The sequence below is a fragment of the Pezoporus wallicus genome, unplaced genomic scaffold (genome assembly GCF_028554395.1).
Source record: "Pezoporus wallicus isolate ANWC-B61680 ecotype Strahan unplaced genomic scaffold, APGP_CSIRO_Pwel_v1 contig_818, whole genome shotgun sequence".
Lineage (NCBI taxonomy): Eukaryota > Metazoa > Chordata > Aves > Psittaciformes > Psittacidae > Pezoporus > Pezoporus wallicus.
Window position 1 is genome coordinate 136286 of NW_026636248.1, and position 53350 is coordinate 189635.

The 53350-nt window shown below is 40.0% G+C and overlaps 1 protein-coding gene across 5 annotated transcripts; it reads right to left on the bottom strand.

Moving 5' to 3' along the window:
- Nucleotides 1-9340: 9340 nt before the first annotated feature.
- On the bottom strand, nucleotides 9341-29205 carry TMEM170B (transmembrane protein 170B). 5 transcript variants are annotated; one of them, XM_057399249.1, is made up of 4 exons: nucleotides 28947-29205; nucleotides 18053-18223; nucleotides 14159-14230; nucleotides 12245-12381 (listed from the first exon to the last, which is right to left on the bottom strand). In XM_057399249.1, exons 1-3 carry the CDS (start codon nucleotides 29041-29043, stop codon nucleotides 14172-14174), a joined length of 327 nt encoding a protein of 108 aa, XP_057255232.1. In that variant the 5' UTR covers nucleotides 29044-29205; the 3' UTR covers nucleotides 12245-12381; nucleotides 14159-14171. The 5 variants fall into 5 exon arrangements, with proteins under 5 accessions (XP_057255234.1, XP_057255231.1, XP_057255232.1 ...); XM_057399251.1 differs by lacking the exons at nucleotides 12245-12381; nucleotides 14159-14230 and adding an exon at nucleotides 9341-9930; XM_057399248.1 differs by lacking the exon at nucleotides 14159-14230 and having other exon boundaries at nucleotides 11893-12381.
- Nucleotides 29206-53350: the final 24145 nt, after the last annotated feature.

Sequence of the window (53350 nt, forward strand, 5' to 3'; positions counted from 1 at the left end):
GAAAGCCAATGGGGACTTCACTTTCCAGAATATACACTGGAAAAGAGGTGCGCCTAAATTTACCCTATGGGAGTCTGAGTCCCAACTTGCACTAGCAAATATAGTAGACAAAACCACAGTGTTCAATTCCTGAAAGATTCCCAGTTCTACAGGCCCACTCTGTCAGGCTGTAAAAGGTGCTGAGTTACAGCTGCTCCGCATGGAAAAAAAAGGACTTGCTGCAGCAACTCAAATAATAGTAAAGTCTCAGAGATTCCCTTCCATCTCAGTCTGTTGCCCATTCCCAAACTGTACCCTTGCTACCTGCCATCAGGCAAAAGTTTTTACCTTTGTAGATACAATATTCAAACCCAGCATTGAAACAGGATTGTTGCTTTGGCCATTATCTGGGAGGGCAGTGTGGGAGGAGACAAAAGGTGGGAGAAAGCATGCACAGGCCAAGATCTCCACCTAGTGACAGAACTTTCACTTTGCAAAATATTAGATAAACTACTGTGCCAGAGAAAGAAAAAAAATCCACTCCTTTACAATAATAAACTTCTATTGTAGAAATTCTGTATTACTTCAGGATTAGGAAAAAAATCAGAGTATATGATCTGGTGCAGTAATTTACTTTAAACTTGGTTTAGGGTTTTTTTGTTTGCTCATTTTAAAAACCATCAAGTAAAATCTTTTCTTAAATTTGTGGAAAATTTATTTGGCAAAGCACCTGTTCTAATATTCCCTAAACTAACAAATTAGATAATAAGTTAAATATTATTTGAACCTTAATAGTTTTAAAATTAATTATTTTGGCATTATTCAACAGATGCAGAACCATGAAAAACACAGAACATGAATTCTGTGAGAAAGGAAGCATTCCTCCTACCTGAGAACAGCCCTGGATGTGTGCCTTTGTGCAGCATCTGACTGAAGGAGTGCTGGGTGAAGTAAAAATTTAGATTCCCTAAAACATGTCTTTAATTCTTCCAAAATTATTCTTTCATATCTCACTACTTTTCTTTCATTCCCTATAGAGCACTGCCATCATTCAAAATAGTAAACTTGAGGCAGGATCTTTGATGTGGATATCTACAGATTTGTTCTGAATAATAAATCTCTCCTACAGGTAGGAGGAAGAGCATTTCAAGTGAAGCTCACACCATCTACCTTCTCATTATTGTAGTATCTTTTCCCCCTAGTCCTGAGAAATACACCTTTCCTTGATGTCTTTCTTTCATACACTACAGAGATCTTTCCCCAGTGCATCGTAGTCTTGGCCATCTGATCCCTTGCTCTGCTTCTCCACCACAGCTAAATTCCATGCTTTTGTTTCAAGGTATTCCATACCTTGTGCCACTCAAGCCATCTTACACACTATATTTTCACCTACATCCAATGGACCTGTCATGTCATGTCACTCTCCAGCAGCCATTAACTTCTCAAACACTGTTATGCTTTATCCCTAATCACTCAAATTACTTAGTTTTGTGACGACAGTATTAACTTTGTGACAACTATTAACTATTAAAAAATAATTATTCAAACCTTTTCATTTTAGCATGCCAAATAATGCTGCCTGTTGCCTTGTATTTCCCATTCTGCCTTTAGATGACTCTTTCCTACTGTCTTACACTTAGTTATAACCTACCTGGGGTAGGTCCTGGTTGTGCATCCTAACACACAGAAGAACAGTCAGAGGCTAAAGCTCTAGGATACCCAGTCCCAGGAATGCTGCACACCTTTCCCAGATGATGGATGAAGCAATGCAAAAAATGAAGCAATGCCTCATGCTGAATAGTAGTGGACAACAAATAATATCTAATCCTACAATGAGAGTGCTCTAGAACTGCACTAAAAGCAGTTAAGGCATGCATTGGCTGCAACTGCTACAGCACTGAAGAAAGAACAAGTAGTGCAGGCATTATTCTTTTTTAAGGCAACACTTTTTTTAATAGCATTGCAGACTGTTTACACAGCTTTAAAGTAAAACGCAGTCACTGTATGAAGGTACTGCTTGATAGGTGCTGTGCAAAAGGATAGCTATGTCTGCTTTCAGAAAAGTTGAGTTGAAATACACTGCATGTAAATAGGAAGCTATATGCTCAGACAGCTGATTACTCTGGCTCCCTTTCTACTGATAAATTTTTAAGCTGCTATTCTACAACAGTATTTTCATTCAGCTTTTAACAGTTCAGAAACCCCTGCTGCTGCCAATATCTATCACGCCTGGAATGTCAGTAATCAGTGTTGTTCTACAATCCATCAACACAGTTGGGCTGATACGTGCCATAATTATTTGGACAAAAAGAATATATTTGGAAAAAAAATGTATTTATGCTGTCTGAATAATTTAAAAATGTATCCTATTTTACAGTTGAATAAGCTCCACCTACACCATACTTATGTGCCCAAGCTTACAGAAAATACTTAAAAAGAGAAATAACAGGTATTATTTTTAAAAGAAAGGGTAAAAAACCCAATTATTTACACAACTACCCAGTATGAGCAGTTTAAACACAGACATACAAACAAAATTCTGTATTATACATCTACATTTATATCTACATACATGTATGTAGACATGTCATATATTTTATAACATATAAAACATATTAATGTGGAGTTTTATTCTGTTAATATTCACCTCACCAGGCAAATTCGTTTTGGTATTTTAAAGATGAAACTATTTCTCTTGTGTGCCAGAATGATTGAAACTGATTTTAATACCTTTCTCTGAGGCAATGTAAGATGCAGTGCCTTAGCATTATTCCCTGAAAATGAACTGATCAGAAAGCGAGGAAGTCTATTCTTCAGGAGAAAATATGCTTTTAAAATAAACACATCTTATTTTTCAAGAAGGAATTTTTTCAAGAAGCGCCCAAACTAGTTCTGAATGAGCAGCTGTGGCATAGTAGAAATGGCACTTAGACATCATTCTTCCTAGAGAGACGGCTCCAGTCTGGGAGTGGAGATGACTTACCTTGGAGCACTTTCAGACCCTCCTGTCCCCCTGGTTCCCGATGTGGACACAACTCTGTTATTCATTCACAAGCATTCCTGCAGTGGTCCAAGGCAGGCAATCAGGAAGCACTGTGGTGGTGAGGCATCCCTGCTGTGGTCAAAGGCAGATCCCAAAAGTACCCAGGTGTTCTGCAGAGGCAGTTAGCCCACTCAGGGTACAAAATTAAGGCAGCTGCTTGCTTCTGGCAGTTACTGTGAAAGCTTATACTTGTGCATAATATTGCATTGTAGCGTGCACAAGTTCCTCCAGAGTTTACAATCAGAAGAATTAGATAATTTGGATCTTTTCCTCTACATCCGTTTCCCTTCTTGTGCCTCCACCTCTTGCAGGAAAAGTTCATCTTGAGAACAGCTTTAACTTAGAAGTCAAAAAAAAACCACCAACCAACCAACCAACCAAAAAAATCCTCAAAACACTGAAACAAAACAAATGCATCCAACAAAAAAAAAAACCAAACAAACAAGCAAAACAAACCCTCCACCACTATTTCAAGACATAGCAACCTGGTTTTATACTCTCAAATGTCCATTAAGCTCTTCATGAGAGATTAGCTATCGTGATGCCATCTCTAAAAGCAGTACTTTCAGTCTGCATGGAAGAGATAAAGATTTACTGGTGAATGTTCTCAGACTCACTTAATAAAATATAAAGCAAATAAAACTGTATTTTTATTTAAAAATAAGTAATACAAAGCTTACATGCTACTTTGTCGAAAATGGCATCTCCAAGAGGTAATGACTAAAACCCTCATGGTGAGTTAAACTTCCTTAAAAATAAAGCCAGACTAAATAGTATCTAGAAACCTCAGCAGGTCAACAACAACAAACACCACCTAGGTAAAAACATTTACATTGTGTTGACTAAGCATCTTTTTCCCCAAACAGCATTCTATTATGAGCGAGATTAACCTGATGAACTAAATCAATCTGGCTTCCATTTCTACAACCAATTTGTTTTCTAAACTATGCATATACAGTTACATAAACAAATCCTTATTATAACCACAAAAGCAGCCGCCTCAGTTTCTGTTGTAACTAGCCAGTTGCATATGTTTCACCTGCTCAGGCATTTCTTTTCCACATGCTAGAATTTAGAGGTATGGCAGAGGCCATAGGTATTTAAACAACGTAAGAAAAAAAGGAGAAATTAAAATTTCATCCACAGCACACTTCTGTCTTGTGCCAACACAGGTTCCACTGAGGGTTATTTCCCTATCTATAAAGCAGAAATAAGACGCTTGCAGAAGAAAGTGCATCACTTAATTACTAATTTTAGCTTTATTTTATGTGTACATTTGTACATTTCAATCAGGTTCACAAAATGTAAAACTTGTTATCAAGAGTATTTCACACAGAAGTCGACACACAGTTTTATGGTTACTTATAAGGACATGCAGTAAGCTACAGAAAGTTCATGAAAATATTTTAACAGCAATTTTTAATCAAAAAAAAGATCACAAGGAATTGTGTTTGATTTGTAAATTCTGTATACAAGCTACTATGAAACATTTTCTATCACAAAAAGTAAGAGACATAAAAACTACTTAAAGTCTCTGGAAATCTTACAATTGGACAAATGTTCCATTGTGCCTCCATTCAAAAGCATGGAAGTGGAAACTGCACAGAAGAAAGTTTTACTTTAAATAAATGTCCAACTGTTATTGCTGCTTTTCAGAGAACCTGAACACATACAGGGAAAACTTAGAACTAAACAAACAGCTCAATGGACATGTTTAGATCTTTACTGCAATTAAAATGCAAAAGTTAACTATGAAAGTGTCTCAAAATGTTGCAGTTTGCTTTTTTTGTTTGTTTCTATATATACATAAAGAACTGTACACAAACAGGGAAATAAAAAAGTTGCTAAAAAAGAATACTATACAGTATTTACAGTTTAGATGTCAACCTTTTTGTTTTGTTAATTGGAGCTAAACTGTTACATGAACATGCAATACATCCACAACTCAAAATTAATACCTTTGAGTGTAATATAATCCTGTAACAACATAAATCAACTTACATGTTAAATCATTCTTCTCTGTCACAGTTCTTGCTATCTTTGAGTTTCAGAATAACCCCTAGGTCATGACCTTTTAATTTAGGTAACTTCAAGTGAAAATATGAACATTTATTTCTAATACAAATTTGCATAATGCATTCTATTCACAAGACATTTTATAGAGAGATATTATCCTGCATTGTGTATGACCTACTGCGTATGATGAAAGCCAGTACTGGAGGGTCCCAATTTTGTCAGTGGACTAAGAGAACCTTTTTACCTTTATCATTTTTAAAGATTTTCAAATTTCCTTTTTCCTCTCCTCCTTATTTGCTCAGCCAAATCCAAATGGTTATAATGCTGACTGTATTTGTAAAGCTTATGGTACAACTATTATAGGTATCAATACAGATGTAAAATACTGTAGCCTTTTTCTAACTGTAAATTCAGCTATCTGTCTACAGTGGTTTCTGTAAGCATTTCTGAAGAATTATGTTCTATTCTGTATATTGCCACAGTCAAAATTTGAGTTGTATAAATATCTGATTATCCTCTAAACCCACAGAATATTTAGTCTTCAAAACTTCTTTGTCTGTATAAAAGCTTAGCACTTTTCAAACTATTAAAATCTCCAGCCACCTGATTTTAAGAGGTTTTAGACTTTTAGCTCCAAAGGCCTCATATATATACCTTATATTGATGAATAATCCAGAAATATATTATATAATGGTAATGATAAATACCTGAATTAAACTGAGAAAGTTAGATCTCAAATCAAAATGCTATTTACAGCAATCAAATATTATGTATTTTATTGAAAATATTTCTTGAGTATTTACGTTCCCTTAGAATTGTTTCGTGGTTTGGGTTTTTTTTCCAATTCACAGAAGCAGCACAAAAGGATGTGCAATCCATTCCCTTTAACAACTGACAAATCTTACTGGTATTCACACAGTACCTTCCTAAAACATACAGCACCTTCCTAAAACATTCAGTAACTACAAGATAAACAACTAGAAGTGAAAAAAATGTGTTCCTGAAAGAAAATACTTCTTTAGAACATTACTCCAGAGTCTAATAGCTTTTATACCTGCTATACTGGGAGAACACCCTGAGCAGTAGCATACCTTTGCAGATTTAGAGACATTTCTGTGATCACATTTAAACCTGATGCCCAAACTGATTTCAAGTATAAGTCTAGGAACAAATGTGGGGAACAGCATGCTGGTAGGACACTGTCTTTTTCACCTACAAGGTACCCAATGATATGTACTCATGTTAAAGTCTACCTTCTACAACAACTTCATTTTCACCAAGAAATGTGCAGTTAAAGTGAGCATGTCCTATGAGTAGGACACAAACTAACGCAGCCCAGCTGAAGATTTCACTGCTGTAACAGAGCACAGAATAGTTTTCCTGCTCACCTTAAAGATTGTGGTGGTGGCAACCAAGGCATGACCAAATATCTGACTTTAAATGCAATAAAAAATTTCAGCTGCATTGAATTCACCAGTACACAAAGAACACTTATTCCTTCTGAAGCAACAGTTGAGGATTTAAAGTCTTTTCACCATGGGCTGATCCCAGTCCAGAAGTTAAAAAAAATAATTCAAAAGGTATTCTGTCAGTGGGCTCATGCAGTTTTATGGTAAATTCTGGTTAACTAAATAAAATTATGTTACAGAATTTATATGTGTAACATTCCATTATAATTTATGAACAACATTGAGAATCTCATTTCATCTTAAATTGTCGGAATTAGATTAGGCTGCGGTTGTCATCCTAACAACTAATCTTCATATTTTTCTCCTTAACTGAAATACACATATGATAAAAAAAAGCTTATTTCTAGAAACAGAAGAGTGGCTGAAAAAAAAATTTTCATGTTTACAATTGTTTTTCTAAGCCTTATTAGAGTCACATACTGGGTCTTTTTTGGCCCTGATTCATCCACACTTCATTACACCCAGGAATACTATTGTGTCTGCTTATGTGGAATTACACAAATGTGATGTTGAATGGCTGAGTATGAAACCATGCAGCTTAATACGCTTATAATATTCAAATTTAATGAAGAGAAGGCATTATTAGAGTATGCTTAGTGCATGAAATACATAAATTAAAACAGGAAATAACAATTAAATCACTTCTTACACTTATTAGAGCTCCATTAGAGCTTCCACTCAAATGGCACCATATACGCCTCTCCCCCCAACAGAATTCAAATACAGCTTGTAAGCAAAATAAATCTCTATGTGCAATATGTTGAAGAGGGAACATTATTGCCATTAGAGCAATGAAACAGTATACTTCAAAAGCAGAAAGCTACTTTACACAAAATCAGGACTGCTCTCTTTGGTCCACGTTGAACGTTCAAAACTGGTTAAATGATTGGTTCCTTTAAAAAACTGTCAAAAGTAAACTCAGAATTATATCACTAGGTACACAGATTAATTTCATAAACTCTAAGTTAGCTACAAAATTAAAGACAGTAATTATTTAGAAGACTTTTTTCCTGCAATATAGGTTGGGATTTTTTGGTCTGGGGAGTAAGTCAGGCCAACTGGAGCAGTGACAAATGTTCCTTAGCTGCTCCAAAGGTAAGAACCAGAAGACCAGCCACCTCAAGTGTATGTATACCAACGCACACAGCCTGGGGGAAAAACAGGAGGAACTGGAACTCTGCATCTGGACAGGAATTTATGATATCATAGGAATAACTAAAACATGAATGATCACACGATCTGAGGATTGTGATGGATGGCTATAGGCTGCTTTACAAAGACAGGCAGAGAAGAAGAGAAGGAAGAATTATACTCTGCTTTGAGGAAAACCTTGAATGTATAGAAGTCAACTCAGCAATTGTAGAAATCCTATCAAATGCCTCCAGTTCAAGATTAGAGCTGTCATCTCTAAAGCGATCTTACCATAGGCATCTGCTACTGATCTCCAAGCCAAGACAAGGGAGCCAATGGAGCAATATTTGCATCACTTCAGCAAGCTTTGGGTCAACAGAAGCTGGTTCTTATGGGTGACTTCAACTACCCAGATATATGTCGGAAAAACAATACAGCAGCTCACATGTCATCTGTCAAGTTCCTGGAATGCATAGATGACTGCTCCTCATACAGGTGCCAACCAGGAATGAGGCACTTCTGGACTTCTTGCTACTCGCACACCAAGAAAAACTGCTTTGTAATAACAGTTAGTGATAGCCTTAGCTGTAACAATCACAATATTGTGGAGCTTGGTATCCATTATTGCTTGTCAAGCACACCTGGAATACTGTGCTCAGTTTTGGTCCCCACTATGCAAAAAAGATGTGGACAGGCTGGAGAGGGTCTAGAGAAGGGCCACAAAGGCGTTCAGAGGACTGGGAAGCCTGCTGTGTGAGGAGAGGCTAGGAGAGCTGGGTTAGCGCAGCCTTAAGAAAAGAAGGCTCAAGGAGAGACCTTTATCTACAAAGAAGATGAAGACTCCCTTTTTACAAGGTGTCACATGGAAAAGATGAGGGGTAAGGGGTACAAGATACTCTTGAAAAGACTGAAGTTGGACATAAGAGGAAAATTTTTCACAATGAGAACAATCAGACAGAGGAATAATGTACCCAGGGAAGTGGTGCATTCCCCAGTGTTAGACACTTTTAAGATTCATCTGGAGAGGGTGCTGGGAAATCTTGTCTAGACTGTGCTTTTACCAAGAAAGGTTGGACCAGGTGATCCTTGAAGTACCTTTCAACCTCCAATTCTCTGGTTCTATGATCACATTAAAAATCGGAAGTGTGTAGAATGTGTAAATCCTTAACAATAACAGCTTCTAACAAAGCAGTAGAAGCTTCTTCACTTTGAATATTATATTCAGTATTCCCTCTCCTCCAAAGATTAAATTGTGTTGATGCATTATTTGTTCCTCACTAGAAATTAATCATTCACAATGCAGAATGTGCCTACTGATACAATGCAGAGACAGGCAGAGCTACTTGAAGATAGTGCTAAAAGATCTGGTGTGGACATCTGCACAACACTGTATTGTCCAAAGGGAATCAGAGTACCATTGGTGCCATTCACACACAAGATATCTTTGTAGCCTAATAACAAGAGGAAAACAAAACAAAAAACAACCAAAAAACAAAAAAAACACCAAACCACAAAAAAAAAAACACAAATCCCCACAAAAACAAAACAAAATGAAACCAAAAATAAAATCAATAAAGCCAAAACCAGTTACCTGAAATAATTTTTTCTTTCTTGGAAAAGTTATTTCGATTTCTAGCATCCATAAGGTATCAAACACACCGCAAAAACATTATTCATATTTAAACAATACATATATGCATACATTGCACTCACTGGAGCACCTTATGTTAAACAATACTGTTTCTAAGGACGTGGAATGAAACTTCAAACTATCATAGACATAAGGCCACTTACACTTCCTTCTACTACTGGAGTTATCACACAGTTAAGTTCATAGTATGATCAAATACTACTTCATTGACAACCTATCTGTCCTCATATATTCCTCACAAGAAATAGTTAAAAACAATTTTCTATCAAATACTTCTCTTTTAAGCCACTTAGGCATTACATTATCTGCCTATTCACTGTGCAAGGCAATACAGCCATATAAAGCAGAGACAACTAAGCACCTAACAGTGTTGTAGAAGTTATTACAATGATAAAAATTATTTGGCAGAAGGCATAACTTGATATTTGCAAAGATCTCTCCTTTTCAAAGGGGAAAGGTTATAATGGCAACAATTTCACTGGCACGGCAATTAAAATGATGAAGTTCATCAAGAAAAGCTTTGTGTATGCATTTCATTAATAGCAGTGTTATAGTTTAACTTGGTGAAAGACAGCAAGCCATTGATCAGTGGTAGCACAACAGCCTCTTGCAATGAAGAAGAGTCAAGATGCTCCAGGAAACTGGAAAGTACGAAGAAGTTGCAGTGTGAGTTAAAGTCAGGAGGCAATCTAAATTACTGAATACAGTGCTTCATGAAACACCTGGGTTTGATCCAGACAAACACTTTCTAGGTTGTCAGACAAACGTTTTAATGTCTATTGAGTAAGACATATCAAATAACCAAATTAACCAGAAATAACAAAAATAGAACAAAAATGAAGATATAATTTGGTGGTGTTTTAAATCCTCTCCCCTAAAAATATATGTAACAAGGCACATTAGGAGAAATACGTTCAATTATTTTATTATTCAATTTGACTTAAACACCTGAAACCAGTTTTCTCATAATTTAAGACAATGGGGAGAAGTTTAAATTGCCTTTTACAGAAGTAATAATTTCATTGTCTGCTAAAGTGCAATGATTGTTATATGCCAAAAAGTATCAGCACAAAACAAAAGCCACAGACCAAAAAAAACCCAAAACCATGAAAAATACACTTTTTGAAGACATTAAAAAGGTATATATTCAGCCATTTTTTAAAGCAATTCAAAGACAAAAATAATACTGAAAAGATTTACAAACCCGTATGTCACCTTGTTCCCTGCAAAGACATAACTCTCTACATTTTCCAAAGATGACATATACTTTAAAAGAAAACAAATAATATTAACATCCTTAATACTTAAAAAACAACCAACCAAAAACAGTTCATGTGAAATGAAAAAAAAGGCAGACAGGCTAATTAATTATTAACATTTTGAAGCACTAGGCAATATGACTGGATTGCAAGTTATATTTTAACCATATTCTTTCAGTTTTGCAGTTGGTCCCAGTGGCTTCAACAGCCCTGAAAGTCTTTTTGACATCTTAACAACATCACTTTTCAGCAATTTACTCTTCCTGCCAGCATTAAAAAGTAACTGCTGAAAAGCATTCAGTTGAGGAAAGGTCTAAAAGACGCTTTATTCCTCACACAGAACTTTGTGTCCTTTAAATTTTGTGTTTCATAAATAATTAGTAATTAGACTTAAAATTTCTATTCACTCCAAAACATTCACATTTAAGACATTTCACATGCACAACACTACTGTCCCTTTTAGACTAGAAAAGCACAAACTCTACTGAAAACTAAGTATTTGAATGTTCCAGGTACCTTAATCTTTCCAAAGATACAAAGTGTTCAGAAACAAGGTAGTAAATACATTAGTGCTGCCCCACTTTAAAAAATTTTGGTGTATAGTAACTATTTTAAACTTAATACTTTTGTTCGGTAGAAAACCAGTAGGTCATATTTTTATCCCTTTCCATTTTCCTCATAGGTGTATTCTCTTAAAGTCTGTTATATTTGTGTGTTCTTTAAAGAATACATGTAGGGTTAAGAGTCCTACCAGTGCTTAAATAAATACAGGGAGCTTATTACTAGTAAGTAACCTTTCTCAAGCTTTCAGAAGGGCTGGTAACTATCTGTATGTTTAAGACAAAATAATTTCAAGGAAAGCATCAACTTAAAATTCGTTTGTGAATACACAACAGATTGTACTTAGTAACCCGCATACAGTCTCCTAAAACTACTGATTTCTAACAAGCTAAACCCATGAAGAAATTATGTGCTGAGCTTCAGAAAACTGCCATGAGCCCTTCTACACATAGTGCTAATTACATTGGTGCTAAAAGGGTTGCTAAAGCTGTCATTCTTAAGCCCCAAAAATTCATCTTTGAAACAGACCTAACAGTTGTTCAGTTGTTATGAATGCTGAAGAAGTTCGTTTTAAGAAAACTGAATCTTGCTGTTTCTCTGCACATTGCTTCAATTTTACTTTTTTTTTACCTTTTTGCCAAAGAGATTCTGCTTAATACAAAAGTCAGTTGCTATTTTACCTGAATTCAAGTGTATGCTCACAGCATCCTTCTACAACTACAACTTCAAAGCTTACGCAGCCAACAGTTAAGAATTAAACTCCAAATTTGGCATGTACAGAAATTTTCAGGAGCATCCCTTTATTTTATTACAACACTGTTAAGAACAATGATCCCATCACTCAGCATTAACCTGACTGGCAGCTATTCAAGGTGCTTTATGTCAACTTCGCACACAAGGATTGCACCTTGCCTATGACTGAGGCACGTTAAGGCGCAGTGCAGAAGTACAACAGTTCAGACACTAGAGGACAGTCTGCTCATTTGACTGAACCTCCAGCTTTGTAGTGCATGTTCCACATAGCTTCCTTTCTCTCGCACTAGATTCAAGTTCGCAAGCTGGTGAATCCATTTTCAGGAAGCTTCTCCTCAGATTAAGAATTTCTTTAAACTAGTTGATTTTTTCCCCTTCTACGTAAGTCTCAAAGCGTTGCAAGAATTCTTGAAAATGATATAATTAACGTCAGTACTGTCTGTCCAACACCAAAGACAAGAGCTTCTAAGGGAGCCATATTCTTTCCTGCTACTCTGTAAATTCCAGCCACTGCAGCACCTAAGAATCACAAGAAAAACAATGATCAAAACACAGTAAAATCCAAATATAACAAATTATTTACTATGTCTATGCATCAGCTAATTCTGGAACATTCGCAAGCTCTGTATTACTTCATTGCATTATAGAATTATTAGCCTTGCTCGTATTTTTCTAGCTATACAAGTCCATCAGGAATGATTTTCCCAACTGAACCAGATTAACTTTTACAATATCAGTTTGATTTAAAAATTAAATCTTGTCATTTCCCTGTAGACATCTTCAAAAGTTTGCCTGGGTTTGTTTTTGGCTTTTTGTTGGCTTTGTTTTTTGGTTGGCTTTGTTTTGAGGGTGGTTTTTGTTGTTTTGGGGAGGTTTTTTTTTTGTATGTGTTTTTTTGTCTGGGGTTTGGGTTTTTGGTTTTGTTTTTTTTTTTTTTTACATTTTTGCCTTCTGCTAATTTGAAATGTAAAAAATCCCCTAAAAACTGACTGAGTTTAAAGTGTAGTTTAATTGTGCTTGCATAGGCAGACAGGGAGAAGACAACAGTCAAACTGCTAGAGTCTACAAAATAACTGCAAACAATTACAAATTTCTTAGCGTCATTTAACATTTCAGTTGTATAACCTGGTCATAGTGTGCCAGTTTAGACTTAAAGTACCAAATTGTTAACAAGTATTTAGCAAATCATGCAAAATATGAAAAGTATCAAAGTATTGCATTGTTATCCATGAAAGTGTATGAGAGGATCTATGTGTATGTATCCATGAATATGATTGGTGAGCTTTCTCACCAATATGAAATGGCCAGGATAAACCAGAAACAAAATACTGTACTGTAAACAAATTCAGGTGCTACTAACTCCCCTCTACTTTTGCATACTGAATGTATCACATGTATTTGAAGAACGGAAGTCACAGGTACAGCTGTGATATCTTGGAACAAATGCAATCTTTGTATCAATCAGTCAAAACAATAACATGCTAATAACAAATAATATTTCCTGCTCAAACAACTTCTGACACTTAAGGATACTAAAATGTTCACTCAGAAAAGAAATACAGGCTTGTATACAGCTGTGTCCACAGGTAAAAATGCTACTGAATCTAAACCTCAAAAGTTCATGTAAAATGAAGCTTTTATTTAATAGTTTCTGAACTAGTGTTTTCTATACAGTGTTTGCTTTTCTTGCCTACAGAACAAACATTAAGTTTATCAATTTTTTCAGAATGATTTTTTTTTTTTTTGAAGACCAAACCCAAAATTTAATTATAGACTTTCAGTATATCTGGTCTCGGATGCTATCTAATCATAATTAAATGCTTCCAAAGATCACAGAGGCTTTTTCAGCCTCAAGCTGAAAAGCCACCACCATTCCTTTTAAATTATAGGCAAGAGTTAAAAAAAAGTTGGAATTTCCTTGTTTTTGCAAAGTCACTAACAGAAATAGTCAGCTGAAGTGATCAAAAACCCATTAGTGACATGGAAATACATGAAGTCTCAACAGATTTTCTGAAAGTACAATTTGTATCTGAGTCATCTGTTACTTAGAAAAAGTAACAACTCATATTTACAAATGTTTTAAGAAGAGTAGAATTCACTAGTTATTGTGGCTGTAACAGCATTAACAAACACTATCAGACAATTAAGTGAGCTTTGGATTTCATTTATTGATTTATGGTTGTGGATGGGTTGTGTGTTTTGTCGTGTGGTGTTGTGGTTTTTGTTTTGGGTTTGGTCTTGTTTTTAAAAACCCAAACCATATCCTATAAAGTCTATTTCGCCAGAAATATCTCACCAAAAGGGCAGCCTTATGGTATTTCACTCAGTTGCCTTGGATAAACCTTTCCATTTGTTCTGTGACTATCTGCTGTCAAAAATTGAAAGAGATCCTTCAGATTGAGCCTAGTACTGATATTAAAATTACTTGGGTGATTGAATTCTGAAAGTGAATTGAAATTGGCTAATTTGGGATACCAGAATTTGATGCTATAAGTTAATCAACAATGGAAATTTTTGGCTTCTTGAGAAAATATTGAGATATTCTGGAAAATAACAATAATAAAAACATTAAGAAGCGGTAGCTTAATAATTATGTATTTATACTCCTCAATTAACTGTGTGCAATACAGCCTGTAATGCATAACCCAGCACAATTGGTATAAAGCCAAAGTACAGTACAATAGGCCAATGAGGGAAATGAGAATTTGTCACAAAAAAGGAGTGTGCTTGCAGAAAGGACGAAGGACAGACCATTCTGGATAAAATAAAGATAAAATACCTGCCTCAAACTGCCTGACATTTATCTGATCTTGGTTGGGTTTGGGGGGTTTGGGGTTCTGTTATGTTTTGGGGTTTTTTTGGTTGGCTTTTTTTTGTTTTGTTTTGGGGAGGGGAGGGAAGGTCGGCAGTACCCCCTACTATTCAGTAAATTCTTTATAACTTTTTTGATAACATTAAGTTACATAATTTTTCAAAGCCTATGTCCTGGGCTCAGCAGTAGCAGTCATTTTTCTCCTTTTCTTAGTAGCTGGTGCAGTGCTGTGTTTCTGACTTTCCACCTGGGAACAACACTGGCAACACCGATGTTTTTAGTTTTTGCCAAGTAATGTTTACTCTGACCAAGGACTTTCTGAGCCTCATGCTCTGCCAGGGGGGAGGGGAAGCTGGGATGAAGCAGAGCCAGGACACCTGACCCAAGCTAGCCAAAGAGGTATTCCATACCACAGCACATCATGTCCAGTATATAAACTGGGGGCAGTTACCCCAAAGGGCTAGATCATTGCTCAGGTTGGGCTGGGTATTGGTCGGCGGGTGGTGAGCGGTTGTATTCTCTTCCCTTGTTATTTCCTTTATCATTATTATTATTGGTGGCAGCAGTAGCGGTTTGTGTTATACCTTAGTTACTGGACTGCTCTTATCTCAATCCATGGGAGTTACATTCTTTCGATTCCCCCCCCCATCCCTCCAGCAGCAGGGGGATGAAGTGGAGGGGGAGAGTGAGCGAGCGGCTGCGTGGTTCTGGGTTGCTCCCTGGGCTTAAACCACGACAGCCTAGAAAGCGAGGAGTTTGCTGCTCTGCTATATGCTCGTGAGAAGATCCCAAAAGGCCAGACAGTTTGAAAGCTCTACCTGAGCAACATTAAACTTGCACTACTTAATCATCTACACACTACATTCATTCACATACACAAATGATGCAGATGACTGGAAATACAAAATGCAAATTGAAGCCAGCTTGCTATTTTAGTTTCTTAAACACTGGTTCAGGCATAACTAAACAACTAGATATTTCAACCTGCATCCCAGTTTGCAACACAACATCTATTAAAAATCCTCTCTTTAATATTTTATCACCATAATTTGTCTCCAGAAGCTCCCCACAGAATTTCTTTCAGTATGAAGTAATTCGGTGCTGTCTAGAAATAAAAATACCTGAAAGTAAAAGTATTTGGCTCACCACGTTGCAAATGCTCTATACAAAATCTTTGGGAATATAATGAGTCTATAGTCTAAGCTAAGAAATTCAGGTGAATTTACACGTAAACAGTACTACTTATTTAATGTTTTGACCTTCAAAACAAGACACTAAACATACAACTGTGTTGCTCCTCTTTTTATGCATAGATAAAAGACATAAAGTACTTTAATTTTAATAACAGTGAACATAGACCTTTCCCACCACAGGCTTTCTTGGTCTTCCAGAAATCTTTGTTTGGATGTCCCAGCATCACATTTCCTGTTTTCAGTTCTTAAGAAATGCCCATGTATGACAGACCTTGTAACTGGGCCACTGCCATTTTAATCATAGCACAAAAATTGACATAACATGTAATGTAAGGCACTGAACTGGTTCCACCTCACCTTAGGGGAAAAAAAAAAAAGTAGAGTTGTACTGAACCATACTATGTTATGATGGACATTCTTCTAGGCTGACAAATATACAGCAATTAAAACAGCCTTTTGAGGAAAGTCTTAATGAAACTTTCAATGAAATTTGCATTTTTATTTAATCTTGAAAACCAACAGGCAAGAAGAAGGACTTTCAGTAGCAATAAGAAATAATCTGTCACAAATCACTTGTGTATATGAGTAAACTGAATTAATACCACTGCTCTGGTCACCTGGGCAGTACACAAAAATGGGAATGAAAGGCAGAACTATACAGACTATATGAGGATTCCTAGATTTACAGCTCCTTACTCTCAGAAGTCTTTCATCTTGTCAACCACACTGAAGATATTTGGGCTGAAACTACTTCTCAGATTACCACAGGCCCTGTTCAACCCATTTATTTTAATGTTGAGAACTCCTTATCAGCCTTCTTTCAGACAATAACTACTTATTTTCTTCCCCACAAACAGAAAACTCGCCATGCTCCTATTTGCTTGGGAAAGCTACTGTAGTCTGTAAGTTAGATAAGCTGGATATGATAAAGCCAAACTGTCCTACTGATCCTATGGCATTTATTTCAGTATTGATATGGATAATGAGTTTTCTTATGAAAGATGGGGAAAACAGTATCTGATATCAATAACCCTAGATGAAAACAGCTAAGCAGCATTTCCTCAAAACAATATCACTTGTGGTCCACATTTGATCAGGTGTAACATTTCTGCCTTTCACTATATAAAACACTTATACCAGTTATTAAACATTGCAGAAAGCACAAGTTTTAACTGCAGCTCTGTGAACTTTACTGTAGGCTGCTTTAACAGAAAAATGGTTAGCAGCTTATCTATGGATACAATAGCAAGAAATTAAAAAAAAATATTTAAAATGTATCTTAAGTGGTAGGCATTTGCCTAACACCATAAGAAATTCTGCAACAGATGGCCCTTGTTAAAGAACATTTTACCTTGAACACAGCACAGCTGGGGGGTATGAGTTGGAGGGGTCTAATGGCCTTCCTCTCTCTTTCCTCCCTACCCCAAATAAAGTAGAAAGTAACATTACGTCTAACCCAAGCCTGGAAAGTCCTTTCAAATTCATGAGCCAAGTGTAACTTCCCCAAGCAAATGGATTTTCTTAGCTGTAAATCACTACCTACATTGCACCTTTATTTCTTTTAAAACAGCTACATCCTATCCAGGTGCAATTTAAAAATCTCCAGCAGGCCCAATGAAACAAGCAGGAATTCAGCCTGGCAACCAATGGAATCAGGACCTCATTTTCTAAAGAAACTCTTAGCTTTAAGGGTACTAAGAGATGATCTTGATCAGAAATCTCTGACAAAAAAAAATAAAAATAAGTAAATAAATCTGCAACAGGTATAGTAGGACACGACCATTCTTCCTGGTCTCAAACAGATATTACATGCTGAGCATACACCTTCTGAATAGCTTGGTACCAAATGTGCAAAATCAAAGAGTAGGATGATTTCTGCACTCCCCTGACAATTTACAGTAATTACCTTTACACAACAGAAGAGCAATTCAGCTGTCATTATCATTAGGATAGCTATATACCTAAGGAAAAATCCTTAATAAACAATTAAATTACTAAAAATAAAATAAATAAAAAGTGGATTTGGGGTTTGGGGGGGGTTGTTTTTTGGTTTTTGGGGTTTTTTTTTGGAAGGGAGGTTGGGTTTTGTTGGGTTTTTTTGTTTGTTTTTTTTTAGGGCTTCCCCCCACCATTTAGAAATTGGATATAAAACAAGAAAGAAACACAAAACAAGAGGCAGACTTACTGGTTATCATTGCTCCTGTTACAGAGCCCAGAAATCCAATGCTGACCACAATGACAGAGATCAGTCTCCCCTGCCTATGCCTCTGCAGCATCACAAACATTAATACTCCCACAGCACCATGGACAAAGAGAGAGGAGAAGAGAGCCCAGAGGAAGACCCAGTACCACATCTCTGAAAGAAAGCAGTCAAATAAAGGGTTAATAGTTCATAGACAAGAAGTTTACAAGTAAGAAACTTTTAAACATTGTATACATCAACAACAAGAGAAAAGCAATACTATTTCCATCTTAAAAGGAATCAATGGGATAATATCAGCATATGCTCAAGACACCTTCCCCTTTTAGCAGTCTATCATAAAGCAGTAACTATTATGACCAAAAAATTATAAAAAAGGATTCTGGCACCATTTTAATCCAAATAATTAAAAGAAGTCCATCATTCTTTTAATTGTTAATTGCAATTTCTCACTAGGTATTGTAAGTACACCTGCAGAATGAAATATTCTCTAGAACAAAGACTGAATGAGGAAGAAAGGGAAGAATTATTTGGGTTGGTTGGTTTGTTTTTGTGGGCACTGTTTGTTTTAACAAGAGGCAACGTCAGGTAAAATGACATGAGAAAACCGAGATTAAAGACTTTGGTTTATCCACCCAGGAACCATAATAAGAGTGTTCCATCAAATTAGCTTCAAAGGCACAAATAAAAACACTACAATTTTAACAAGAAATTTTAACACATCTAACTCCTTGCTTCTAATTGCTTACCAGAGAACTTCATAGGGACAAGTAGTGACTACTATTTAAATTACTAAGCAAGGACAAGAGATCATGAGAATGTGTGGAGTACAAACATTTCTCTGAAGACTGTCAGACATGAACATTACCTTCAAAGAAAAGAGCGGGAACCATCAATGAAGCTACGTAAGAACTAAAGAATCATTCTCACTTGGTGGCAATTTTCTAAGACGCATTATAACTCAGAAGGGTGGGGAAATGCAACAAAAGAAGGGTTTGGGTTTTGCCAACTTAGCTACAGTAGGTATAGATCACCACAAAATTCACAAACTGGGGTACATTTTCCTGACTGACATAAGCCCAGAAAACTGTCATCAATTCAGATTTTTTTTTTCTGCAGTTCCCCCTTAAATATATATATACACACACATACACACAGCTTCCTTATAACAGCAGGATAGTTATAGATTATGCCTGATAATTATTGCAGCTTGATTTACATCAGTCATTTGACTGTCATATGACTCAACTGGATAATTTAAAAAATACTTAGCAGCTCAAAGAAAACGTACCATGAAAGGATACTGAGAAAGAATGGTTGCTACACAGTAACTGAAGTCCTTTTAGTCCAGTATCAATATTGTATGTATATACATAGTAGAGAGTTTTAAGATTTTTCATTTAGCAGTAGCTAACCCTTCCCCTTTCACACAGGCACAAAAGGCAGAACTATGTCATAGGACTTAAAAGTCCTCTAAATTATGGTAATCAAAAGGCTCTCTCAAGAGAGCAGCAAGAAGTATGGTAAAACTACATTCAATTAATACTTCAGCTGTATGATTATCGCAGCCTACATTCAGTAGCCAGTTATTCCGAAGCAAACGGCCAATACATAGACATGCTATGGGAAGGAGAAGCAATGCTGTTGATATTGTCTCTCGGCAAAAATGTCTGAGGGACAGTCCCAGGACACTGCACTTTTAGTCAGTTTCTCCTAAAAAGCCATTGCAGCTTTAAAGTTTCTAACAGAGCCAAGAAAGTCTGTTGGAATCTGATTCTGTCAGACACCATCATTCCCTGTAATTTCCACAGGCTTTACTAGGCACTGCATCAGCTTTTAGGAAATCATCCTTTGTGTTCACTGTCAATCCTCATCAGGTGGAAAAGACAACTGATTTCCAGTCTTAGGAAGACTGTAATTTTAGAAGAAGAGGAAAGATTATGGGAAGGCTAATTATTCCTGAGTAACTAAGAAACCAAAAATACTTACAAACCCTTGCACAACAAAATAGCTTCATTGAGAGTAACTATCTTTTGTCTTATTTACATTCCAAATAAAGCTCAAGAAACATTATCATCACCTCTCACTTTATATTTAGGGCAGGAGACATGGGAATGAAACAGCCCCAAATGTCCTGTTGGATAAAGAAATAAAAACATGAGGGTTTTGGTATGCGCTTTCTTCTCCTACTTCTTAAAAGGAACACAGACTGAATGCATTGAAAAGGAAATTAGGGAACATCCAGAAATATTCCTTGCTCCACACAAACGCAGCTGTAGCATTTAAATAAATCAGCGATAAACCACCACTTCAGAGAGGCTTAAATTTCCAAGTCAACAGCATTGTAACATCAGTGATGCAAGAAATACAGGTAGTGTTACACATACCTGCAATAACCCAGTACGTTCTTATTACAAATAGCCTACAGTTTTGCCAAACTGACTGTAGATGCTAAAAATTGTAGGTGTTCACTTCAGAAGAGTTGGAGTTAAATAGGGTGGATGGAGGAAACACCATGTCCAGGGATATAAGAGGGAGGAAGAGAAGAAACTTTGCTTATTTGGGAAAGAGACAGAAGAGTTAGGGATACAAGCCTATGACACACCTATCTGCAGAAGGCAGCCAGCGGGGTGGGAGACACAGCAAGCAGTGGAGTTAGCTGTCTTTATCCTGTAAAAGAGCAAATTAGAATCACTTCCAATTTGGGTTGGAAGAGACCTGAAAGACTGTCACCCCTACCATGGGCAGGGACACCTTCCACTAGACTAGGTTGCTCAAAGCCCCATGTTTCATTTGGAGGTGCTTTTTATTTGACAACTTCATCAAGACCATATGCTTTAGATTATCTATTCTCTACCAATTTACATACCTAAATTTGTTAAAAGAATGTGGCTGAAAAGCTTTCCTTTACAAAGTTACTAGACAAGGTATGAGCAGAGAGACTAGAAGGGGTTTTTCTGTCCTTCCCCTCCCCTCACACACATTCTTGCTAAAGAATCTATTCATCTACTGCAATAATAACTGGATTTTTTTTTTAAAGGAAAGGAAAAGTCTTCCTGGAAACAAAGCACAAATCTGCCACTCGATCTCATTATGGGAATTATTTTAGCATCTCCCCTTAGTACCAAGATACCTCTAATTTCCTAGAGATTCATTCCTGGTTTTTTAATTTTGAATGGTTATTAGCAATGAATAGACAACTTATACTGTTGCATCCTGATACAAAAAAAGAAAAAGCAATAATTACGCTACTCAAATATTCTGGGATGATAGCTTACCCAATCATCATGAGAGTAGCATTTCAAGATCTGGTATTACAGAAATTGAGAACTTGATCACACAAAGCTTCTTAACCCTTGATTTAGATCATATCTTTCTCTTACAACACTGGTTTTTCTAGTGAAAGACTCAATGGAACACAGCAACAAATCTTCCACAAACATACACAACATACAAGATCAGAGCCGTTTATAATCATAATTTATCAACCTTTCATCAGTCATCTTTTAATGTTAAAGTAGTGTTAAAAACCTGAAGGATCTGTAATTCAAAGACTCCTATCAATTGACTATTTCACATAAATGTTTCATGTTCTTCAGCTGCACACTACACATTTAGAAAGAGACTATATTCGCAATTCTTCTGAACCCAAGAATTTTCTTTATTTTCCTCAGTAGGTATCATACAATCACAGAATGGTTTGGGTTGGAAGTTACCTGAAAAAGCATCTAGTTCCAATCTCCCTGCCATGGCAGGGACACCTTCCACTAGACAGGATTACTCAAAACCCTACCCAACCTGGCCTCGAACACTGCCAGGGATGGGGCAGGCACAGCTTCTCTGGGAAACCTATTCCAGTGTTTCATCACCCTCACAGGGAAGAGCTTCCTAATAACTAATCTGTATCTCCCCTGTTTCAACCTAAAGCCATTCCCCCTTGTCCTATTGTAACATGCCCTTGTAAAAAGTCCCTCTCCACATTTCTTGTAGGCCCCCTTTAAGTACTGGAAGGCTAAGGTTTCTCCAGAGCTTTCTCTTCTCCGGGCTGAGCCACCCCAGTTATCTCAGTCTGTGTTCGTAGGAGATATGCTCCAGCCCTCTGTCCACCCTGGTGATCCTCCTCTCAACTCCACCAGGTCCATGTCCTTCTTACGCTGGGGACCCTATCGCTGGACACAGTACTTCAGGTAGGGTCTCACCAGAGCAGAGGGAGAATTGCCTCCCATGACCTGTTGGCCACTTTGTTAGGCCACACCACCTCGTGTCATCAAAGCATGATTAGTCCTAGAAGCTGAAATATGACAAATTGCTTTTGAGCACCTTCCCTAGGATGACTTTTCCTTCCTTTACTTTCTTATCCTCCTTTGTTTATTTTTTTTTTTTATGCCTAGTAGTTCAACACACTTGTTTATTTACTTCTGCTCATTAATTGGGCCAGTGATGAAGACAACCGAATAAGCTGTTTAACACGGATAAACAAGGTAGGGAGGACAGCCAATCTTTTAAGCGATCTAGATGCGGCCTCAAGCTCTGTAAACCTAGAGGACAACATAGTCATTCTTACCCTGACAGGTTGAGTGCAAAGAACTTTATGCAGAGGTATTTGAGTGGAAGAGTTTGAGAACCTGCGAAGTTCGGTACTGTCGAACCCCAGAACCATGATGAGAATGACTTTCAGAAAAGTGTGCTAGAGTCAGACTGAAAGAAGCAAAGAATGGGTTGGGAATAACACTGACAGATGCCACTGAGAAAAACAGAGAAAGAGAATGTAGATGCCTGAACACAAATGGTCAAGACTTCTGTTGCTGAAAAATAACCAAGTAGTTGAAAGATTCACAATAGCTGTAAGGAGGAGGAAGTGAGACTGAAGTGTCTTAAGAACATGCTGGTGCAACTATTTATGTTCTATATACTGATTGATACTTTCAGAGATATAAACTTATTTATATGATCACTGCTACCTTGATTAAAAAAACACACTATCAAATTTCAGTCCTTGTGTAACTATACTCATTAGCTGGCTCACATATGGAGTATTTTGCTAGTACGGTAATAATGATTTAGCTTCACCTGGTAGAAAGCTCCAAATACCAACCTAGCCTCAGTTTATTTAGTCATGCCCTCATATAGCTACCTTAAAGACACATGAAAAGAATAACATTTTTCAAAACCCTCCCAACTTTCTTTGCTTGATCCCAAAAGTCTCAGAGCTTACTGTCAGTGTAAACAAATTACTTTAAATAGCTAAACCACAACTTATTTTTATTAAACCCCACAGCTCTCCAAGAAATACAGAGAACTAGGAAACTGAGTATTTACTAGCTTACAAGCACAGTGACATCCAATCTATCACACAGATGCCATAGCTTCTCTAAGCAGGACAACAGAGATCCATTTTTCAGGTTTCCTTAAAATTCTTAGCACTTAATCACTAAACCTTAAATCTTTTCAGTTTATGTTCCTTGCCATTGGCTTGACTTGGGTGAGGACTTTTTTCTATGAGAAAAGCTGCACAGCTCAAATAACTTGTAATTCATGCCCTATTACTCCAGTTTTAGAGTACTTCTTTGTTAATTTCAGTATTTACACCTATAAAACACATCATACATACATACATTATGCTTATGTACTATAGTGTACTGGGCTTGCACAGCAAGGCTTGGGGGTGGGGGAGTGGGTGTGGTGTGTGCAGAGCTCTGAGACCCTTCCCCTGTGTCCAGCAGAGTCAATGCCAGAGTCAAGGCCAGACCTGCCCCTGACCAAAGCCAAACCCAGTGGTAGTACCTCTGGGATAACATACTTAAGAGGGAGAAAAGTTTTTGCACATGCGCAATTGCAGCCAGAGAAGGGAGTAAGAATACATGAGAGAAATGGCTTTGCAGACACCAGGGTAAGCGAAGGAGGACAGGAGGAAGTACTCCAGCTGCCAGAGCAGATTCCCCTGTAATGCATGGTAGACCGTGGTAAGGCAAGCTGTGCCCCTGCAGCCCATGGAGGTCCATGGTGGAACAGATCCACCTGCAGCCCATGGAGGACCTCACACTGGAGCAGGGGGATGGCTGAAGGTGGCTGTTACCCTGTGGGAAGCCTGCACTGAAGCAGGCTCTTCGCAGGACCTGTGGCCCCATGGAGAGAAGAGCCCATGCTGGAACAGGTTTACTGGCAGGATGTGTGATCCCACAGGGGACCCACACTGGAGCAGCTTGTTCTTGAAGGACTGCACCTCATAAAAGGGACCCAGATTGGAGCAGTTCACAAAGACCTGCAGCCACTGGGATAGATTCACATTGGAGAAATCTGTGAAGAACTATCTCCTGTAGTAGGGACCCCATGCTGGAGCAGAAGAGTGTGAGGAGTTCTCCCACTGAGGAGAAAGCAGCAGCAAAGACAACATGCGATGAAATGACCACAATCCCCATTCCCTATCCCCCTGCACTGCTGCAGGGGGTGGAGAAGGAAGTGAAGAAATCAGGAGTAAAGTTAAGCCTGGGAAGAAGGGATGGCTGTGTGTTGCAACATTTGCATTTATTTTCTCATTATCCTACTCTGATTTGATTGGCAACAAATTACACTAATTTTTTCCAAGTGGAGTCTGGTTTGCCCATGATGGTAATTGGTGAGCAATCTCTCCCTGTCTTTATCTCAACCCATGGGCCTCTTGTTATATTTTCTCTCCTGTCCTGCTGAGGAGGGAGAGTGATGGCAGCTTTGGTGGGCACCTGTTGTCCAGCCAGCATCAACTACATATGTATACACACATTATGTATATATTAATGTAGGCACACACAACCTTAAAGACCAGAAAAAAAATCTTTAAAACATGCTACAGTTTAGAATAGCATTCTTATCACATCCATCTTATCAACACTTTAAGTTGCACTCTATCAACACTTTCACTTTGGGCAAATAAAAATGCAAAGTCAACACACAAAGTATATAAATGCTAATATTTTTAAACATTATCTATATAAATGGATGCACTGTCCTATTGCCACTCAGCTTCAGTAAACATGGAGTATATCCTTAGTACTTAAACTTCAGCACCTTTCTTTTCCTTTAGCTTGTTTTGCCAAATGAATAATGATTGCCTTTCACAAATCAAGACTGATTACTCCAGAAGACAGTATCTCTCTTGAGATTCTAATCTACGTGGCTAACAGTGGTAGGCTGGGTATAGTTAAGTGGAGCAATAAATATCTATGCTGGGAATACAGAGATATAAATTTAAGTCAGTAAGGCAACACATTGAAATTTGAACTAAGAATCTGTACAATGTTGTATTCCTGTAGCCTTAGAAACTCAAAGCACTCAGATGGAAGTGACAGTATATTACACCTGCAGATGTAACTCGGCTTTTTACATACTACAGTATTTTCTTCATCACTGGGACCTTTCCTTAATTATTGTGCTAACTGGTATTTTCCAAGTTAACAGGCCTACACAGTCAAGTTGTTGTTCAGAGATACTAACATGCTTGCTGCACTTGAATGGAAGAGAAGCATTTGCTAAAGAGCCATGAAATTATAAGTTACAGACTAATCCTCTCAAGTTACAGGACAGGGGACCAAGACATAATCTGGACAACTGGTGACGAATACAGGATGGAGTTTTAAAAAAAAAAATCCAAACAAAAACCACAACAGGTAAGGAGCATCTTCTGTGCAAAACCCATAATCTCTTATAAATGTACTTCCAACAAATTCAAGACTAATTACTGTCCAGCACTTGAAAACTATAGACCTTTTTATTTTGAAGTATATAAAAACAGTTTGTGGTCTTGAGCTCGTCACCTTAGGACTCTGGGGTGGAGGTAGGAGGAGAAAGATGTCTCTGCCTTTAGAAGTTATACACTACAACACAAGGTTGTTGGTTTTATTTTGTTGTTCCTGGAGGTTTTATTTGTTTGGGTTTTGATGATGGTGGTGTTGGTTTATTTTTTCTCCATGAACTCCTTTGCACAGTAGTGGCACAGAGTAAACAACATTGTCTTCCCACCCCCTCAGTGGCTAATATAAAACTTGCTCAGACCAGAAGCTTACAGCTTTGGAACATACAATTGCTAGACATAAACAAAATATCTACATCATTTATAAGAAGAGTAGAAATATTACCAAGCTCTTTATTAAATAATATATATTTATATATATTAAGGCTACTTCCTTAAATAATATCTATTTATATAATGGGCACTCAAATTAGGATTATTTTTATTTGTTTCAGAGTCAGTGATTATCTGACTTGCTCTAGTAAACCCTAATCTACTTCCAGCTCTAAAGCACAACCAACTCATGTGAAAGGGCCGTTCCTGGGATTTGCTGGAAAAGGTAAAATAGGACAAGGTAAAAGCCACCTCACACAGTTACTAGAGCCTTACCTGCACCTCTCAAGTGAGGGCAGGAAGATATGAGCAAAGTACCTCATGCTAGTGGCCTAGGTTCAGCTACAAAAAAAACAGTGCTTGCAGCTTTAACTGTCACAGGGTGTGATGTGTATGAGGGAGGAATTAAACTGCTTGTGGATATTTTGTGCTCTGAGAGACTGGATTTCTTTTCTATGTTGAACCTGAATCAGCTACTTGGTATGAAAATAATGGTCAACATCCCCTTGAAAAACACCACCAAAATTAAACTATTAATGTTTGAAGCAATTCCTGGTTTAGGTTGGAGTTCCTATTGGGTTCCCATTGAAAGTCTTGGGAAATAAGCATTTTTTAATGCTTCTGCATATTTGTAAAATTTTATCAGGAACATAATCAACATTAGTTACCTAAATTTTCACTTGTGTAGCTTAAAAGCTATATCCAGACCACAACTTGAAGTCCAAAACCAAAGACAAAGCATTCTTAAATATTCATGGAACACTATACATTTATGAATGCCTTTTCCCAGTACTGAGATGCAAAAGGGAATGAATCGAGTAGTCAAACAAGTCAAACTCATTCACACAACTATTTTCTTAGCATGGAAAACCAGAATTTCAGTTTCTGAACTGTTTACTTTGGTAAGTATTTTAGAAAGAGTTTCTATAAGTTTAACAGCCATTTGTTAATATAAATTATTATATTAAAAATCTCATAAGACAGAATCAGTAACAGCTATTAACTGTCAACAGTCCATAAGAACATTCAGCAGAACAGTTTATGGCTGTAAGGATAGCCTGCATTTAAGCACCAATTCAGAAACTGTAGTATAACTACAACTGACACTCTCCAGAAATACTGCAATGTGTAATTATTTTTCATGTTCGTTAAACAAGAAAAATATATTCTACATCAAAAATACCTTGTGCAACCCCTTATTATATTGCAAAAGCACCGAGAAAAAACTGCCTTGCTTGCTTAACAGCACTGAATTTCATAAATGCCTACATTGCATAATGCTCTAATAAAAGAATTTTTATAGAGGATGTCTGGCACAAAGAAAAGTTAAATCCATTGTGAACTTTTTCCTTTAAGAGTACAAGATGTATTTTTATGAAAATTATGCAAAAATAACTACCCAGAAAATGAGTTGCATCAGTGTGCCACCACTCCAAAACCTGGAGGCAGACATCTTAAAAAGTTCATAGATTAGATAAAGAATAAATCTGTGTAACGTCTTTATTAAATTAAAAAGTATCCTGAAATTTAAAAGAACAAGAAAGATAAAGCCTAAGATGGTCGCTTTACTACAGCTTGAACTTCAGCTCCACCTCTATTTTCATCATACTTCTTCCACCTTTAATAGATTGAAAGAATAATCAATCATTGCTATAGAGGGAGAAAAAAAGATGGCATGATACTCTTTCGTAAATATTAGAATAGGTTCACAAATATTTCAATCATATCCCCTTACTCAACATTTTCCACTAATCTGTCACCATCTAATATACTCCTATACCAGATAGAAGGAATACACTCAGTAACATCTCTGCTATTGACACCAAATCCCTGCTTATTCAGGGCTGGAAGCTTATGCTTTTCTTCACCTCTAGACAGAAGAGTGAAGATACACCTCTCCACTTTATGCCCTGGGTCTCACAGTGGTCCACACCCATTTTTAAGCAGGAGGTTGAACAGGGAAAGTTCTTGCTAAAGCTCTCCTTTTCCTAACGGAGGATGAAGATCTGACCCTTTTGGTGGGTAGAATTTCTTCAGAACAGCTCAGTCTTTCAGAATCTCTGTTGTTTAAGATTGTCCCCATTTGTCAGGGGACATCTGCCACCTCATTAACTCTCACAGGTCCCATTGTATAGGGCTATACTCGGGGTGGGAGGCGGAAGTCCCCAATTCTCACATTCATTTCTCTGTGGGTGGGGGCTCTTTTTATCGCTTTCTGTCAAACGCCAATAAGCATAAATCCACCAAAAAAACCCAAACAGCCAGACAAGCAAAACCACTCCCCCAGATATACTCCAGCTTTCCATACACATTTATACATTCACACGTGCTTTCTACAACTCTTTACTCACACAGAGGTACCCACCAACTCACTCATATGCACATACCCTATGCCATTAGCTTTTTGATATATACACACACACAAAAGTGTGTGAGCACACTGACATCCTTAACCCTTTACTCCAGCAGGCAGACCAGGCACCGGGCACACACACCATCCTCCCACACATTAACACACAGCTCTCTCTCGTCTCCCTGGACATACCAGCGCCAAACCCATCCCGTCCAAGAAAACACACACCATGTACATGCTCACAAATAGGCATGTATGCACACACACGTATCCACGCACACAACCACCGCCCAACCCTTCTCCTAACACACGGAGACCACCGCCAACCCCACACACTGGTCCCACGCCCTCCATTGTATGCCACGGGGCTCGCCCTCCCCTCCGCTCCCCAACCCCTCGCCCCACCCTGCACCCCCGCACCCCGTTACCGGTGAGGTGGCGGAGGACGGTGCCATGAGCCCATAGACTCAGCACTTGCTGCACAGACAGATTGATCATGGAGTTGTCCCCCGCTTCCACCTTCATCGTGGCGGGTGGTCCAGCGGCCTCTCCTCCGCCGCTCCTCAGCCCGGGGAGACGGGTGGCCTGACGACACGGATGCCGGACACCTCTCGCCACCGGACCGCGGGGCGGGAGAGCTGCGGCGGCGAGCAAGAGAGCAGGGAGGCGGCGAAGAAGACTCCGTACAGCGGGGGAGACATCGAGGACGTAGAGGGGAGATGGCGGCTTGTGGGGGAAGCCGAGAGATCGGTCCGGCCGCCAGGGCTTCCACAGTGTTCAGGGTCCGGGCAGGGCGGCCCCGAGGTGCGAGCCGATAGCGGGGACGTGCGACGAGGCCCGAGCGGACCCCATCGCCGCTTCCTCCTCCATCAGTAGCGGCCGCCTCCCTAGCGGCATCGCCCCAGACACCGGCATCACCTGCGGAGGGGAGGGGCAGGACGGCCGCGGCTCCCAGCACCAGACGCCAGCTGCGGCCGTAGAGGAGGCAGTGGGAGGGGAGACGCGGGCGGCCCCGCGCAGGCGCAGCGAGAGGACCCGGCGGCGGGCGTGGGCGCCGCGGCTCCCGGGAGTGCGTATAAGGGGCAGGGTCCCGGTGACCGTTAAGTAGCGCACGAGCTGCGCGCTTCACCCTGATTGGCTCTCGACATAGGGACGGGCTCGAGCCGGCCTCGCCATTGGCTGGTGGTGGGACACGCTCACCTGCCGGTAGGGCCCGCCCCGCACCAGGGTGCCGGGATCGGCTTCGGGTTTTCCACGCAACGTTAAGAAGCGGTGCTCCGCGGAGCGCGGACGTTAGTATCTCCGGGACGGCGGGGCCCGAGGCTCCGCGGCTCAGGAGGCGACGAGCTGAGGGAAACGAAACAGGACGGGACGGGGAAGTTAAGCACGCTTAGGTGTATTTTTATGCCCTGGGAAAGCCGGAGCTGCCTGAGCTCGGACGGCAGCCGGTGTGCAGCAGAGGGGCTGTCATCGTGAGGGAGCGGCCCGGCAACACCGCGCAGCGTTCCTGTCCGTTACTTTGAACCCGAGAGCTCTGCAGGCAGCGCAGCCCTAGAGTGAAGCCCTCAAAAGCTAGAAAACATGAGAAATCCCATCGAGTCTTAATTCTGTAACCGTGCTTTAGGTAGTTGCTTTGCTATGTATAGTAATAATAATTAAAAAAAAAAAAACAGTCTTCAAGCTGGACGCTGCCTCTTTTAAAGCACATGGTGCACAGTGCTCACTGATTTAAAAGCCAGCAGTCTCCCCCTCCTATTCTTAAATATGTATCCCTAGGCCATATTTAGTGCATGCATTTCCTCACTGTCCTGTCTTCAGCAGTGCTTGCTATAGTACTTCACAAGCATCATTTTATGTCAACATTCTTTGATGTAAGGAGTTAGAAAGGTAAAGTAATTCACATGGTAATTTGTATTTTACAGATGAAGAGCCAATGACAGATAAATCAGCTAGTTTTCTGCTTGATGCCAATGACCTGATTTTTTCCACAGGCTGTAGCGGAATGTTTGGCTCAGAGGACCACTCCCAAGGCCTTTCGTTTGCAGCTGAAAACACTTGGCATTTCTGCAAACAGGTATTGAGCCAGGCAATGAGAAACTCAGAGTGAATTATTCCCCAGAGGGCTCTGGGTTGGACTAATTAAGCACCGGATCACTGTGATGGAGAAAGAATGCAGTTGCCAGGCCAGGCCCTTGTTCTGTGATCAAGGAAAGGTTTTCCCCTTCTTTCCCTATACCCCCACTCTCACCACCTCACAGTTGCGTAATTCAGGCCTCAGAGAAAACGGTCCCCTTCGTTACACAGTAGCAATTCATTTTTAGGGCAGAACTATCCCATACTTTGAGCAGGGCTCAGTGACAAAATAGCATATATTTATGTTTGAACGTGAAACATACAATTAAGTATTTAGAAACAGTTAATCTGGTTTATTCTTTTTAACTTCTGCCTGTTGAACTCTGAGAAAGCAGTTTTCAACATGCTTAAAAAAATAAATCCTCAACCCTAAATCCATTTGTATTGTACACCAATACCCCAAGAGCAAGTATACTCCATAGGACACTGTGGTGTAATTTGAGACACTCCCCCCAAAAAAGGAAAACTATAATTTTGTGAACATTTTTGCTTATAAACCCTATTGCAACCTACTGACAGATGTCAGGAAGGCCCTTTGGTAGGCCAGAGGCACATACAGAAACTGGGATATATCTGCATGTAACACTGCACTGGTGCCCTGTGACTCTTCAACTTGCACAATGACGATTTTTTGTATTCCATACAAGGAAGGAAGGATGCACTGGGAATTCTGGTTCTGAATTGCTGGTGTTCAGAGCTTGCTAAAACACCTTCCACAAAGCTTTTGTTTTACAACAGGAATACAGAGAACTCATTCATGTAGAGGCTCAGTGAGTATTGCCCTGAGGAGTATTGTTGCAGCCTGCAGACTGTTTCAATAGTTGCTGGAGAGCATTCTTTGAGCTTGCGCAGATGCTCTCTCCACAGAGACTTTGGAAACCTGTTGGGCCACCCCCCAGGGAGGGCTGACCATTCTGCAGTCACCACAGAGGCCACCTCTGTAGATTCTGTGAGAACAATCTGGCTTCCTTCCCAAGACAGATTCACCAGAAACACAGACCAGCTTCCACTGAAACACCACCTCATACCCTAAAAACGGTTGTCAAACCTCAGGAGTGCAACATCTGAATTAACTGAGCGTGCTCTGATCAAACACCATTGACATACTTGGAGAGGCTCTGTAGACAGTGCAGAAGTGAGAAAGGGGCAGAGACTTATTTTACAAGGTGCCGTAACTTGTCTCATTTATTCAACTTAGTCCATCATCCAGTGGGTAGGCTGGATACAAATGTGAAATGCACTTTATGTCATGTGAAACAAGACTGGATCATTAAGATAAATATTGTTTAAGTATTGACTTCAAGGCAAAAAATAGGTAGTACACGGCAATGATATTTCCCAGCAGCTCAATACTGGGAGGGCCATGCTGGCGAAAGAGTGCTTTGAATGAAGCAGCAGAAAGAAGCAAAATTCACTCTTGGGAACTGTAAGTTCATACGAGCAGGGACATGTTGTCCTCAGCAAAACCTCTCACACAGGAGGTGTTGCCACAGAAGTCCTGAGAGCATTAGCTCCCTGTGGGGATTATTATGAGCTCTGTAGGCAGCAACAAACAGAGCAACGGTGATGACGTCAAGGGGTTCCCAGCAGGGCTGATGCAGCTTGGCTTCGGTTGCTGCTGAAGCTGTGACCCTTGGCAAGAATAATCTAGAACACCTGGGCAAAGCAAAGCAATGGTGGTGACTGCTGGGAAGATCTTGAGGAGGAGAAATCACAAGGGGCAGCACTGTCCTGGTAGGTAAAGCAGAAAAGAAAAAAAAAAACAACAAAGAACATGATCTTAGTATTTCATGAGATAAGGTAGCTCCTTAAAGTATTAAAGGTTAAAAAAAGAGAAGTAGCCCTTTAGAAGGGTCTGATGAGACCATTTCATACCCCTGTGGTATCCTGTGATGGGTGGAGGATGAGCACAAAAGAGGATGTGGGGACCCAGAAGGGAAGGTGGCTGCAAGCAACAGCACTCAGAAGGTTTGCTGGCAGCATGGCGGAATGAGGGTTGCCATGCTGTGGGGCATGACTAGCACCCATCAACACTCTGCAGAAGTAGGAATTTGTAGGAGTAGGATCATAGAATTAAAGAATGGTTTGGGTTGGAAGGGACCTTAAAAGGTGATCTAGTCCAATCCCTCTGCAATGATCAGGGACATCTTCAGCCAGACCAGGTTGCCCAGAATCACATCCAGCCTGGACTTGAACATCTCCAGGGATGGTGCATCAATCAGCTCTCTGGGCAACTTGTGCCAGTATTTTACCACCATCACTGTAAAATTTTTTCTTCACATTCAGCCTGAATCTCTCCTTCTTCAGTTTAAAACCATCACCCCTTATCCTATTGCAACAGGCCCTGCTAAAATGTCCCTCCTCATCTTTCTTATAGGCCCCTTTTAAGAACTGAAAGTTAAGGTCTCCCTGGAGCTTTCTCTTCTCCAGGCTGAACAACCCCAACTCTCCCAGCCTTTCCTCATAGGAGAGGTGCTTCAGCCCTTTGATAATTTTTGTGGCCCTTCTCTGGACCCTCCCCAACAAGTCTGTCTTTCCTTTACTGAGGACTCCAGAACTGGATGCAATACTCAGTTCAGTTCTCACCAGAGCAGAGTAGAGGAGCAGAATCACCTCCCATGACCTGCTGGCTATGCTCCTTTGGATACAGCCCAAGATACCATTGGCTTTCTGGGCTGCAAGTGCACACTGAGCCGGCTCATGTCCACTCTTTCATTCACCAGTAGTTCCAAGTCCTTCTCCTCAGGGGTACTCTCAATCCCTGCATCTCCCAGCCTGTATTGATACTGGGGGTTACCCTATCCCAGGTGCAGGACCTTGAACTTGGCCTTGTTGAATCTCATGAGGTTCACATGGGCCCACTTCTTGAGCTTGCCCAGGTCCCTCTGGACAGTGAATTAAGACAAGGCCTGTAACTGCCGGAAAAATGTGAGGGGAGTAGGGTGGAACAAGCCCATAACTAAACCTCTGCCACTTCTTCTATAAAGATAGACCTGATGTTTCCAGCCATCACTGCTCCACAGCTGCCTCCGCTCACTGTTGGAGGCACAGGGGCCAAGGCAAACACCGACTGTCTGACAGCCAGCCCCTAACACTCAGTGATCATTAAAGCCTTAAAGACTCCAGACCTCCTCCACAAGTACAAACACACCAATGAAAAACTCCATGGGGAAGGCCTTAATACTTACACAAGAACTAATCTTTATTCCAGACAATCTTAGTTTCCTTCCAGCATAACTCCCGTTCCCCCTTCCCCTTGCAGTAGCTGGGAGATTTGGAAGCTTTCCCAAGCTGCATGAATGCAAAGCACTGCAAGGAGCTAGCTGTAAACCCTGACTTCAGGTGAAGGAAATTAGTTTTACAGGTGGAAAAGCAGGGTCAGCTTAGTTTCCCTGCCCTGTGAAAGACTAGAATATGTCTACATAAGCCGCTATTAACTTCTGGTATTGCTTTCAGAAGCTGAAGAAATAATGATAAATTTGATTGGAGAGCCCTTGACTAAATCATTTTTCCACTAGGAAAGGTAATACCGTTCAAAATGAGCCAATTTCTGAAGTCATGCCTTCTTAGGGAAACAAACAACACTGAGAATCCTGTATTGTCATGTTTTGAAACAAATAGTAGATATTTGCATATGAAATCAGCTTTTTATCATAGTAAAAAGTCAAAATCTAAACACCATGTTTTGGTCCCCTTGAACAAACATTTCCATTTGAATTTTTCTAACCAGTGCTGCAGCTAAAGATCTATTAGACGTCTGGTTTTACTGATTGGATAACTCCAGCACTGTTCAGATATCCAGACATTTCCCCCACACACACTTCAAATGTTTGGTTTTTTTTTTTTTTTGCCTAAGATTCGAATCACTGACAAGACATTACCAAGTGTAGATAGTCAATGAATACTTCAGATGTTAGCAGAAACAGATTTCTGCCCACTTGCCTCCCTTCTGGACCACCATTTTACGCACAGCAGTTACTACTCAATCAGAAATGCTGGCAGCCACAGCCAGCTGTGGTTTGGGAACTGGGTCAATCTGAGATCCTTGGCCTTGTAATTTCAGCTCTTAAAAAGCTGAAATGTGATCTCAGCCTCTAGCCTTGATGATGGATGAAGACGCCTGAACAGCGATGTCCGAAAGGAAGGAAGTAAGGTGATATCACAGGCTAAACATCGCAACTCTGCTCAGCTTGAAAGCAGCCTCACAGGCTGATCTAAGCCAGGAAAAAACATTTCGAGCCGGCTTCCAGGGCTGCAAAGAGAAGTAGAGATGCACAAGAGACCTCTCCCTTGCACCAGCAGATGGAGCGCTGTGGTACCGAACGTGTCGCACAGACGTCTGGGCCCTGCGAACTGCGCTTCTGCAGCGACGGGCAGCATCTCCCACATACTGCCATGGCTTTATTTGCAGTGTTGTTGCAACATAGTACCTGTGGACACTTAGAATCTGCAGTTGGAATCTCGGATTTTTTTTTAATTAAAGTTTTTAAAGAAAAAGTCTGCTTAGTTGTACCGGAATATCCCTCTCTTTCTCTCTATATATATTTTGGGTATAGATATCCCAAAATATTCCCAGTGAAAGACACTGACTTTTAGCCAGTCACTTACATGTATTAAGGGGTCTTAAAGATTGTACCCATCACCAAATACAGTTAAAAGTCCCCCTGACTACTCTAAAGGGACTTGAAGTGCTGCTGTAAATAAACTCGTCTAAATTGGGATCTAAGTTTGGGGGGTTTTGGCATTTAAGACTGCACTGCTTAAAAGACAAAGCCACATACTTGTTTTAAACAATACTGCTACTCAAAAATAAGGCCTTCTCTCACCCTCTTCACACACGCACGAGTGTGCACTCATACACATGTAGAAGTTTTAAGTCAGGACTACTGTTAATATCAACTATGCTACTACTTAAGGATGTTATCACTCTAAACACATCTGAAGGATTATCTTAAGAACATTATCAGGGTTCACATGATGTCTAAATTATCATTTGTGTTTTCCCTTTTGAGCTGGTTGAAAGCAGGCAATTACCTTTGGGAAACTGTCATTAGAAAACATCTGGAATAGGCTGGCAGAAACAACCATCTTTCAAATGTTTGAAATGAATGAAACTAGTTTCAGTGTTCCCTCAGGAGTTAAGAATAAAGTAAAAATGAAGGAAAACCCTTGCTCCTTTGTGAGCTTTGGAAGCCAAAAATGAGAGTTGGGACTCAAAAAAGAGCCTTTAGATCCTGTAAATAATGCTTAGGCTTCTACCACTCAGGAGTTGGACTTTCACAGAGAGTGCAAGTCTTAAAAATGACACTCTGGGCCCTTAACATGAGTCTTTAAACCTTAAAAGCAGGGCTTGGAACTCCTAAATGAGGGTTTAAATCCTAGAAAGGATGTCTTGACCATAAAAATGAGGCTTTCAACCTTAGAATCAAACCTCTGGACTCTAAAAATGAGTCTTTGGGCCCCTTAAAGAGGAGTCTGAATCATGGTCAGAATTGGAACAGGAAACATGTCGGAAGTGCCATGTTCAGAAAGGTTGTTTGCCTAAAATGCAAAAAGCTTACTTTCTGTAAGATGTAGTTCTTTCAAAATAGTCCTCCCCCCAGTTATAAATAACCAGTTATAAATAACCAGTACCAGACTCTCCAGATGCATGTCAACAACCTGATGCACAATAGCCACATCAAGTTTCTCATAGGCTTAGGTCATTAGCTAGCAAAGACGTTGTTATCAGTTTCAAAATATCCTGGTTTTAAGTTCTTTGTTTTGAAGTTTCTGGAAGTTTGGCAGAGAAATCTGTTACTTCATTGAACTAATTTTCATTTACCCTTCACATACGTACGTTACTGTCTGGGAACTATATAGGCATTTATGCATAGCTTCTATATACGGTCCTAAGCACTGGGGTATCTCATTTGCCATACATGTTTGCATTTCTTCTCTGATTCAGAGTTCAAGAAAACTCAGGTTCAAAATATATATTTTTTGTTGAAATATCTGTAACTTCAACCTGCACCCTTATAGCAATACCCGCATGTATGTATTTATGACCTGTATACCCTTACACAGAGCTCCTTCTGTCCTCTCGTTCGTGCTCTGTCGATGCACTCTTGAGCAGACAGGAGGCGACACATCGGCATCACAAAGCAGGACGTTTCCCCCTTCTACGGCAGCTGCACATCATTTCTGTGCTTTGAAATGCCACGGTCAGATCCTAAGCAGGTTCTTCCCTCAATGACCTGTTCAAGTAAGGAGGAAATATCAAATTTCAATTCAATTTCAGCGGTCTTCATGTTCAGTTCTGAACGGCAGAGTTATCTGATCTTATCATACCTTCTTTTGATTCGACAACTATAATTATGTGTTGTAGAACTGTAACAGGTGTTTCTAGAGATTCAGTTGCTTTAGGGAAGAAACAGTCCCTTTCTGCAGTAAGGGCCACTGGCACCTATTTTTGTTCCTCTGTGGTAATGGCCACTTTATCTGGTCTTACCCAGTTTTTGATTATATGTTTGCATTGCTGATTTATGTAACTCAGTTGTCCGTTGTACCTATACAGTCTATTTCAGATACTGCCTTTGAGAGCATCTGCTTTCCCTTTTTAAAAAAGTACAACTGTGTTGCCATCTTTTTGATTTTGGATCTCCCCTGATTCCTCCAGCCCTACCACAATTCCCATGAAATTCAAAATCTGACTCCTGTCCTGGTTTTAATTTACTGGTTAACTTAAAATTTTTGGCACCGCCACAAGCATACTCAAAACACAAAGAGCTATCCACATTCTATTTGTAACTCCTTTGGGTTTTGGTTTCTCTAATTGGAAAACAGAGATAATCTTACCTGCAAAATTTAATTCACTGACAGTTTAAAATACACTGGAAAATTCAGATAGACAACAACAAGAAGTATTAAGTATTGCCAGAGATAAATTCTTTCAAGGTGGCTTTGTTATCATTCTGGCTACTTGCCCACAGTGCTTTGCATGCAATTTAATACCACTGGTAGGAGAAATATACTAGATTTGTAAGATCTCTATGATTAAAAATCCTAAGTGGGGTTAAAAGTAAAATAAAAGGTGAGGTACTTGACTGAGCCAGTATGCAACACCTTGTGCAGGAACACTATTCCGGCCCCTTCCAAGTGGGCTGTCATGATACCCAGTGGTCTTAAGAACAGTGAAAAACTCAGGTGAGGACAGGAAGTGTGCTCTCTCACTCCAAGGACGACCTTATCGCTGTCAGGGCTCAGCCTACCTCTGTGATCTGCTGTGAGAAAGCTCCTCCTTTCAGGAGGGGAAAATGTTGCTGTTTGGCTGTACAGAGCACCTAGTTGGTACAGACTCTAGGTGAGAAGGCTGCACAGTGCAACACCCTTTTGCTACCCTGGGTCTGAAAGCAGTGTGACCACATCTGTGGGGGGCTGCACCATAGAGAAGGAGCTCTGCCTTCTGCATTTCATTCTCCTGCGCTCCTTGTTTAAGGATTAGTGCAGGCTGAACTGTGTTAAAATAATCTGCACCTGCTTGCACAGAAAAGCCTTAAAGAAAAAGGTCAGGGGTAATTTGCAAGCAAATACACTCATTCAGGGCCAGGCTCCCTGTCCAAAGCCCTAATTAGAGGTGCAGCTTCACAATTGGTTTAAGTATGCCTAAAGCTGCACTGATGCTGAAAATGATCATCTCACACTCTTCCTACAGGTCATCCCCCTCAGCCAGCATTGGCAATGCTGTGCACGGAGACCACAGCCATAAGCAGAGTGATCTGAAAACTAAGATACCTGTAGGAGAAGGAGAGAACTAATAGTTAAAGTAGCAGCATTCTTTTAAAACTTTTTAGAGGGATCTCTATGCAAGCTTGTCTTAAGTCCTTGCTTCATGCGGCAGTAGCGGAAGAAAAAGAAGGTAATACAAGCTTAACGACTGCTAGGAAAAGCAGGATCTGACCCAAAGTGGAAAAGAATGCAATGGCAATGCTCCCAGCTTACACAATACTATTTTCTGACAGTACCAGTTACTATGGCCCTGCCCTAAAAATAATTCGAGTCCTGATAAGATGATAAAGGCCATCTTACAAACATTTTCCTCACCCTGTGCTTGCTTAGTAAGGAACCCATTACTGCATGCAGGTAGCAGTCATAACAGAAATGGTAAAATAAAATGAAGGCGAACAAGCTTCCCAAAGACATCAGAATTTAAATGGGATTGCTTTTAATGTGTGGTGGATAATGAACCCACTTTTAAACAACCTATGACTTGGCAAAAGAGCCCACAGAATCAAGAGTCTTACAAAAGAGAAAGGATCATGACTAATTTAGCAAGTTATTTTCTGCAGGTAGTTTTCCTGTCCCTACTCTGACATAAGGAAAAATCTGTCAGCTTTCAGGTAGACATTAGCTGTCCTGTCCTCAGATAATCTTTGTGAGTTGAGAGAGCAGGAATTAATGTATACAAATACAGCACATTTGAAAAATATTAACTGGAGCTGGGAATAAACTATTCTCTAATGGAGGCCTTGGACCTGATTGACGAAGAGAAAAGCTGAAGCAGATACTTTCCAAGGGAAATGTATACAACAAAACTATTCCAGGCTTTTATGACTTGATCTTTAAAGCTGGCCAAGAAAAGATTTAATTTCGTTTACTTAAACAGATTACAAGAGGAAAATGTCTCGCTACTCTACCCGCTTGTCAGACATATTCCAGAACAGAGGATTAGCTAACAGTTTGGTCTCACAGCGTTTCTACACATACTACCTCACAGCTGAAAGAGGAACTTGGTCAGTTTGCAAAATGAGGCGAAACACACGTTGGCCCAAGGTCTTTGTTTCAGTCAGCCTCTATGGGTAAAGCAGCACAGTGGGTCAGAACAGTAAGGAAAAGGTTCTAAGCACTGGTTTCTCTTTCTCACTATGTAACATTAAACAAAAAAAAGCCAAACAGAAACAACCCTTTCTATTTCTACTTGGTCATGTAGGAGCAAACAAACACAGTGTCTGTAAAAAGCACAATAGAACTGTATGTACTAGTAGCATCAGTATTACAAATGTGTTAGTAACTAAATCCTAACTAGGGCCTGAACCCCTGAGATAGCACAAACCCTGGCACAGAGCCTTCCAGACAGACTGTCTGGGGAGGAAGTTGGAGTTTGTGGCTGCAACCTTCCTGCAACCAGACCTACCAAATGAAGCCAGCGCTGCTCAGGAACCGGATGGTGCTAGCTGAAGAGAGCTGTGCTGCCAGGGTGGAGTGATTCAGCACCAGCCACCAGCCACTTCTGCCAGACCTCTTCCGGAGGGCTGCCCAAGACTTAGAGCTGCCTCCCGTTCACTCACCCTCCTTTCCAGTCTGCATGGCAGGGTATTGGAAACTTGTTAACTGCAAGGCTTGCCCAGGGTAAGGTGTGCACTGGAGATGTGCCTTAACGCTGCTTGCCTTCCTTTTGGATGAAGTCCTCCCTGCAGCTCTCCATAGCCATGCAGAACAGTTTTTGAACCTCTCAGCTTCAGCTCTTCTGCATCTACCTGTTTAGAGGCAGCCCACTCCCACCAGCCACATCTAAAAGCATGGAGGGGATCTTAAAGACTACAATAATTATTTCTGGTTTAAAGCAAAGTCAAAGTATCTTTTTGTTGTAAATGTTGTCTGTTCCTAAAGGCTTATAGTGGACAGTGCTTTGGTCATTGTGTCTTTTTGGCTGTGTTACTCTTTTGACTTCTGCAACAAAAATCTGGATTTTATGCCAAGGGCTTGCTGATTATATTAAATTTCAGTTTTGCAGTTTTGAAGGGTTTTCTAAGAATCTCTTCTAGATGAAGAGATCACCACGACATTAAAACATCACTCACATTTCCAGACAGCTGAGATTCTCATTGATGAACAGCATAGCAAGCCCAGATGCCTCACAGTGGTGAATTGCATCCAGTGCTCTTTGGTAAGGTACCACGATGTGGCAAAAGTTGTTCATATCCAGAACAAAATATTATATAGATCTTGAAAGACCCAGAAAAGAGACAGACAAAAGGATGGGTTCTTAGCTGGTGTGCATTATGTTACATTTCATCTTCCACTACAGACTTTACAGTTGCTACAAGGTGCTGGGAGATGTTCTGTAGGCTCTGACATGAGGTGAACTTGCCTTTGTCAGTTGATTGCAGGGGTGGGATTTAGCAGAGCGGCTAATCCCTTCAGTTCTACGCTCCACAGGTGTGAATCCCTATGGTTTTTTTGCTAAGCAAGAAGTTATACTAATGTTTGATCTGATGGCTTGCAATGTCACTGCTACCTCTGCTCACTCTGATCTTTACAGGCCTGAAGCATAAATACAGTAAGAATCCAAAAGAAAGAATCTGTGTGGTGGAAGGCTAGTTTCTGATACTCCACTTCTCTCTGTTACAGGTTCCAGGATTGACAGTGATAATATTTGTGAAATACAAAATTGCGCAACAGAGCTTCCCCTGCGAAGGCATTATTAAATAGAAGATGCTGATCCTTGGTGCTTAAACATGTACTTAAACTTTTTGCTTTAAGATGCTAATTGGAAAAGCTCAGCCACAAGAACAACTTAGGTTATCATGGGCAGTTGTACAATCACCTGGGCAAATAAGGTACAGGAGTTCGTTTTCTGCAGAACACCACCAGATTTGGTCTTCTCTTTCAGTAGATGGGACCAAATTTTACACAAAAGTGTCAGCAGCTTTAAATGTAGCCAGATAAGAAATGCAAAAAGGCCAGCTTCAGGAAGTCATATTTGAAGACTTCTGTAATATTCAAACTCTTTTCACCAGGTTTTTGCAACAAAGTGTGATAATTTAAACCCAAAGGGTGAAATTCCACTCTAGAGTGAGTAGTCCAAAACCACACTATGATAGTGTTCCAAGTAAGTCAAAGGGCTAGAGCTTAAACGGTCCACGAGTATTGCCTGGGCTTTAGCCAGGTTCTTCGCAGGGCAAAATGTCATCCTCTATGAAAACAGAACACACACATACATAACTACATTTATTAAATTGCTCCATTTATCATATCAATTCCATGTCTTCCCATTGCAGAGCCTACTGGGTTTTGTATTAGTCATCCTTGGTTTCAGAATGTTCAGGATCATGCAGATCAGTGCGCTAAGTTACAAATATGCCTTTGAGATGGCACTAGATGTGCATCAAGTGTAAATAATGAACACTTTGTAGAATTAAATCAGCATTATTATCACTTAATACATTGTCCATAGTCCAAAACATGTCTTCATATTACTAACAGAATAATACTACAAGCCTAGCAGAAGTCTGTTGGTGTCTATAAGCTGCAACTTTCAATGTTTTAATGCCAATCTCCCGAGTTTACTCTGAATTGCTTTCCATTTCTCATACTGTATCACCAGGCACAACCATTGGCTCCCTTTACTCAAGCCATTCAGTTGCGACTCATTTTGACTCCTCTGCTGACTCAACCAAATACCACAAATGAACTGGAAGCAAAGGTCAGATTTCAAGGCATGCCACATACACACATCTTAAGTTGGATGTGTACAGCAGGTCCAGAAACATGCATGTACTTTACTCATCCTATATTACTAGTCAGAAGGAAGAGAATATGCCTCCTCCATAAGTCAGTGCAGACTGTGGCTGAAAGACAATTTTATTTCTCCTTTTGCTTTAGTAAGCAATGACAAGGGTACTGAGCTCAAGAGAATCTCTTTGCGTAGAGTAACTAAACACTGACAGAAATGTGACTAATTTGATACTGATTTCATAACTGGCATAGTAAATGACATTGGGGAGTTAATGTTTCATTGCCTAAAATCCCACTAATAAATACAGCTATAATTATCAATTGTATGCTGGGATGCCTAGCAGTAGTGATGAAGGAGATGTAATATGCATTTAGTGATGTTTGGTTTACAAAGCAGTATTTTAGATGGGAACAATTTGGGTTCAATTTGGGTTCAATTTGATTTCACAGACAGGTTGACACACGATCCTAGAAACATCTTATCTACTGGATATTGCAGACACTGCTTACTGTTGCTTTCTAAGAACATGGTCTTCTGTAACACACCTTTCTTTAGGGTACAATTTGCTTTCTGGCTTGCTTGGGAGTAGACTGTTACTCTAATCAAAATGTGAGCATATATTACATTGTTCAAGAGGCCATCAAAGACTTTCCATATTCTTTGACAGTTCTTGAAGGTACGATCTGCAATCTTTCCCTCTCCCTGATTTATACTTCAGAACAACTGGAATATTTATTAGCAAACAGGTGTTGCTTAATCAACACAGTAACTATGACAAGCATATTGAAGTTGTAAATGACTAGTCTGTGCACAGAAGCGAGGAATTAAGGACAGCCAGGTTTTCTTCCTGCAGGGAACTAAATTTTGCTGAGTATTTACATGTCTGAACTTTCATCACATCTACAGCTTTTACCTCTTGAAAAAGGGGAAAAGAAGGAACAAGCACAATTCATAGGGATCTGATTGGGAAAGCAGGAAGAGGAGACACTGGATATCTAAATGTGCTATTTTGCACTTCTGACAAATGTGGTAAGACTGACTGGAATAGTCTCCTGGAATGTGTTTTGGGAAGTAAAGTGATCTCTCAAAAATTCATAACCCAGCCGTAAGCAGAAATCAGAGGTCCATGCCCTCTTCAAGGCTCCTACTCTAGTTCCAAGAGGTGCTTTCAGTTTTCTTGAATGGTCCATCACTGCATTGTCACTGATGCTGGTTTTGTGTCACTGTGTCCAGGAAGCCTGTCAAGTTCTTCAGTATAGCACCTGCTGCTGAACACAGGAGTTGTCAGTGGCCTTCCACATCCTTTGGCAGGGGAGAACAATTCAGCATGCATCACTACAGATGGTTGCAGTGACAGAGAGGCTGGCATATGGCAGCACGGTCATAGGATCAAGAGGTTAGTAATCTCCTTAGATGAAACCTACGAATATAGAAAACACTTCAGGTAACTACAGTCCTAAAACTTTCACATTTATAGGAAAGAAAAGGTAAAATAACATTTGTTTAGATTCAAAGGAAGACTCCATGCTCAGATGTGTAGATTATTTTCTCTAGACTTCCTCTTCCCTCTCCTTTGTTCCTGTGAAATCCCTTCCATGACATGGACAATTAGGAATTTCTCATACCATCCAGCAGAAAAGCAGGAAAAAAGAAAAAAAGAAAAAGGCAGAAAAGTAGGAGAAAAATTTTAGAATTACTTCAATAACAGTTTTATTTACCAGCACCTCAGCTACCCTCTGTGCTGTACCAGCATAACTGCTGGGTGGTAAGGAGTTTATTAGGCATTTTCAGTACATTCCTTCTACACTGCAGTCATCACAGATCATCATATTCCTGTGATTTCCATCACAGATATCACTCAATGCTTGAAGTAAAAAGAAAGCAGCGACATAACCATGCCACCCTCATATGAAAAAAGAACTTCAGAATGCAGCAGACTGGCTAAGAAAAGCTTTCTCCTCTGTTCTCGCTCCCTGTGCTTAGTCTCATCATCAAAGTAGAAATGTGCACCCAAAAGCATTTACATAGGAGGAGACTGGTAGAAGAGAGGAGGCTACTAGAAAAATAATGTAGACAAATACTATTCACATTTGATTGTGGAGGTGGCACATGATATAGGAGAGGGAAAAATGAAGAGCCTGTTGTGTCTGCTTTTTAACATCTAACCCTCCTCAAGCATTTACGGTCAAAGAGTCCTTTGACTCACCTATGGTCTTACAAGTCCTGTGCAGGTCATTTCGCTAATAAATGCTGGCTTCGACAAACTGTAGCTCTCACCTTTTTCACCCTGGAGTCCTTTCTGCTACCCTATTCATAACTCCTTAATAACGTACCAGGAGAACTGGAGTCATCATTCTTACCATCCCAAGACTGCTACTGGTGTCAAGTAAAACTTATTTCATGGCAATAACTTTGCTATCCTGTTATCCCTCTTTTGATAGTTCATTGACTAGACTCCATTGTGACATTGTGTTTTTTCAAATTAACCCAGCTGGAAGCATTTTAATCAAAGAATAAGCACATTCTTCATTATATTTCCAGATTGCAAAGAGTAAGAGGATGATGTATTGCACAATGGACTCTGGTCAAAGGGAAAAGCAAGCTGCCAAATCAAGATGACAGAGAAGTCAAAGAGTAGTTTTGGTTAACCCAGCTCTGCTTCTTGTCCTGTTCTGCTGCCAGTGTAGTATTTGCTTGTGAGCTAGCCCTGTTCTTCCTACTAGGAGCTGAAGCTAGCCCTGCTTGCTGAAAAGTGGTAAAAGGAGATTATTTCTCAAAGGTGTATTGTAAAGATTAACTCTGGTTTGGAGATGTTAGTGCATTACCTGAGATTTTCTCTCGCATTATTTAAGCAATAAGGTTTAAGGGATTTTATGCTGGTTTGAGAAACTGGGGAAAAAAAAATGTTTGTTTTTGTTTTTTGGTTTTTTTTTTAAATTACTTGCTAATTGTGAAGGGTGTTGATCAAGCCAGAAGGCTTTGTTCAAACATTAACTGTTGCATGTGAGGCTGCATATGTAGGCATTAATAGTTTACAGCAGCAGAACCCAAATCTACTAGGAAGGTGACCTAGAACGTTACAGCTGTGAAATGCAAAGCCTTGACCAAGGTCACTTCTGCAAACATAATCCTTGATTTAAGAACTAGCAGAAAATGTTCCTTCCCCTTTATAGGTAGCAACTGTTATTACACACTGTATTGTTTAATATCTTCTAAAAAACTGAAATCAAACTGCCTCTGAATTTTGTAACTTCACTGCCTTAGAATTACATACAGTGTGCTGATATTGGGTAACACTGTAGTCCACCTTCCCTATTTTTTTTTAAGTAAATCAGAAATATATAAGAAAGCTTACATTCTTTTTTGAGATGTGTGCCAACATAGCAAAGAAATTATCTAGCTTTTCAGGAAGTTATGTTTGTATGGCAGTCTTTCAGACTTCTTTCATCACTGTTAGTAACTTACTACATTCCTGCTACTGCTATTTTTCTGTTTTCTCCACTCCCCAAACCAAAACATTATGTCAGAACTACTGTAGGCAGCCCCTATTCCTAACTCCCTTTGAGGAAAAGGGCAAAGACCGGCTCACCAAAACGTGCTGGAACTGGTCCGATTTAATTAGAGAAACTTCCTCCTGGAGGGACAACATTTCCATGGTGAAGGGCCTCCATTTTAATTTAGTGGGGCTACAGCACAGAAACCTTTCATGGCAGTATTTTCCTGGGGCTTCCTTTCCTCAAGGGAGGATCGATACAGAAGAGCCAACTCAGTTTACAAAAAAAAAAAAAACACAAAAAAACAGATACAAAATCCAATACTTAACCAGCGCAGCTCACAAAGCAGAAATACCCAAAACACTTATTTCATGATTTTGCTCTGGTCCAGAGATAGAGTCACCGTAAGTCACTGTAATTTCTGCTGGAGGCTTAGGTGTCTTCTATAGCATCTAACACCAGATACCCAGGGACATGTTGTCAGAAGAACAACAATTAAGAAATCAGTGTCTTGAGAAACACAGTGATAACTTGCTAGCTGATATTATTGGATATGTACAATATAAACCTTGTCTAACCAATAGGAGCCATTCAAAACTGCTTTGTTAAAGGAAAGAGTCACAATCACTATGAATTTCTTTCTTCACACCTTCAAAAGCTCTGTCACTAGTAGTGGCTTTGGAGCTCTGTTGGAAGGGAAGTCACAGGCTGTCCCTTCTACCTGTAGCCTTAAGGCACTGTCAAACATTTTATCTCCAGGAGGAAGGAGTCCAGGTGTTGGATAGCTCTAACCCAGCACCTATAGCACAAAAAGGGTCACATCCAAGCATCACTGCTTCCTAGAAGAAGGAAAAAAGAGGGCACACGACATGGTTCTGTTTCCCAGTCAAGAAAATTGTTTGCCACCCTAAAGAATTCGCTCTCACTGCCTAATACAAAACCATGTACCCCCTTCTTACAGAAGGTAGGGCCACACTATAAGAATTGTAACTAGCTCACTCCACAAGGTCATCTTCTGTTTTCCTGTGGTGGACTGATGAAACTGATTTGACTTGGAAGGCATCTTTCTTACTCTGAGGGAAAGGGAGAGCATTTGTGTAAATCATGGTGTTTTTTCTTCAACCCAGTCTTGACTTAGAAGTCATTAAAAGTTACCTTGATTTGAAGCAGGAATTTTTCCAATGTTTTTGATTTCCTCCCTCAAAAGGCTGCTCTGTCCCTTCAGGCTTACATACAGCCTGAGAGAGACTTCTGTTTCCAGCAGGGTTCATATTGGCAGAGCACACGAAAAGCAGCCTTGATGGTGGGTGGCTTTCAGCTGCGAAGTGTGACACCAACCTCCGCATTCCTCTGGCACTCACACCTGCTCCATATAATTCACATCATGCTCCTAAAACGAGTTCAGAAAATCCTTTGATACAAGTTCATCAAGGTCTTACTCAGCTAGAGGGATACATACCATTTACTCACAATGAACCTGCCAAGAGACCAGTGTGCTTAGCACAATGGGCTGCAGTTTTGCACCAGTGGAGTTCAGCTGAGAACCAAACAGGTGGAACGAATCTGTGCCCACCACATCAAACACAGACACCTCCTGAATAATAAACAGGTCATGGGAACTTTAGAAAGCTCTCTGTGCCTTAATGAATGCAATTGATAGATATCTACAGCGTGCTATTGCATTTTGGCCAAAAAGAAACCCTAAACCATCAACAACAGAGGAAAGAAGAAAAAAACCACCCCAACAAACACACACAAAAACAACCCTTCCAAAAAAACACCACAAGCTTCCCCCCCCCCAAAAAAAAAAAAAAACAAACAAAAAAACCCACAAAAAAACAACACCAAAACCCAAGACTAAAAACAAAACCCCAAAAACAATGCAAAAAGAAGACAGCCAGGCTCTGGACTGATACTTCTTCCATTAAAGTCAACAGGAGATTTGCTGTGTGCATCATGCAGTTTGGCCCCTGATAAAACAGAATGGGTTCCTTCCCCTAACAACAGCTGCTCAAAACACCAGTAAGGGGCAGCAGGACAGTTTGGGTAGGGAGGGAAAAGAAGATGGGCCAGAATGAGAAGAAAAAAATAAGGTATTATGACACTTCTCAGGTGCCACTTCAGGTGCATCATCCTAACATCAGTTTACAGTTAATACCAACACAGTGTGACAGTGTCTGACCCATATGTTCTATTAACATAGAATAAGCCAAGCACATAGTGTCTGAAGTGTCAGGCTGAAACTGCCAGTAATACTTTTGGAAAAGGATGAATTTTTTTTCTGATTACTATCTGGTGTAACACAGTAGATTCCTGTAGGTTTTCCAGAGAGTAATAAATTAGAAATCATAGCCATGATTGTCCTCTTAGATTTGCAATATAGATTGCCTCTAGAGTCATTGCCCTTCCTAAAAGATGCTTTCTTCACGCACTTGGCAGATGTTGCTCACGGTATGATCACACCTAGTGTAAAATAAAGAACTGTTTCAAATTGTTTATCTCTAAAAAGGCTCAAACTAAACCAAGCACCTCTTAACTTTGGACTTCCTAGCTTTCAAGCTTCCACCATTTCTTTAATGAATAAACTGTGATTTCGTAGGAGATGGAAGAGTGACCCCCACCCTGCTTCTTAAATGCTGGTTTTCTCACATGCTCTATATCTTGTCCAATGCCTTTGTTCAGCGAATTTAAGCACTTCTCACTAATTCTGAGTCCCACTTGCCTTCTTATTTTCCCCAGGGACTTCTAACCTCAGATTTCAAGGGGGTCACCAAATTTTCCCCTAATGTAAACAGAATTCTCTTTCTCCCCTGTAGTAGCAGTGTCTCAGCCCTCCAGGCTGGCATTTTCCTAAATAAATTAATCTATTTCTAAAACCAAACCCAAGGCATGTGCTCCCCTACCACAGAGAACATTTGCCCCAAAAGCAGATCTGGTGAAAGTTATCATTTCTCAACAGGCTTGGCCAAAGACAGACAGCAGGATGCAGCATAAGGGTTTGGAGTAGCCTTTGCAGTAACTGGTGCCGCTTATTAACCTTGCCTATAATTACACAAGTCAATAAGAAACAAGCTAGTTGTGCCCAGGCAGTTTTCCGCTGACGTAAGGGGACACGCACACAGCTGGCTGAAATGAGCCTGCTCTCTTTGACGAGCATTCAGTAATGAATTTGCTGCACCTAAAGCAGAGCTTTATTTCAACAGTTATTTTTAAAAAGCAGCAACCAGTTGTCCCCACCCCAGTGATCTGCGTAATCGAGTTCATGACACAATGTCACAGTGTTTACCAAGAAAGCGGCAGATGGTAGTTATTGTGGGGAGTTTTTATAAAGAGGGCACATACGTGATTATGCGTCAGGGTGTTCGTGTTGAAAACGTCTCTTTAATTTAGTAGAGGATATTAAAGTTTGTTTAAAAAACATACACTCCATGAGAAGAGTGGCAGATGGAGTTAACAAGCCCACCTGCTGTTTTGCTTAAAAACACTGTCTAATAAGAGGCTGTGTGTTTTAAAAGATGTGTTCATGCTGTAATTTGTAATCCTTTCCTGGGGAGAGGACATAAACACTCTGAGGAAGGTGGCATAGCTCTAAGGGCACTTCTCCAAGGCAGAAGGGCTAGACTTGGAAAAAGTAAAGGTTTGCTCTTTAGAAAAACAGCTGCTGAATCTTGAAGAGAGAAATTAGGGCAGCCACATCATGCAGTTTATGCTCAGCTCCATCAAGACAACAGATCTGGAGGAGGCAGATCTCAGTTGCAAGGTGCCCATGAAAGACAGAGATTCTGAGGGTGTGTTTGGGCATTCCAATGGACAAACTCCTGAGTGGGAACTGTTTTAGTAAATCCACAGCAAAATTGCACTGGGCTGAAATCAAGCTATTTGTCATATGCCTGTACTCGCCCTTTAGGTTACAACCGCCTGTCTGATGGACTATATTTTCTTAGCAGGTCCAGGACTATATTTTCTTAGCAGGACAGAAATGCAAAAGCTACATTTCTAGGGGCCAAGATGTGGTCCAGATCAAAAGGCAGCAACTTCAAACTCCTTCTTCTGAATAGTGTTTTGGCATGTAGCATGGGACACATGACAGATTGTGTGCATCACATAAACCTGTAGTCTGCAGACCTCTCTCGTTCCCTGATGGCGCAGGCAAATGAGTCTTCTCTTTGGCAGTCACTGATTCATCTCTTTCTTCCTTCAGCCTCAGTGGACAAAACTGTCTAAAGCCTCCCGGGTTGTTTCCATTTCTCCCAGACTGGATGCCCCCTTCCCTGGCCCATGGCACTGGAGGCAGTCTCCCACTCATGTCTGAAGCAAGTTAAGCACACTCAGTCTTGGTGGCCAAGGGTTTCAGCAGCTGCTTTTGGCGATTACCTTCCCATAGATATGCAAGGATGGTTCAGGTTTGGGGTAATTATTTGCACTCCAGGGGCAGATGGTGTAATAGTGGATAAAATGTTATTGAAAAAAATGGTGGAAAAGTATACATTGTATAAACCAATTTGAGAAAACTTTGAAGATATTGATAAAAAAACGATTAACGAGACCCTTTAGGTGGCAAGAAGTTCATGGAATATGTTTTCTACCTTGAGTATTTAAGACAAAATTACTATTCCAGCCTGGGCTACGTGTTGCAACACAGCATCAGCATTTCCTGCTGTGAAATCAGTGAAAATAATTGAGAAAGCTGGAAGCAGAGAAGATGACAATGAGATTATCCTTTTTCTTTAAATGACGCAAATGCAACAGAGAAGCATGACATCGTGTTTATGAAAACATCCCAGTTTGATGCTGCACCTGCTTATGGGCAGGCAACAAGAGTATTTCCTTTCTATTATGCAGGCTGGTGCTTACTGCAGGTGCCTGCTTTGCAGTGGAACATAGCCATCTGCAAAACATTTTGCTCAGTTAAATATCATAGAGTTTGGCCTTTAGAGTCCATGTGTATGTGTATGTATTAGGGACCCAAATGCTGGATCTGAATTAATACAAGCTTTTATGAAGATTCAGTAAGCTTTGTGCCTTTCTGAACAAGTCACTGAATACCAGGCTCCTATAAATAAATATATAAATAAACCATAACTTCCCTGGAGTAAGAGCTGCAGCTTACAATGAGCATTTCACCACCACACAGGCAACATCAGTCTTTTGTGTTTGTCTGTACCTTCATGATTATACATGTAATTACTTTGAGCCAGGAAGAGTTGTAACAAAGAGAGCACCACTTCAGGATAATCTCTAGTTAGCTGCTTAGGACATTCTCCAGGGAAGTGAGATACATGAATTCAAATATTCTTGGGCTGTAAAGAGATATGACTGGTTTTATCTCCCCTTTCAAAAAATAGGCAGATAAAAAGCAGCCACCACCATTTAATGCAGAGCTCTGATATAATTGCTAAGGCCTGGAGTTATGTTTTCAGATCTCCTAGGACAGAAAAGGTTTTGGGATCTATGTTTAGACAGAAGCATCTTAAACTGACATTAGGTACCTGAATCCTTTTTGAAGAGCTCTTTGTCTACCACCTTAGTCACACTTGTTTCCCCCAGGTGAGGCAGATGCTGCTAAAGCAGGGGCTGAATAAAACTTCTTAATTTCTTTTATTTGATTTTTAGAAAGCAAAGATGGGGAGAACCTGCACTGGATTCATTAAACAGTTTCAGTTACAGCTCTGTATTCAGCAGCATCCTGTGCTACCCATTTAGTGAACTCCTATTTTTGAGTTTTGCAGATTAGCAATTCCTTGAGTTGCCAAAACCCACATTTACACAAATGGATCGCTCCAAGACAAAGGCAGTGCTGTGCCTACCTGGGTTGCTAGTGAACAGCAAGGGAGTGTCAAGTGCATGGCAGCAGCAGTGACTCTGCTGGCGGAAATATAAACACAGCAGGCTCTGCACGATGCGCTGATAAGTAGAAGCATTTTCAATATTACTTTTAAGGAAAATAGTAATAGTGGGAGTTGACAGTGAACAGACTGGCTGCCCGAACCCAAACACTTCAGCAGCATTGAAGGAGAAGAAAACCAGAAACTAGGAAAGCACCCAGCCTATATCTGACATGGCTAATGGCAAATATTCATAGTACATAGCAGTTGAACATTTGGGTTCTCAGTCTCTTTGCCACCATCTCAGAAACTTCTCTGTGAAGCTTTGATGGCTTATCACAGCCCCTAAGACAGCACGAGGATGCAGGGCTGACAGGGCCACAGCATTTGCATCCAGGGACTGTCAATGAATGTGCCACCTCGCTACAGCTCTCACCACTCAGGTCTGGGGCTGTAAGCATGCAGTTACTTACCTGCTTTTATTTTGAGACCAGAGGCCACTCTCTTGTGGGCTTGGCCCATCCCTAGTAGGTCTTACCTTGGTGTTAGTTGTTGGAGGAGACTCGGGGAAGAGGAGAGGGGTGGAAGTGTGGCTCAAGAACTTAAAAGTGATTTGAAAAAAGACTTGCTCCATCCAAGTTCAACTCTGATAAATTTCAATTTACATAAATGGAAAAAAGAAAATGGAAATAATTTGTTTTCAAGTATAGCACAGTCATTCACTATTACAAAAAACAAGTATTTCAGACATCATTGTATAAAAATAGCCCATGACACCAGCTCTGTTTTTCATCAGCTCCAGAAAAAGCTGTGGGCTAGGAGGGATATGTGTGGGGTTTGAGGTTTTTTTAGGTTGCATATCAAGGACTGTTGGGAATAAAACTGGTACTAAGTCTGGCTCTTCATTCAGGGAACAAAATTTACTACAGGACAGGGGAGAAAGCAGAAGCAGCTCATTTCTCTCATATCACCATGCTTTAGACACTTTCCCTGCATCACCAAATGAACAAGGGAAGTGACAGCTCCCTCTGGAAGAGGCAATTCATATTTTCTCTCAGCTGACCTTCAAGGGAGCCCAGAAAGACTAAACAAGGCTGGAAAAATTCAGACTCAAAGGCTAAACAGAGAAAACTTTCCAAAGAGCCCCGAGAGCCACACGGAGCCAGCAGTGTTAGCTGCAGATATCCCACACCAGCTTTTTCATCTCCTCCTCCACACCTTCTCCTCTCCCACAGAAACAAGCTGTATGTGACTATTTGGGGGCTATTTTCTTTCAAGTTCCTGAGCTGTAAGGAATTCAGGTTTTCAAGTCTTTACCTACAGCTGCAGTAACTAGGGGCTTGGACAGCAAATTCTGAAGCCATGAAATAACCAGACCGAATAAAACTTAGAGCTACACCTTCTTAAAATAATGAAAACTACCAAATCATTACATGATTTATAATGTAATTGGTAGCACAGGCTTGTGCCTGTTTCATTAGTGGTAAAACAACAACAGTAATAAAAAGACATCTTACTGAATCACTTATCTCCCAGTAAGGGACAACTGTGTGTTTTCATGGAGACACCAGTCTAAGTACCAGCTAAGTTCACAGTGTGTCCATTTACAAGGTTTTAAATGAGTTTGTGAGAAAGCATGAGCAGGTTGTAACTGCATCTGCGCTTCCCACAGGAGGCTTCAAAACAAAAAGATACTCTTTTTTTTTTTTTTTCATAATAGGAGTATTCTTAAAATAGGAGCCATGGGAGAAAGGAAAGCTGCTCAAGGAAAGAGCAGTCACGGTTTACAGATTATTTTATCAAGGAAGTAACAAAATGTGCTCAGAATACTTCTATTACAGCTACCTTTTGCATGCAGTGCTTAGCTCAGGCTTTTACGTGCC

Bases quoted from the DNA above. Each gene is read 5' to 3' on its own strand.
- TMEM170B (XM_057399247.1), bottom strand. From the start codon at position 29,043: ATGAAGGTGGAAGCGGGGGACAACTCCATGATCAATCTGTCTGTGCAG. The intron at 18,224-28,946 runs GTAACGGGGTGC...GCTTTCTTTCAG, and splicing joins CGTCCTCCGCCACCTCACCG to AGATGTGGTACTGGGTCTTC. The intron at 17,589-18,052 runs GTAAGTCTGCCT...TTTTTTTGTCAG, and splicing joins AACAGGAGCAATGATAACCA to AGATTTCTGATCAAGATCAT.